At 50.9% G+C, this 70,896-nt stretch overlaps 1 protein-coding gene across 1 annotated transcript; it reads left to right on the top strand.

The window, feature by feature from the left end:
• The first annotated feature begins 48,717 nt into the window (after window positions 1-48,717).
• Window positions 48,718-51,144, top strand: ELFN2 (extracellular leucine rich repeat and fibronectin type III domain containing 2). The gene has a single exon (XM_050915375.1). It carries the CDS (start codon window positions 48,718-48,720, stop codon window positions 51,142-51,144), a length of 2,427 nt encoding a protein of 808 aa, XP_050771332.1.
• Window positions 51,145-70,896: the final 19,752 nt, after the last annotated feature.

Raw genomic sequence — 70,896 nt, 5'->3', positions numbered from 1 at the left:
AATGTAATATTCAAAGGAAGCTTCATTTGCATGGAGCATGCATTATTAATATATTTAAATACAGCCCCCTCTCGCCTCCCCCCTTTGTGCAGACCGTACCAGCAGCAGTGAGGAAGCTGCAGGGAGTGGAGGGGTGCCGATGCGGTGCCGGGGGTGAGAAACAGCCACTTTAATCCCACTGATTTCCCCAGCCTAGAAACCTTTCCCCACCCCAGCTCCTTCCCCACCTGCCACCCTTCTCACCCCATTATTTTCCTTTGGGAGGTGGTTGGCTTTCAGGGCATCCAACCCACAAGCATGCAGATTTGTCGGTATGAAGCAAGCTGTCTTCATTGCTCTTCCCCCGCCAAAAACTACGACACCAAGGGAAGAACCATGGATGTGTGGCCTTTCCCTCTCTTCACCCAGCTCCAGGCAAAGTGGATATTTGGGAATACGCTGTCTGATCCACTGCGCCGGTGCAAAGCTAAGCTGTGGAGCAGAAGCCGCTTGGAGGGTAGAGAGGGCGTTTGGGAAAGGGGGGCATACCGAGGTGTAGTTTTTTGCTGGGGGGCAGCTTGCAGTTAAAATCAGAAAGGTAAAAATCACAGGCAGAGGGGGATGGCAGGAGGGAGGGAAGCATAGCTGTGATGATATCCATGATGTTTGTTCCTACCTGGGTCATGTCAGAAGCCGATGCAGCTCCAGGCAGAGTGCAGCTGCCTCATCTGACCCTGTTGAAGAGTGGTGGAGAGCACTGCTCACCTGGGAAAAAAGCTAGTGGTCACATCAGGGCCTGTTGAAACCTCCCAGTGCTGTCAGCAGCTGTGTCAGAAAATATCAGCACATTTGCTGAGAGAGAGAGACCTGGCTGCTCTCTCTCTTATCCCAAATACTGTGTCTTTTCCCTCGGTCCCCTGTAAGCATGGGCCTGGGTCAAGTTGTTTCTTTTATTAGTGTGAGGGAGGGCAGAGGACATGCAGGGAACACCTCTGTCCTCACACTCCTGTGAGCTGACGAGAGGCGCCCTGCTCTGGGAAAGGGATGTAATGTCCCCCAAACGCACTTGCAGCCCTCATCCATGCCCAGGCACCGGAGTAGGACAGGAGCAGCTTAGGTGCAGAGCAAACGTGCTCCAGGAAAATATCGCCTTTTCTGGGAACAGAGGAGCTTTTGCTTTTCTCCTCCACGGAGGAGCAGAGCTGTCCTGAACAGTGAGGAATCCCAGACTGCCGGCAGGTATGGGGAAAGCTGGAGCTTCCTCAGTAGCACTGCAGGTTCTGCTGGTGGGGATTATCCAGGCTGGTCTCAATGCTGAGTTATAGCGGGTGCTTCAGCTCTCTTTGGGGTTCTGCAGGGGCAGAGCTCAGTGTCCTCCGATGCCTTTCCATGTGGGAAGAGGGGTGAAGGAGGGTGTGGAGTTGAGCCACTGAAGGGAGGCAGGCTGAATGCACGGGAGCCACCTTGCAAAGCTCAGGGAGCAGACCAAAGGGCTGTGACCCACCTCCAGCCCTTTCTCTCTGCTGGGTCAGGATGGGTTTCCTGCAGCTGTGAACCAGATGAAGGCTGTATTTAAAGCCTCAGATGAGTCAAGCTTGGCACTTTGGAGGTGACAGTGACTGTGGGACTGCTGTTGTGTATGGTTCAGGGGTGAGATGGTCTGGTAGCAGTTACAGCTTCACTTCAGCAGAGCTGCATTTGTGTCCTGGCTTTCCTGTGCTCCCCAGCTGGTGTTAGTTTTGTGGCTTGCTTTGCCGTTCCCTGACCTCCTCTTTAAGGGATTATAGCAGTTCTTTGGGTCTTCTGGGAGCTCAGGGGTACCTAGCCATTGCCTGAGATGAACCACTGTCCTCACGGACAGGACTGACCAAAGAATTTTCTGTCACTGAGGAGAAATGACCTCATTTGCTCAACACTCACAAGCCAAGAGGAAACCCGGTTCCAGCTGACCAGCTGAGGTACAGAAGGAGGGACGGGCAGTTGTCACTCTTTCCATGGCATTATAAGGGGTGGGAAACAAGCTATTAGGAGCCAGGTTGAGGTGAATGACTTGATGGGTTTGGTCCCTAGATGTTGCCTCTTGCAGGGAGTCTTTAAGGTTCCCAGACAGCCCTGGTTTGGGTAGACACAGTGGCTACATGGTGCCTTATAGCATAGCACTGGATGCCATGGAGATAGGCATGGGATCAAAACCCTGTAGGAGAATCTGTCCTGCTGTTGAAGGTGAGGCCCATCCATCCTCCTGTGCTGACCCAACTGATGTGCTGGGGCTGTTCCTTCCCATCTGCAGTCACCCCGGGAATTGCATCTCCAGCTTTTCAGCCCTTTGGCATAGAATTTTGTTCCAGGAGATGCTTTGGGGAGCTGATGGTGCAACATGAATTTCACAGAGGTGAAACGATGTGTCTGGGGGCCAAGAACCCATGTTCTTCCCTACGCAGAGACACTCACACAGAAGGTTAACACCCGTCTGGTTTTAGTAAGCTGTAGGGGAAGGACTGTTTGTAAGAAACCGTGGGTGCTTTTGACTCCTGTGGGTGTCAGTCTGATAGCAGAGAGATGGAGCAAATACTGTTGTCAGGAAGGATCATCAGTAACATGACTTGGGGAGGGGGTCGCAAAGTAGCAGAAGGGATCCCTAGCTCTGCCACAACTGGCTTGTGGGGAAGTCCCTTCCTTCCCCTCTATGCTCCTCAGCACTCTCCTCACTTCTGAATGGCTTGGGTGATAAGCTAATCACCATGGAAGGCGCTATAGATGTGCAGTCTGTGTCTCAGGATGGTGTACAGGCTACCAGTTGCCTTATGGCAAGGTGTCATATGTTTGTATTCATTCTTTCCATGGCTCATGTGCTCAATCTGTAGACCAGACAAGTCTGAGCTGCCTGTGTATTTTTAGGTTACTATGAGGACTACACGAGCTATCCTTCCTCTGGGAACATTGGTTTATGCATGAGAACATGTATGTTCATGAACAGGGAGAGAACCATTTTCTACTAGGCTTTGTCTGTCCTACCTCCTTGTATGCACAAGTTACATCTGTGCGTGCACAAAGTCCGTGTCTGTATGTCATTCCCCCCTCAGCTTCGTCTGTATTACCCATGTATATGTGTTCCTGTGTGCATTTGTGTATGTGCCTCTGTGTGATGCAGGTAATTGTACGTGGGTTTATTTGTGGAGTGAGCACATGTGTATGTGTGTGTATATGTACCTTTTCCATCTTTTGGACTTGATGTCTCTTCTCGAGGTGTTTAAGTATGTAAGCGTTTGTAGTTGTGTGCCATGTTCAGCTGGAGGACATCCATCCTACCTGTCCATGTATCTTCTTCTCCCCACCTCTCATGAATCTGCTTCTTCCTCTCCCTGGGGAGAGGTCCTGTGCTTTAAGAGATAGTCTTGAGTTGTATTACCTGGTGCCACATGTATGAAGTGAGTTAGCTTTCCTGACATCTGTGTACTCAAGTACATCCAGAAACATCAAGCCTTGAAGCACAAGGGAGGCCCAATTCATGTTACTTCCAAGGCTTTAGTGAGACCAGTTTGGAAAACCTGGCATTCAAACCCGGGTGCTGCGCTAGCTGAAGGAGGGTGATAAATTGGAGGGAATTCAGAGAAGAGCAACAAAAATGATGAAAGGGCTGGAGGGACTTATTTACGAGGAGAGATTAAAAGAACTAAATATGTAGAGCTTGGCTAAATGATGATGTGATAACAGTTACAAGTATTTGAGGACTGTAAACAGCAAGGAAAGGAAGAGATTATTTAAGGTGGCAAAAGGTGGGAAAATCAGAGGTATGGGATGAGGCTGAGCAAAGAGGAGAATATTTGGTTGGCTCTGAGGATACATGCAAGTTGCCTGGTGTGAGTGCTCAGACCAACTATGAAATAGTCTGGCAGGTTTATGGAGACACAACTGCTTGCAGCAAGGAAACATATGGTGGTGAAAAGGGGTGGAGGGAATAAGCTAGACTTGGCCAATGGTGGAGGTGGAGTGATCTGTAAAGCCTCTTCTTCATATGAAGCATTGCCAGGAAAGTTTTGAGAGATGTTTGATGACTGCCTTTCACCTTTTATTGATTCCTTGTCTCATGGCTGGGGAGAACCTGCAGACACTGTTGTTGAGGGAGCAGAGAGGTGGTACGAGAGGAATGAGTAAAGGGAGTCTGATGGAGGTGGAGGACATTATTCCCTCCATCTCTCCATCGTCTGTGGCTGGAGAGGTAGTCTAGGAAGCAATCCTGTAGGAAGTGCCTGTAGGTGAAAAGGGGCTTTGCCACAACAACTTTCTAGGAGGATACAGACTGAACCTGCCAAAGCGAGCGGTTCCCTCTTTCCAAAGATGGCATGGGGACAGTGGGGTCAGGAGGATCAGACTTCCCTCCTCTGAATTCCTAGTCACAGATGGTCCAGAATTGGGACAACAAGGTCAGAAGGATTAACACCCCTCCTTTTTTTCCCCATTGCAGTCACAGGCCAGGAAAATTGAGTCAGATCATAATAAAAGGATTAGTATGGAGAGGCTGCTGTGAATAGAAGGATAGACAGGTCAGGGAAATGGAAGGGAATTCGAGAGGGCTGGCCCTGTTACAGATGGTTTGCTGAAAGGGCTCTGTGTTTATCAACAGGGAAAGGGGATTTGGTATTAAAAAGTCTGGAACAAGGCATCGGGGGGGCTAGCACTCAAGAACAGATGTTATTCCAGCAAGGATCTGTACTGGGATGACTGGTTGAAATGACCTCAGACCTCCTTCCAGCTTTAGAAGAGAGGGAAAAAAAAGTCCTTCTTGGAATGGACTCTGTTGTTTGCTCCCTTGTCCATCCATCTCCAATGTGATCTAATGCACCAAAATGATACTGTTACTGATATCTACTATTTGCCTGTGACTTATGGGTCAGCCTGGCTATGGAAAGCCATAGGAATATAAGAAGGACCCTACTTAGCCAAGTCTGAGATCCTTCCAGTCCAGTATCTCCAACGGTGGCTGAAAGAGGGAAGAGCATAAAGACGGGACAACTGTGTAGGACCATGTCCTCTGAACACTCTTTTAGCCTCCAGTGATGTGTGGCTGAGGGACCTTGTGCTAGAAGATCTGTTGTACACTTCATAGGTCTCTATGGATTTGTTTCTTCCCTGAATTTGTCCAGCCAATTTTTGAAGTCAGGTAAAGTTTTAGCATCCACAAAATCTCACGGTAGGAAGTTCTGCAGCCTAAACATGCAGTGTGCAATGCAAGACTTCCTGTCGTTTGTCTTGAACCTGTTACTTTCTGGTTTAATTTCCTGACGTGGATTCTTGGGTGGGAAGAGACAGTTAACACCTGTCCCCTCTACCCTTCCTGTGTCAGCCGTGGTTTTATAAACCTGTCTCATTTTATGGTCTCTATTGTCTCTTTTCCAGTAGCCCTTCACCTTTCATCTTTCTGCATCAATCAGCTGCCTCTTTCTTGGCTACAGCAGTGCAGCTTTGTAGTGACAGAAGGACATGGCGCATTGCTAGGTGGGAAGTGACATTGCAGAGATGCACTGTGCCAGGTCCCACACAGGTGAAGACTTTTGTGTCAGCTGCAGTGGCATGGTGTAGGAGGAGGTGAAGAAGCTAGGCAGAAACTCTGAAACCAGTTGAGGGTGCCCTTGGCCATCAAGACAGGACTGGGCAGGATCCTAGGAGGCTTGAAAAATAGGAAGGGGAATTTTGAAGTGGACCTCGGGATGTGGGGATAGCTTTCTCTGAGCGTAGGCGATGGTGGTCAGCACAGGCAGGAGTTGGGACTGGTCAATACAGAGCAAGTGAGGGGATTGAAAGGCCAGAGATAATGGAGATCTGATTGGGGCTCTGACTGAAGGATGTTCAGATAAGCAGATTGATGGTGGGACAGTCTGTAGACACGAGGGTCTTGTGAAAATATGGCTTGGGTATTCTGCTGGTGTGATGGGCAGTGGAGGAGAGTGGGAGGAGAAGGTAAGAGGACTTGGACTGCCTATGAGGAGGCTCGCAGGCCTAAGCACAGCACAGGGACATCCTGACCCACTTGAAAGAGATACCCAAGAGTCAGGTCCTAGGTCAGGACTAGGCTCTTCTATGGCACATTGAGAGTTTTAGCGACAAAACCCTTGCTGAAATTAAGATTTTCTCGTATCTTCTGGCTAGCTGAGACCCTCAGCCAGGTGATGGAGAAAAGATGAATGCAAATGCAACATCAGCCATCTTGTGAGTGGTCTTCAAACAGAATAGGTTCAGAGGGAGGATACAGGCTCATGCCAGGAAGAAAAAGGCCCCGGTGGGGTGCAACAACCTTGCGGTATTGGAGGGTACGGGGAAAGAAGAAGGTGCCCTCAGTAGCCCTTATGACGTTTCCTACAGAGGAAAACTGTTCTGAATAACCTTTGAATTAAGGGCTGTAGGGGACTGTCGTGGTTTAACGTGAGGTGAGTGGTGGAAAGTCTGCTTAGATGCTGTCAAATGTGACCTGGGCCAGGACAGGCAGCAGGGAGAGTGAGGGACAGTACTGTCAGCAAGGGGAGGAGATGAGGGGAGAGGTTTGGTGTGAAGGAAGGGGCAAGGGGTGAAGGCAGAAAGGCCTGAACAGCATCAGAAGGAGAGACAGTGGTGGCGAGATCTCTGTAGCAGCCATTTATGCCTCGAGATTTCGGTCCCTGCTTCCCACTGGGTGCTTCTCACGGGGCAAGGAGCTCTTCTCCAGTCCCAGCAGCCTGTTCCCAGCCTGGTCACACCACAGGACAGTGCAGCTGCCTCGCTCTTCCTTACAGACCAAGGAAGGTGGTGGGACATGTTGTATCACACCATGTCTGTATAAAGCTTTTCTTCCAGTAGTCAAGTGTGGAGATGGTGAGGGAGAAGGTATTTTTTCTGCCTCCCCTCTCACTTTCTGTCCTTTCCTTTCTTCTGTCTCCTCCCCCATGCTGGTTGTAACCTTTCTTCCCTTCCCTGTTGGCTCACCTAACACGGGCTGCACCCTGTGTCTCTGTTTGTTTTCCTTTAATCCATGTGATGGATCAGTGACAACCCCCACCATAATTTTTTAAATCAAAGCCCTTTATCTTGAATTGACCAAGGTCAGGGGAAGCATCTTAACGCATCCGTTGTATTTTCTATCTCTGCCTCAGAGCAACTTAAAGGATGGCTCAACAGGATTAGTAGAAAGCGCAAGATTGGACAAATGGATTTGGCAGGGGCTGGCTGGTGGGCCTGGGGGAGTGGGAGCTTGCTGTTCTGGTAAGTGGGAGAGCTGGGCTCTGCTCAGGGCCTCCATTGTTGCCTGCTGCCCACTGTGCCTCTGGGAACGTGAAGGCAGCTGGGCTGATGCTGAGCACAGTCCTGAGACTGCTCTGGGAGAGAGCAGTCTCAGCCTGCAGCACCGCTCTTTGCTAAGCAAGGCTACTTAGCACCGGCCGGGTGCTTTAGGGCCAAGGCACAGGGGATATCGCTCTGTGCTTCAGGGATCATTGCCCACAGTGCAAGCCTCTCTGCAAAGCCTAGAGGGACACACTGATCACAATGGAGCTACGTGCAGCTGGAACAGGATGGGTCAGGCCTCAGGAACAAGCCAGGATGCCATTCCCTGCAGTTGCAGGTCCCGCAGCAAGGTTCCCACTCCCTCCCCAGCCTGCTGGGTGCTGCTGGACGTGTGAATTAGCAGTCCAGAGGCACTGTCATTAGACTCTGCTTCCTTGACTTGGCTTCTTCTGCTTCCCTCCTCCCCTGTTTTGTCTTATGCTTTTGCAAGTGCATGTTTTAGAAGAAAGTGTCAGGCTTGCGGGATGACAGAAGGGCAGCAGGCCATACACAAGCTCTCCTCGCACAGCCTGGCTGGCACACTGCGCGGCCCTGACCAGTTTGTGGCCTTTGCTCCCCCGGCGCCTTGCTGCTGCTGGCAGCACCAGTTCTCCCCTCCTCTCACCCGGGGTGTCTCCTCCCCGAGGACTGGTTGGCTCTGCCTGGGGTGGGAGAGGGTCTGCACCAGGCTGCCCCTTCACTTGTGATGACCAAGCTGATTTGACTGGCCACCTGTGCACCGAGTCACCAGCCTGTCCCAAGAAAGACCTGTCCCTTCCCCGCCGCACAGTGAATCTGCTGTGATTCACTCCAAGAAGGAGCCCCAGTCCATTTGTTCTCTGATCCTGCAGGTGACTGCTTCCCTCCTTCACCTGAACCCCCTCTGTCCTGTACTGTATTCTCAGTGTACTGGGGCTCAGTGGTCAGAAAGGAGGCTCATGAGGAGCATCTTCCCCAGCTACTACAGCCTGTTCCCCATCAGGCAGACACCCCCTCCTTGCAAGTGGTGTTCAAGGGCATACGCCCATTGTGTTATCCTATGTGCACACATATGGCAGCGTGAATCAAGCACTCAAGGGAATAGAGATTCACACAACCTTGGCCTTGCTTTCCCAAGCCTCCCAGAAAGACAGGATGGCTGGATTAGCCAGGGATATGACTGCTCCTCCCCAGTGCAAGGATTTCCCTCATAGAACTTGCCACATCCTCATCTTCTCATTAGCAACCCTTCTTCCGAGCAGATGAAGGGTCTCTCTGGGATCCTGTTTCCTCTCCACCATCCTCCTGCACCAGCCTGGCTGTATGTCCCAGGGCTCGTTTTTGGTCTGGGGCACCCCAGCCCCTCAGCGTGTGCTGCCCATGGGGGAAGGTCATGCCGTTTCCGCACAGAAGAGGATTTGCATGCATGGTGGGGTAGAGACAGCCTGGCCTGTTTATTCTTACTGCTCCGTATTATCTCCATTTATAATGCCACCTCTGCCTCACATGCTAATTAAGGCTCAAGATTGTTAATGTAATAGGGAATTTGGGCAGAGACCACACAAGACTGGCTGGATTAAGTTAACCTTATGGACTGTTAATGGATCTCCTGGAGGGGCATTTCTGCCTAATGAGAATCCAGCTTGAATGGTAATCAGGGGCTTGCTCTCCGCATGCCCAGTGGGGCCTGGAAAGCTGGCGAGGCTGCAGGGCAGGACGTGGGAAAGGCATCGGCAGGAGCTGCTCGTGAAGCCGAGGAGGGAAGAGAAGGGTGCGGGGCTGGAGGGAAAGACCTCAAGGTGAGGGAAGAATTGGGGCAAGTGGAGTAGTGATGCTGGTGGTGCTGCACAGGGGAAAGCCCAGAACAGGCGCTGAGGCTGGCCCCGGGCTTTTTGTGGTGGGCGTTTAAATATTAACACAGAGGGCTATTTTTCCTGGTTGTGATTGCCAGCAGCAAAAAGGTCACCCAAACTCTGTTAGTTGTGAGCAAGCCAGGGAAAAAAACCTGGGAAGATCCTGGCCTGGCTCCCGGAGACCTGCACCATGGGTCATGGCTGCTGCTACCTGGCAGGTCAGAGAGCCAGACTTTCCCAGCCTGTCGTCTTCGATGGCGTGGGGAAAACATCGGGGAAGGGATCTGGCACTGAGCACTCTTATGTGTAAAGAGTACACTGCCTTGCTGGTGAGCAACAAGGTGAAAGGCTGGGTCTCTGTTCAGAAGAAACCTGGGGTCACATTAAAGGGGAGAAAATTGAGCTTAGAGGCTAAGCTTTCAGTGTATAGGGTTGGGTGAAGTTTGGGGATATCACTGATTCAGGATTGCAGTTGAGGCAAAACAGATGAAGCTTTAAGTGTTAGGCTTCATTTTCAAGGCAAAACTGTATGATCCTGGGCCTGGATGAAACTGGGTCTTGCTGGGAGCCCGTGAAGCCTTCCAGGGAAGGTGTGCATATTTTCACATCTGGCTCCTGTGTGCTAGTTTTGTCCTCCAGAGGGAATAGGTGCAGAGTGAGATATAGGGCAAAAGCAAAGCCTGAAATGGAGGCCAGATGTTTGCATTTCAATTTGGGGAGTTGAGTAATTTAGATCAGCCCCAGAACAAACATGTAGAGCTCAGGGTAGGGTGTTTGGGAGGAAGGTAGTGATCTGCAGTATTGGTTAAAGGAATAAAGAGATGTCTGGGGTTTTCTTCTTGCTCAAGCCCCACTGCCCCAGGAGGTGCTCCAAGTGGGCAGGCTCCGTGCTTTGGTTTAGCCTGGAGGTTACTCAGTACATGTGGGATCTGGCCAAAGGTTTAGCCTTCTGATGTGGGAGCAATGACAGAGCAGCTAAGACATGTTGCTTTGGCTCCAGAGGCATGAGTTTGAGCTGTGCTGACTGCAATTTGTGCGAAAGTTTTCTTACACCAAACCCAGCTGTGGGTGATTCTGGCTGGGGAATTGAAAGTCGAACAGGTATCACCATAGCTGCAGGAGCCTCTCTGTATTCCCAGCTATAGGGACCGCTGTCTGTTAACTATTACCTTGAGCTGCCTTACCTGAGCTGTGTCAGCTTTAGACGGCCCATGGCTTGGATGTGAGCCATGAGTCTGGTTCGTGGTGCTCAGGGTTTGGGGGGTGGAAGTTTGTGGGTTTGGGTGAAAGTTTGTAGGTTTGGGTGAAAGTTTGTGGGTTTGTGATGCAGTTCCTGGGGCTTGGAAATGAGTGACAAGGACATGGAAAGGGAATAGGTCCAGTTCAGGTTGCCCAGCGAGGTTTTTCTTCACTTTCTGGCTCTTGGTATGGGAAGATACCAGGGAACTGCAAGGGAAGGAGTTCCCTTGCTGTGTGTTGGTGTGTGGGAGTTGGTTCCCAGGGCAGAGTACGCTGCTGCCAGTGAGCGAGGGGAACTGAGGGAAGGCGAGAAAGGAAGAGCAGAGACCAGGAGGAAGAGGCAGTGCAGGAGCCAGACAGACTGCTCCACCCAGAGAGGGATCCCATCCCTGCAAACCTGTATGCACCCAGGGGTGCATGCAGTACATGCACACTTACCATGGTTTTGTGCTGTACCCATGGCATTGCATTCACAAGGATGCTCACTCTGCAGGTGTGCAGTAACACACTGGAGTTGCACAGAGGTGTAAATGCTGCCACACACACACAAGACAACCCACAGAGGACACATCGCTCCCTATGACACCTCACAAATGCACTAATGCTTTCAGCAAAGAACAGATTCACACACGTACACACTGTTCACCCTATAGTACAGCACTTGGATGCACACACGTACAGATACATGTTCCATCCATCAATACCTGGAGTCCACTGCTGACAACAGGCACATGCACAACACCAACACACAGATGCTCACCAGAGGCCACACATTCCTGCACACCCATGTGCGCACATGACACCACGTTGTCCATGTTGCCCCCTTTCAGCATTATCCCACGCAGATGGACTCACTCATGGCAACACTGACAGACACACATGTTTTTGTGTCTTCCAGCTCTCCTTGCTTGCCAGCACAGAACTGGCATGTGAAGGTGAGGCAAAACACATCCCTTTGAGATGAACAAGATGAACAACACACCGACGTACACATGCAAACACACATGCACATCCCCCTTGGCTCCTGTTTGCCTTGCTTTCACTCTCCCTTTTCCGTTGTTTAGCCAGTCGTGGTGCTTCTTCCATGCCCCTGAAGCACAGGAGCAGATGGTTTGGAGGTCAGTTTAGGATGATGGTTCCCTTTTCCACTAGTGGCTCTCTTCAGCTGCTTAACTCAGTGCGAAGTATCTCAGAGATGAAGATTCTCCTTGCCCATCCACACACGACACCTCTGTGTTACCTCTCAGCACCTATTAGAAATCCTGAGTCCAAAAGTCTCTTCAAATTGCCCTCATGACCGTACTTTAACCCGAGTAGAACTTCAGGCCATGGTGGCTTTTCCAGGTTCAGCAGCATCTGTTAGCTTTGACCAAATGAGGCAACTCCATCTCCACTCCGCTCTGTACATGTGCCTTGCTGAGGCCCAAAAGACTCTTTCACTTGTCCCCTTTCAGCCTGCATTATTCATCTCCTGTAATGCACAATGGATGTTTGTGGGAAGAGGCGTGCAGGTACAACTGAGCATAGTGCTGAGGAACAGACGTTCCTAGCAAGCTGAAATTGCCTGGGTGCACAGGCCAAGTTTAGCTGAGAGAGAGGAAATTTTTACTCCTTCAGAGCACTTCTGAAAAGTGAGTGGTGGTGGCAGTAGTGGAGGTAGAGGGGAAGAGGGGGTGGTTTGGAGGGGCTGAGGTGGTGGTGGAGGCTTCCCCACATGTTTCTTCTGGCTCCTCTCATGCTGCTGCATGAACATGCGTGTGGTGCGTGCGTGGGAAGGTGGGAGCGCTCTGGGGGAAGGTGTGAAGTAGGTGGCTTTGGGGAGTGGAGAGTTTGCATGCCTGAGTAACGGTGGGGAAGGTGTACTTGCATGTGCTGGGAAGGCGGCTGGGGGGTGTTTGGTGAAGAGCTGTGGAAGCAGGGTGCTGGGGCACGCAATGTGTAGGAGGGCAGGGAGTTCCTGGAAGTGGCTATTGCAATGCATGTTTCACTGACTTACACTGAGGTGTGTCTGTACATGCTTGGAGCCCATGCCCATCCAATAGCACAGGACAAGAGCTTGCGGGACTCCCTCCATTTTCCCTCTGTGTGGCTAGGGCTAGACCCGACTGCAACCCCTGTGTTGCCTGTGTCCACGCCACCACTATGCCAGCCTCTTTGTGTCTGTGGGCTCTCCCTTTTGTACCTGTGCCAGTACCCACTGCTCCAGTGATCCCAGTACAGCCACGGACCCCTGCACCACATGCCTGCAGTTGCACCCACACGCAGCTGCTCTCCCCCCCTAGAAAACCCATGCTTTCCCATGCCTCTCCCATTTCCTGGGAGCACACAGGTACACTCGCTTGCCCTGATGCCGAACCCTGATTACTCTCTGTCATGGCTAGCAGTATCATGCTGTGACACTACCGAGCTTGTTAAACAAGCCTGGCAGAGTGCTCGCCTGTGCCGTCCTGGTGCCGGGCCGATCTCCCCTCCTTCCCTCACCCCTTCTTACCCACCTCACGCATCTCCTTGTCTCTCCTGGGGCCTGGGGGAAGCTGGTGCCTTCCTGGCCAAATCTCTGTTTCCCATAAGTGTTTATGTACTTCTTCACTACACTTAGGTTTTGCAGTCATGTCCCCTGATGCCACTATCAGCCAATTTCAGAGCACTTGGTGCTGGTGGGACCTTGCACTCCTCTTTGCATGCAAATTATGTACATCTAACACCAGAAGAAAGGAGGAAAGGAGAAGGGATGCTTTTACAGGCTTTCTGCTCCAGAGACTTTGCCCCCAGGAGCTGCAACACGTGTCAGCAGACAGATACATAGGCTTTGCTGTGAGATGGTAGAATGGGCAGAACTAGAGAAAGTGTAAAAAAAGGGAAGATCTCAGAGATGGAGGTAGTTTAAGCAGAGTTGGTGTGGCAGCGCTACGTGTGTGTGCACATGCACATGTGCAGGTGCACAGAATAATACAGCTGTCTCCCAAGTGAGTTCCAGCTTCATAACTTTCAAGGATGTCATTTTTTTGGGTGAGTGATGCTGGCTGTCTGCGTTTCATGTGTAGTTTGTGTTTGTCTGCCTGTGTTGGATGTTGATGAGTATTTGTGTTTTCCATGTGACAGAATATGGCTGGTGTTCAGTGATGCTGGGGCTAGCGTTTAGGATCCAGAAGGATGGTATGCCACTGTGTGGGCTGAGTTAGGTAGGTAACAGTATCTGATGTGATCAGTTTGTATGCTGCAGGCAATTTGTAAGCATACTATATTTGTGTGTGATATGCAGCCAGCGGTGCTTGCTTGACTTATGTTCCTAAGCGCGTGAGGGTGTTTTATGTGCTTTTGTTTTCTTGTAGATGTGTGCGTTGTGATATGCTCGTGTGCTGTTTGCACTGATATAGATGTTTGTGTGTGTGTGTGGACATGGCACTTTTTCTGGTCTTTGATATGGAGGTGGGCTTATTAAATGATGTGCATTTGTGCAGTGACAGTTAACGTGTAAGTGGTGAGGAGTTTGTGTGTGGTAGATATGTTCAGATATTCAGCATGCATTTGTGCAGTGGTCAGTATTCGCTGTGCTGTATATAAATGGTTTTGCTGTGTACTCATATGAGTGGTGGAACATGCTGGGTGGAGTCGATGTTGTTGTGTGATGGTTGTCTGAAATATCACGTATGCATGTTAATACAGCTGTGCAACTTTGTAGGTGCAGGTTGTATGTGAAGAAGAGAAGCACCTCACCCTTTGGAGAGACTGAATTTTTAGGGGATGTATGCAAGGTGGTGCGTGGGGATATGAAAAGGCTGTGTGTGTGTGTGTGTGTGTGTGTACAGCATGTGTGTAGCAGTCTGAGTGTGAACAGTGTGCTTGTGGGGGGACATGCCTGGGTGATGTGAGCAGGGCTGGGAGGCGGCATGTCAGCGTGCATGCGGCCATGTGTGTAGGCACACTTCACCTTCTCCTGGCGTGGCTCTGTCAGCACCTTGCCCTGCACTGGGCCAGGTGCTGTCTCCTCTTTGTGTGCAGTGGGACAGCTAGGCTCTTAGGATACAGGCCATCCTCTTTCCGTCCTTTAAATCGCTTTCTGTCCATCTGTCTGCTCTGCTGCCCGTGTCCAGTTGTCTGTTCCCATAATCACTGATATGCCCTGACTAGCTCACACCCCACACTGCCTGTGGACTCAGCAGCTGTGCATCTCTCCGTCCCTCCCACACACACACACATTCACACACACACACACACCCCCCACCCCCCCTGATCTTCATCTGTGGTATATTCAGTTGCCATTGGAAACCTAAGAAAGAAGTGAATCTACCCTCCAAGTCTTAAGCTGGTGGTTTTTTTCCCTTTTTTTTTTTTTCCCCTCCCCTTTCCTCCTCTCCTCACAGAAGACGAAGTCGTTCGCAATGAATCCATGGCAGCTTCGATCGAGCGGTGAGCTGGAGCACCTACTCACAGGCCACTCCTTGATGTGACTGAAGAGAGGCCTTACCCAGCACTCGCCGAGGAGAGCAGAGCCCTGGATTTACCTCCCACACACCCGGGCACCCCCAGCACAGGCACCGCGAGGTAAGCCAACCTCGGCACCTATGTCTGTGCGCCTCTCTCCATCCCTCCCTCCCTCTTGTTGCTTGTTCCCCAGAGGTGTGAGGGAAGGCAGGGGTTTTTGCTACGCTGTGAATAAAATCTAGGCTTTCATCAGGCCCCCTGCCCGTAATGGAGAGCTGCTCCCTCCCCTCCGACCCCCTTTCCTTGCAGCTCTGCATGCGTGTGCAGGGAGGGGTTGTTTGCAGAGCAGCAGGGGGAAGCACTGCGGGTCCCCTGCACGCAGTCCCGAGTGCGTTCCCCTCCTTTCCCATCCCTCCCTTGGCACACACCTGTCTGCTCTTCTCCCTACGGCATTTTCTTCCCCCTCCCCTGTTTCTCAGGAGAGGGGGCAGCCGGGCTGACGCTGCTGCAGCGGAGCAGCAGGCTGGTTTGCCCAGCAGCACGGCTGGGCTCCGCGGCCCTGGCCTGGGTCCCCTCGGGGACGCAGCTTGCAGCAGAGCAGGAGTGGGCATCATGCTACCAGGAGTGGGGCATGCCGGGGGGGAGTTCCCCCTCCCTCCTCATCTCACGGATATTTTGGGTATCCCGATTCCCCACGGAGGACGCTGGCCTCCATTTCCTAGCCAGGTACCTCCTCTGAATACCCAGGCCAGCCTGGCACAGCTTTTGGGGTGATGGGCATGCTCTTTGTCACTGCTTATCTGCTGTCCCCTGGTGCTCCTGCCTGGCTGGAAGGGATGTTTTCCTGCTGGAGACAGTGTGTTTCGTAAGCTGGGAACGCTGTGTGCCCTGCACAGGCAGTGAAGGGGCCCTGTGCCGAGCCTGACCCATTTTGGGGCTCAAAGCTCTTGGGAGCACCTGAAAGGGCCTTCCGTCGCCTGGGGCTGCCCTTGGTGCCCCTTTCCCCAGCTCCTCTGCAGGGAAGGCAGGAAGATGAGCCACACTATTTCCATGCCACGTCTCTGTGCTGCTGGAGCTGCTGTGGCACGGGGATGGGAGGGGAGTGGGGAGCAGCTGTTTCTCCCATTGCCTGGGCAGGCCCAGATGCGCTGCCGGCCCTCGAGGAGCACGGATGTGCCTGGAGGTGCCTTTCCCCAGAATAAGACCTGAAAGCAACAAGCTGCTGGCAAGGCAGAGGGCAGAGGGCGTCCTCAGAGGAGTGGGTTTTAGGAGGGAGGTTTGAGAGTTTGCACCTGCCGGGCTGTGGTTTCAGGCTCTGCACAGACTCTGGCAGATGCTGGGGCTTTCTAAGTCAGATTTTGGGGCTGCTGCGTTTCTCCGAGGGGAAGGGGCCAGCAGGGTCTCTGCTGCTGCACAGCCCTGGCAGTGGTGCTGGTGTGGTGTCCCCTGAAGGAGGTGATGGGTTGCTCCCCTCCTGCCCAAGTCTCACCTGGTGATGCCGGCAAGGAGGGTGCATCTTCCAGTGCGTCTCCCTGCTGCCACCATGGGACCCTGCCGTCAGCCCTCTCCGGCTGCAGTTCCTTGATGCCCTCTCTCTGACTACCCCGACATCTACCCTTCCACCCAAACTGCTGCCTTCAACTTCTGTCTGGTGGCGCCAGCTGTTTTTCTTCCTCTTTTGGGGTACCCCTGAGCCCTCTTTCAACAGCACCCCTTCCTCACTCCCTCTCCAGCACTCCCCATCCCTCGTGACCCCTCGGTGCATGCCGTGCTGGGCAGGAGCAGCTTTGGGCAGCCTCGGGAAGGGCTGATGTTCCCCAGCAGGATCGTTTCTGGATGCTGCTGCCAGCTGACAATACTGTGAAGTGATCTTTTCCCCTGTGGTTCACACCCTTCGCTGCGTGCGTGTGTGTGTGTGTATGTTGCGGGTGATGGAGTGACTGTAGCGTTGTTGATGTGTCACTCTTGGCTGGGGCTTGGCAGGGAGCGTGACCATGCAGTTGCACTCGGTTTCGTTATTGGGGAGTTTGCAGAAAGCAAGCTCTTCCCAGATAGAGCCTCCAAAGCCATTTGGCATTGGTTAAATTCCTCAGGCCTCTCAGGACATGGCTTTGGCACTGGCTCAGGGTGGACAAGACAATAAATCCAGCTCTAGGGAACTTGGTACTGGGTCAAAACTGCTGCGGCTACATGGTAGAAAATGCTGATCCAGTATGAACTCACTCTGCTGCTTCAGATTTGTTTAGAAAACAATGTTGGCTTAACTCTGTACTGGCAAGGTTTATGTTGCGTTGGGTATTATCTGTCTGCACAACTCTAGCTTGATGCTGGCTCAAGTGTTGTTTGTCCTTCCACATCTGGCACGCGCTCCGGATCGTGTGCGCTCTGGATAATTTGAAAGATGCAATTGCACACCGCAGCCAGCCTGGTTCAGTCCCTCCTGTTGGGCAAGCCGGTTCAAAAGAGGGTTGAATTACAGTTTTAGCAGGAAGCAAGCCATGTCCCACACCAGGCAGCTGCCCTCCCCTTTCAGGAGTTGCAGCAGCCCTGGTCTCTCAGGTGTCTTGAGAAGTGATGCACAGCGAGGCAGAAACCCAGCTCTCTGTAGCTCCATCTCTCCTAGCATCACCCCAGGTCCAGGGAGATCCTAGAGAGACAAGTATGTCCTCTGGCTGGTGGCCACATCTCTGCTTGGCTTTTGAGCGGTGTCTCGCCCGCTGCCTGCTGCCCTGGAGAGCGTGTGTGCGGGGACAGGAGGATGACACCAGCTGGGAGGAGGGCAGGCATCGCACCGAAGAGGAAGGGGAGGGAGTGTTGTCTCAGCAGGAGGATGTTGCTCTCCAGCCCTGACCACCCCACAGCCCCATGGTCAGTGCACAGGGCTCGGGAAAGGCGTTATCATTCCTCATAGGATCATGTGGGCAGAAAATGGGGTTGCACCATAGGCGGGAGCCGAGACAGCCCCATCGGAGGCAGGTGCTCACTTGGGACAGAGTATGAGCACAAACCCTTACTGTTACACTGCAGGGACTTTTTCCAGATCTGTCACTCAGGCACTTGTGTTGCTGAGGGAGGTAGTTTTGTTTGCGAGCAGGGGAAAAGGGCAGGAAGGTGGCAAGGGGTGGTTCACCTCATGCTTGTGTGTGGACCTGTGCAAGTCTCTGGTGATGAAGAGGAGCATTTGCTGACCAGGTTTTGCGGTCTGAAGCCAGCTTTACTTTAAAGCCCAGCAAGATGGGCTTTTGGGGCTTGAAGCCAAGAGATGACAGCGACTGCAAAACCTTGTTGCTAAGGGCTCCTGAATCCTAATCCCAGTGAGGTCTCTCACCGGTCACCATGCTGTGCCTCAGTTTCCCCTACCTCTATGTGGGGCAGGCTGTAGCCACAAACACTGGGGGAGGGGAGGTGGATGGGGAGGAGGGATATGAAGGCATGCTTACTGTTTGCATGGTGCTTCAGACTGCACAGAGGGATGCTGTGGGGAAAGGGAGGTGTGGCCTGCGGACTCTGCTGGCATGGCTGCGTGCTGACCTTCGCAGGGGGCTGGATGCTGGAGGAGAATCCGTAATGACCAGGGTGCTGCGTGCCAGGGCTGAGGCAGAGATTCACTCAAGCCTCTGTTTGTTTGGGAAGAGAAAGGGAGTTTGTGGCTTGTCACTTGGGAAACAGAGTGGGGATTCAGTGGCGGAGGGCAGGCTTCTTGGCTGCGCCTCACTGAGCAGCCACACCGCTTGTCTGTGTGTGTATATCAGGGGAGCAAAGGGGACCCTGGTACAGGCCATGACTGGTGGCCAGCCATCCCCGGCCCCATCACTTTCCCTCCCCCTTGCACCCTCTGCACAGCCACTGCTGAGCGGCCGAGGGCAGCCCCAAGATGCGCACGCATGACAAACCCATGCACATGAGGAGAAGGAGAGGAGTATAAGCCGTGCTAGAAGAGCAGCTGGATGGGATTCGTGCTACCTCCCTGCCCGGCTTAGCCCGCATGCGGTAGCACAGCATCTGTGCAGGTGTCCATGCTGCTTCATCCCAGCCCAAGCAGGCACCTTCAGCAGGGTTGTGCCTGGTGTGTGGGGCCAGGTCACAGGCTGGGGTGTCGTGTTGGGCTAACTCGGGGGATGAAGAAGACCTCTTCCTCCTCTGAGCTCCTCCCCTGTCTCATTCCTGCTGTGCTTCTTTAGGTGTGAGCCCTGCCTTGTTTCTTGGAGATGGAGACCTGCAGGCAGTGGAGGGAGGTGTCACGGAGGGAAAGGGGATTGCAAGGCCCGTAGGGGTATGGAGGGGATGGAGACACTAAGAAAGAGGGAAGACCTGAGAGAAAAAGGGCAGAAGCAGCAAAGGAAGAGAGGGGTGGAAAAGGAGGCAGGAAGAGAGCAGCATGTCCCTGCGGTGACAATATGTGGTATGTGTCTCTCATATAGGTATTACAGGCTAGAGTTCAACCTGACCATGTTTGTAGTGGGCACAGATGTGGTCTGAAAAGCTGTGGCAGGAGGACCAGGGGGACTGCTCATCTCCCGTCCACCTCCTTAACCCAGGGAATAACCAGCCTGAGATTCCCTTCTCCTGCTTGGAGCTGTCTTCTCCTGTGCCTGTTCCTGTGTCCCTGATATGGAGGGGGGAGCATGGCTGAGAAACCCCTCCCCATGTCCTCTGTCCTCCTGGCCCTCGCCCTGTGGAGCCACAGGAGGTGAGTGTGCTGCCCAGCACTGCTGGGAATTGCCTTGCTCCGTACTGGAGGGATGTTGGTGAGGTCTTAGAGGGAGCCACAGACTTGCCTTTAGACTGCTCCCCAGAAATACTTATGGCCACATTACCTCACATAGGCAATGTCTGCAGGGAATAAATTCAACATGCTACACGAGGCAGAATTTTCTCTACAATTGCCCCATCAACATGTCCTGTAAGAACTGAATAGCAGCAATTAGTTAAGAGGGATTTATTGAAGTTTCTCTTCCTCTTTTGTGAAATATACTTGTGTACATATCCGTCAGGTAAGGTAGGTATGCCAGGTCTGTCATAGGGTAGGTAGATTTCATGCAGATGTTCTGAGTGTCATTTTTGATGGGAGTGTGGCAGTTTCCAGAAGCTGGAACGGCAGTGTTGGCTTGCAGACAGGCTTGCAGGTGAACATGTACCCACAGCTGGTCATGTGTTCACCATGGTGTGTTCACTGTGACACAAACCTGTGGGTGCTTCTTGCCCATCTTGAGCTTCCTCTCTGTCCCCCTGTTGTAGGACCAATGGGCCATGTGGCTTGAAGGCAGTGGCATATCAAGGCCATCAGGCCGTGCCCTGATCTGAACTCCCATGCCTTTTAAAGCCAGCCAACATGGTGAGAGCTATCGAGAACCAGCCCGGCACAAGGAGAGAAACATTCATATAATGGGGCTACTTATTTGAGTTCCCCAGCATTTCCCATTGCATTTCATGTCTTGGGGCTGATTCAGTTGAAAGGCAATCAATGGAGCTAACAGCCCAGCATTGTTCTGCTCACCTTCTGATTTACTTCTTTTCATCCTCGCTGGGTTTCATCTCCCAGGTTCATGCATCCCCCAGCACTGAGGTCGCTTTCTTTTTATTGCACCTTAGGCTGTATATAATCAAGCTAGCTCCATTCCTGCCCTGAATGTTCTGGGGTCAAGATGGAAATCACTATTCAGCAAGAGACCCAAACAAATGAGCAAAACTAGCTTGGTCGGTCAGAACAGGGTGGAAGTTATCCAAGAAAACTCGCACTGATCAATTCCAGTCACCTCCTGTGTTTAAAGTGACTCAGTATCTCCATTTTTAGGATGTTGCTGGGGAGCTGAATTCTCTTATGATTTCTCTTATATCAGCCGTCCCTACCAACGGTGTTTGTGAGATTCTTTTCCCATATCTGCTTAGATGAGGAACTGTTAGAAACCATGCTGGTAGAATAATGGGTGCTGGGACAAAGCCAATCATAAAAAAACCCAAAACCCACTGAAAAAACCACAAAACCTCCCCCCCCTTTCCCTGAACAATAAGTTATCAAGTCCAGATGGTTAAATCCGAGAGTTTGGAAGGAGCTTAAGTGATTGAGCTGCTAACAAAAATATGCAATCTCTTGTGAAAAAAAAGCTACTGATTCAGGGAATTGGAGAAGACCAAATGTTGTACCTATATTTAAAAAAAGGCTCCAGTGATGATCCGGGGAATTAAAGATCAGTAAGCTTTGCATCTGTATCTGGTAAACTGGTGGGAATGATAATTAAAAAGCAATGCTTGAAGACATCTGGAAGATTGTGGTCTGATAGGGCCTAACCAGCATGGGTTCGGCAGAAGAAAACTGCATCTTGCTAATCTCCTACAACTTTTTGAATGTGTTAATAAAGCAGTGGATAAAGGAGAACCAACTGATATAATGTGTTTAGACTTCCAAAAGGCTTTTGAAAGATCCTGCACAAGAGCTACTAAAGAAGCTAAGTGGTCAGTGAGAGACAAAATATTGACATAGATCAAAAACCGAGTAGAGACTGAAAGAGTGAGGGGATTAAACAGTCAAGTTTCACCATGGCAAAAGGTTAACGTGGCCTCCAGGTTCTCTTCTAAATCCCATGTGATTTACTGTATTGTTTAATGACTTGGAATGGTGGGAGGAGAGATATGCTGTATGAAAATTTGCAGATGAGACAAAGTTATTAAGTTGGCTGTGGCCAGAAAGGGCTGTGAGAAATGCCGGCGAAAGAGAGCTAAGTTAAATGAACGCGCTGCGCTCTGGCGAACGAAACTCAGCGTTGATACGTTCAAAGTAACGTGTGTCGCAAGGCGGACTCGCAACTCTTTAGATACCCCCAAAGGTCCTGAATGAAGGGTATCAGCCAAATGAAAGTGTGGGCGGATGTCAGGGAGCTCTTTGCAGAGCTCTTCCCTGTGTTGTGCTGCCCTTGAGCAGGCAAAGTAACTGTTTGGCTGCGGAGGCAGTGGGTAGAGAGTACTCTGGAAGAGCTGCGAGGCTCTCAGTACACCTGTAGTGCTGCCTCATTTGGAATTGCACGCCGAACTGGGGTCAGCCTGTTTCCGAAGGGATGCTGGAGAATTGAAGGGGGTCTGAGGTGAGACAGAAAGCCTGTGAACACCCCCAAGTGAAGAGATGGAGGAGACAGTGGTTGCCGGTGTCAGGCAGCAGACTGGGAGCGGATCTTGGAAGGAAATAAAATTATGAGACTTATGAGTACATCTGTCCTTCATTTCCTCATCACACAGGAGCAAGGGAATGCACAGTGAAATTAAAATGCATGGGATTCAGGTTCACAAGGTTGGACTGTGGAGCTCTAAGTCATGAGATTTTGTCAGGACCAAGAATTTAGGAAGATTCATAGCAGGCTTGTGTATTTTTGTGGAGAGCAAGAATACACAAATGATCTTTAACTAAGGACGAGCTCAATTTTGGAGCCTTGTCCTGGTTTCGGCTGGGACAGAGTTAATTTTCTTCTTAGTAGCTGGTACAGTTTTTTTTTTTTCCCCCTCTTTCCTCCTCCTCACCCCACTGGGACGGGGAAGGGGGAAGCGGCTGCGTGGTGCTTAGTTGCTGGCTGGGGTTAAACCACGACAAGCCTGAACCTTCAGGTTCAGTCTTCAGAGTCTATACTAACCTGCAACTCATAGCAGCAAATAAGAAAATGGAGATAGGAGCATATTGTCCCTCATCTGTCTGCTTTGAGGTGTTTCCACCTCTTCCCCCAAAAAATCTGGTGATGTCTTTTATGAGAGTCAGTGTGGACATCTCTCTGATCTGGAATGGTTGTTCCCCAGCATGTGCCTTACCTTAATAACACCTGCTGGGACATAAGCAGTGAAATTCTGTTCATGTCCCAACTCTTCCTAGCATCACATGTTCAGGAGCACCCTCAAGCTCAGGGAAGAATGGGGTCAGATTCTCTCCTAACATAAACTGGCATAATCATGTCACTCTCTCTCTCTCTCTCTCTCTCTCTCTCTCTCTCTCTCTCTCTCTCCCCCCCCCCCCACCCCACCCCCCCCACCCCACCCCACCTAAACTCTTGAAATTGCCTGAGATCAGAAACCTAACCTGGAAAGTTCCCAGAAATTCCTGGGAGATTGCCCATGCTTCCACCTCCTGCTTGAGCTATGGATGCAGGAATCAGCACCAGGATAACAGGGTATTGCAGCCTTTCCATTTGCCAGGCCAAGCCGGAGCCCAGAATTAAAAATCTGCTGGGGCAGAAGGGAGAAGAGAAATCCCTGAGCCTACAGAAACTCTGAAACCTTACCTGATTATTTCCTCCTCTCTCCAGTGTAAGGAGCTGAGTCTATAAACACCTCCTCCCTGTCCTATAGCATTCCCTACCCAGGAGCATGGTCCCAGTTCTTGGGGGTTTTTTACTGAATACATGATATAGGGTGCTGAAGTCATTAACAGCTTGGCTAACTGAGCCTGTTCACAGAGTTTGATTTCTAGCTATTTGTGTGTAGCGCACACAAATCTCAGACTCCTCATAAATATGTCTCCTTCCTGGGCAGCCCACGAGGTGTGAGTGGAGTGACTCCTTGCGCAGGGAAATGTTTTTAAGCCAGGAAAACAAACATTGAGCATCATCTCCACTTGCCACTCTTTGCTGGATCTCTGAGCTCTCTTGTATTCTTAGAGCTGTAATTTGTTTTGGTGGGTATCTCGGAGCTACACCCACTGCAGCTGATGTGGATAGAGTGGGAGCAGCCGGGCTCGCGTCCCAGTGCCGAGAGACCTGGGGTCAGTATCACACCTTTCCATGGGGTTAAAAGCTCCTGTATGGCCAGAGGGAACTTTGGCAGTGTTTCAAAGCTGACATCATCACAGCCCCTGCGAACCTCTGGGGTGGAAGCGACATCTCCAGCATCTCCTCTGGAATCCAGGAGCTGGGGACTGCGGGGGCTGCGAGACGCTGACGTCACCCCTGCTGCATGCCAGCAACCCCAAGGCTTCGGAGACGGCTTGATCACCACTACTCTATTATAGCACCTAAAAAGACCTCTGGGATCGGAAAATGATTGCATCTCTCTGCTCTATTACAGCAACCAATGAACCTCTGGGACCAAAGGATAAATGCACCATCTCTGGACTATTATAGCATTTAGAAACCTCGCTCACTGACTCACAGCTGTCTTCCCCCCTCCACCACTACCACCTTCAACTTGTCTCGCCATCCAGCCACCTTCTCTCCTGAGGTGTAGCTGGATAATCGCTGTCCTTTTACATCATCTGACTGTGTGCAGCACTGAGATGAGACCACACTACCTTTTGACTTGTTATGGTACTGGGGAACATCGGTGTTGTGATGCATTTGCTAGCCCTTTGCTCTATGAGTGCAGCAAGGGACCACTGCAATAGACCATTTTCACTGTTAATACAGCATCTGTGAACCTCTGGTACTGCTCTGCTGTGGCAGATGATCTGCTCTTGTGGGGGGCTCTTCTCACACTGTTATGGATGTTTCAGAAGACAGCTCAGCAGCTGGGAATGGACGTATCGTATCAGCAGCTGGAGCTTACAGACAGGAAGGGGTATACTTTGAATGTCTGGTCAGTGATCCTGGCATTTAGAAAGCACAAATTAATTTCTCAGACACCCTAGAGAGGTGGAGTTCTGTCATGCTACGAACCTGACTTGTAGATTCTGGGGAAAATCCTAAAAGCTTTTGGTAATAGAGGTTTTAGTGAATTTAATGCCGATGGAATTAAAAGTCTCTAGGCACTCGTCATGAATGGATTTACATCAGGGAGATTAGAAAAGGGAAAACATTATTGGTGTCCAGGAAACTCAGGAGGGCAGCTGTCAGCTGCTTTAGATGGAAAGTTCCCCAGTGGGCAGGAGTCCTGACAGCCAGGCAGCACACACGTGCACACCCTGTGGGGTCGGCTCGCACGCTCACGGGCTGGGAACACGTCCCAGGGCCCACTGTGAGTCACATCACACGTGAACTCTCACAATGGGATGTTTGCACTAGTCAGTTTTACAGACACATTGAACGTGAGCGAACACAGTGATGGTCTCTCCGTTTCGGCTGGCATGCTCTTACTCAAAGGCCCATATGCCTCACCCAAGTGCTACTGGCCTTTCCCAGCATGTTCATTACCACTCACTCCTACAGAGGAGTGTGGAGGAGGAAGACCTGCCCTCCTCCCTGCCTACAGGGACACACCGCACTGGAAGGACTGCAAAACAGTCTCTTCCTTCATAGATGGGCCTTTTACTGTCCCCTTTCTTCCCACCAGAAATGCACCTGGCACGTAGCTATGAAGTGTAACTATAAAGTGCAGTTAAAGGGGAGACTGGGCAAGGTCCTTATGGAGGAATTTTGTGAGGTTTAGTAAATTCATAGGGACCACGTCCAACTCATGAAATCCACTGGCTTCAACTTGTCTGGGAGAGTAACTTGGGGAGTCATCACTGTATGTTGGCCAGGTTGTGCTCCTTTTTCCAAGGCCTCAATGCTTTTTACTGCTGGAGAAAGCATCCTGGGGCCAGATGGCCCTTGCCTGTGCTCTTAGATAAGAAAGGCATGATCCTGGAGGGTTTGGCCTTTCTTGAACTTTCCTGCTGGGGCTGTGTTGCTGAGGCTGTGATCTTTGCTGAGGGATCATAGAGGCAATAGAAGAAAAGACACCAAGAACCCTACAGGGAGAGTGAGAAGGGTTTTGGCCTTAAGTACATGAGCTGGTTATGCTCCTCTCAGGAAGGCTCTGAGAGCCGATTTGTCTGCTGTCCCTCTTATTATTTCTCTCCAAAGTCCTCATCACTTGTTGGTGCATCTTGTTGAGAGCAGAGATCAGGGTTAATTCACCCTGGCTTTCTTCTTAAGTGGGGCATCATCAAGCTGAGGACTCAATTCAAATCCTGCTTTAAAGATCTTTATCTCCTCTGCAGCCTAGGAGAGCTGGCTGGGAGATCAGGCTTTGCTAAAGCAGGGAGCTCCCTGCCCTAGGGAAGATGAGCAGGAGGGAGAGCAAGGTGCCTTGCCAGGGCAGGGAGGTAATAACCTGACTTTATCACCTAAGTGCTCACAAGCGCTACCTCTCCCAGCACACCAAGAGTTACCCTTGCTTTGTAGGGTGAAGATAATGCACTGTCCACAACATACAGCAGAGAGCTGGGATTCATGCTATCCCTTTTCTTCCTGTTGGCTCTGGGGGCTGGGTGGGAGGGGAAGGCTGCTGGAGTGGTTGACAGTGCCCTCAAAACAAGGTAACTGGTATTGAGTACCAGGAGCAGGGCAGGCACGATGTCTCTGATGTCCCTCCCAGTGAGTGGGTAGATGCCATGAGGGGGTCCACACAGGAGGAGGAGGAGATGGGAGAGAGGAAGGAGGATGAGCAGTCTCAGTGCCTCCCCAGGGGGGGCCCTCTTGTGCATGCAGGAGGTGGTGGGAGTGCGGGGAGTCAGGGAGGGACGGCGGGGACGGGGGGGATGCTCTGCTGGCAGGCTGGCACCCCGCGAAGCGGCAGGGAGCGAGTGGGCACTGTGGCAGACAACCCTTGTCCCTGGGCTCCCATTCATCAGCTGGGAGAAGCAGCTAGGATAGAAGAGGGTCTTTTTAAAGTAAAGCACAGGACTTAGAAGCACAAATATTAATATGGTCATTGGGGACATGGCACTGCGTAGTGAGCGATCAGCAGTGATGTCTGGGCAGGAACTGGAGCTACCCCTGGAGGTGCAGGCCTAATCTGTGGTGGGGAAGGGAGTAAATCTGTTGCTGTGACCGCTTATCCCAGGAAGGTGTCTGACCTGGCACTGCTGAGGATATACTTGTCCTGAAAATGTATTGCATTTGAGCTGCTGGGCATGCAGATGCCTGCCTTTGGATGGGTACACAGCGAGACTGGGGCACACTTCTGCGTCGGTTGCATCGGCACTGACAGAACCCGTGTATCTCAGCAAAGGGAGCCACTCCAGAAACAGCTTTGCAACTGGCACTGCAAAAACTTTTTTGTCCTTCCTGCATCCTGGGTGAAAGAGCTTCTATCCCACCATTGTCTTTCTTGAGGCACCTCTGATTCTGCTGGTCTATCCACAAGTGCAAAGAGAACATTGGTGCCGGTGCCCCCCCCGGCCAGACAGCCGTGCTGGCTGTTGTAATAAGCTCATTCAGACAGGATGTGTTCACCGCCTGTGAACAGTAGTCATTGTCTATTCCCAGGCAGAACCATGCTTCTGGAGGACATCTAGCACAACTAACTCATCATGACAACCAGCAGCAACTTCAGGCTGCTTTCACAGAGCTGTTTGTGGAATCACCTCAGCCCTTTAGCACAAGATGTACAGTTGCACGAACCCCTGCCGCTACAGAAGAGAGAGCCTTCTGCTTTCTGCAAGTGGTATGTCCCTGGCAAGTGCTGGTCCATGGCTAACATGTTCATTGCTGACAGGGCAGCTATCAGAGCTGTGGCAGTAGCAATGGGTAAGGCAGCTTGCGCTGCTGTGAGCTTTCTTAGCAGACGTGAGATGGGAGAAAGGAGTTCTGCAGCTCAGTGGGACTGCTAAGAGCACATGGGCTTTGCAGCTGTAAGGATGCTATGAAGTTGTCAGCTGCAAAAGACTGTGGTCTTCAGGCCTTGACTTAGATGAGGGCAGGTTCATGAACGCACGATGGGGCACACTCACCACTTTCCTGGAGATGGGAAAAGTTATTTGTGGGCAGCCTCTAGGATTTTCAGGACCTGTCAGTTGCTTTCTGGTGCTGAGGAAATCTGACATTTTCCTGTTGGGACTGACTAGCAGAGATTCAAAGCCCTCTCATTTGCATGGCTACCAGTGTTCATGCTCACTGTTTTTTCAGGGACTGCCCTGTGCGTGAAACTGTATCCTCACCACAGAGCACTGGGCTGAAGAGAGTATAGCGGAGGGTGGAGGCCAAGTGCACCTTTGATTTATTGGAAGATTACAACATTGCCTGCAAATTCACATGGATGTCAGCGTGGTTTATATTATCTGCACCATGGTGGCATGTTATATTCTCACAACATGCGGAAGGGTGAGAAGGGGCAGACTTTTCATGGAGAGCTGCCTCTGGGCATTGCTATTTTTTACTTCATCCTTGGAGTTGGTGAGCCTGGTAGTATTGCAGGGTGACCTGTATGAGGAAACCTGACACCATGCTGGAGGACCCATGAGACCGTATCTTGGTGTAGCCAACAAAGTGAGCTGCTTGCTGTTGCTTTGATGTGATCATATGACAGTTTGATACTTTATTCAAAGCACTGGTTACAACTTCCTTACTCTTCTTTCCCAAGCACTTCGAGGCCAACCAATGTATTAATAAATTAGAGAGATTAAAATAAACAGTGCTTTGAAAATCATTAGGCATCCCAAATGCCTGGAAACAAACAGCAGTTGAAGTAAAAATACAAAATGCAAATAGGCTAAGAACTGGGCCATAAAATGTTGTAGCCTGGCCCTGGGGCATCTCTGGAAAGAAAAAATGTGTTTATTCCCTTGTCTCCTTGGGTTGGGACAGATGAAGTTGTACTGGGGTACCATGAATGAGGAATGATCCCTGCCCCAGTTCCTGCAGTGGTACAGAGCCTGCCCCACCAGTGGCTTTACCGGCTGCAGAACAGGGATGTGGGGAGATGAGGCCACAAGCACCAGCCACAGGGCTGGGGCTAAGGCAAGATCTGAAGGCTGCAGACTAGAGACCATCTGGGTGAGCAGCTGTCCTAGGCAGCTCCTTCTGCTGCTCTTGGTCCTGACCCTCACCCTCCAGGCACTGCATACCCAATTCTCTCCTCATCTCAGCTCATTGCCTTTCTCACTCCAAGTCCATCTCCTCCTTCCTCTCTGAAGATCCAGGGACTGACACAGCCAATTCACACAGCATCCATTCCATTTTCCCTCAGTGGTGCCAAAGCTGGTCCCCCAGCATTGGTGACCACATCAGCAGAAATTCTGGCTGCTGCCAGGGCAATGAGAGACCATGTTACTCAATGACCTTTCCTCTTTCTGCATCCTGGCTGGGGTGATGCATTTGTTGTTGCGAACTGCCTTTTTTTGTCAATCTGTGCCAGCTCACAGACACACCGTAACAGCACTGTCCCAATGAGGAAACAAGTCCCCAGGGACATCATAAGGGGTACAAGCAGTGGATGAGAGTGTGGCTGATGATCTGATTGTTGTGATGTTTTGGGTTGTGTTTATAGGGGGATTACCTGAAACAGGAAATGTTTGAGAAATGCATCAGAGCAAAACACACATCTTTAATGTGTTCAAAAACCGGTGGGGTCCTGCTTAAGAAGTGAAAGTAATGAGGGCAATCAGTCTCAGTTCTGTGACTGTAGGATGATTTTAGGCCAGAGAAGCACTAAGGAATCACAACTGGCTGATGCTCCCAGCCCAGCAGGGAATGGGGAGATCCAGTTTTCCAGGCAGTTGTTGGAGGTCCTGTGCTGGTGAAGGAGATATCCACTGCCTGCAGACTGAGCAGCCTATCCGTACTTGGAGAAGACCATGTATCCATGAGGAGGAGGAGGGGTTCAGCTGTGAGAAGTCTGCCTGATTCAGGAATTGCCCAGACCATCTTGAGTTTCTCTTGCATGACAGACTTCTCAAGCATCACTGGCCAGGGAGAAAGCAGTCAGACAATAAGAGAAAGCTGGCCTAGGAAAAGGCAGAGCCTGTCTGATAATTGAATACTTCTCCCTGCCTGGCCGGCATGCTGCGAGTGGAAGGCATCGTGAGGCCAAGTGCCTGCCACTGCCAAGGGACTTTTCCCCTCCACACAGCCACTGGGATTTCTAATCCAGGCTGGGTAGGACAATGCTGTCATGTTAGTAATGGTATAACTCTCTTAGCAGTCTACCGGTGTGACAGAGTCACAAAGAGAACAGTGTAGGCTGACTACACACTCATGCTTGCTAAGCCTGTAATCCCAGCTTTGATTTTCTCTCCCTCTCTTTCGATTTTTTTTTTTAAATAATCAGTTCAAACTTAATAAGAGTGATTCACTAGTTGCCTGTTTATCTATCCTTGGCACGGCGTCCAATTTGGATCGCACAGGGCAGAAGGATGGGGGGGGAGAAAGAAGAACTGGGAGAGGAAAGGGGAGGCTGGGGAGTGTCTCTGTTTCCTCTCTCCATGGAAACTAAGGCTGGTATCTTTCTGTGAACCTGAAAGTCTGGGCTGTTATTTCCCCCATGGTCAGGAGAGGTTGGGGATCAGCTCTGTTCTCCCATTTGATTTAGATCTTTTGTGGCTTTCTTAGTAAAGGTTCAGCAGCTGTTAGCAGCTGATGGGAAGTGTTTGGTGGTCTGTGGGATGGAAGGAGGCAGGGAGCATGAGTGCCCTGGACTCGTCTGGACTGTGCCATGATTGTTATACTTGCATGAGACACGAGTCAGTGATGGAGCTAAGCCCTTCCAAGGCTGTGTCTTGCAATTGCATCTGAGACTCTGTCTGCACCTCCTTGAGGCTAATCTCTTTTCTCTGCAGATCCTAGCAGACCCCAGATGTTCCTCAGCCCAGGCAGCTGCAAGACCTGCTGTGGGGCCGATTCCAGCACCATAATATGTTTCTGCATCCAAACCTTTTTGACTCTGTCTGCCTAAGAATCTGACTACCTCTTCTCAGAAACCGCTTGGGCTGGGCAGTGAGATTCCTGATTGGGCAGCAGTAAGAAGGTAGACAGGGAATCGCTGGATATGCATGTGAAGACTTTTGCCCAAGAGCTGATGTTAAGAACTCCCTTGCACTGCTCTCCTTGCCCTGGAGGCCTGAGTCACACCTCAGCCAGTCTCACCCCAGGTGCTTCTTCCAGGGTGAGCCTCCTCCCTCTTTGTCTCCAGCGGTAGGGACAGCCCTGCTGAACTGCTCTGGGCTGCAGATGGCCATGCTTTTGGCTGGGTGACACTGAACACGGGAGACAAGGAGCAGGTCATCCGGAATAAGCAGTTAAGCGCGGGCTGGTGCATAGGAGGATAGTGAACAGGAGAGGGCAGAAAGGTCAGAAAAACTAAAGATGTGGACAATTGTAGAGGAGCATTAGGGACTACTGAAAGGTGAGTTCAGCTAGCCTTCTGCTTCACCTTGGTTAAATATTGTGTACCCATGGCTCACCGTGGCAGGACTGGTCCTGACTCCCAAACAGCTGTGGCCAGGTGACCCATGCATAGTGCTGAGACAGCCTGGCATAGAGAAGGCAGCTCCCTCTGAAGCTAAGGGGAGTTGTGGGGCACTGGCAGCTTGTGGGGTGGTGAGTGATGGCAGGGAGCATGCTGTCATGCAGGATCAGTGAAGCACTGCTTATCTCTCAAGCTGTCTGCTTCTCTTGCTCTTTGTGAGTCTTTTCTCACTTCTCCTTCTCATGTGCTTGTATCACCTCTCTTTTCTTTCCCTCACTTTCTCTCTGTGCTTGGTGCATGGCTCAGTGAATAGAATCTGTAGATATAACCCTCTATTCTCTCTTTTCTCTTCCTCACCATCTTTCTCACTCATCCTTTCTTCCTGTCTCTCACTAACGCTCTGTTGCTCTCTCTGACAATTTATTCTTCTCTTTCCTCCCACACTCTGTCCCTGTTTAATCAATCTCAGCACAGGCCTGTTTTCCACCAGAGCTGCTGTTTCATGCTTACTCCCATGGAGGGAGGGTGGGCAGGTGTGCAGTTAAGGTACCAGGTAGGAAGCAGGAGAGCTGAGCTGAGACTCTCTCTGGTGACCATGGCTGAGTCACGTCACCCATTCTGTGGCTTGGCTCCTTCCCTTCGACACGGGAATGCTACAGCTATGAGTGAATCTGCAATGCTTAGAGGTTGTAGGGCCAAGGTCTGTGAAGCTCCTGGAAGTGGGCTAGAGCTCTTTGGGTGCCCATGCAGTGCTTGTTTGGTGCCCAGCTAAGCCCAGAGCCTTGTGCCCAGGCTGACACACTGGAGGCACATTCTCAGTCCTGCCTATTGTCCTATTCACAAAGTTTGCCCCATCCAGTCTTTCATGAGAAATAACCCCATGGGGTGCAGCTGAGAAGACTCAGCCATGGAGTTTTGATCTGTGGTGATCCAGAGCTTTATTCCCTGCAAATCCCTGGAGACTAAGGGCAACTCCTGTTCCTATAGGTGCTACCTTTGCAAACCAATCACACTGAGTCCCCCCCCCTCCCCTTCCAGCTCTTTCTCTTTTCTCTCTTTCTGCCATGCTGCTTGTCCACCTTTGCTGCTTTTCAGCATAGGGTCCCTCCACTTCCACTGGGAGCTTTCCCCTCCCCATGGCAGCACATGCTCTGTACCGGAGCCTGCCTCGCCTGCTAGCTGTTGAGGGCTTGCCCGGAGCTGCCAGATGCTTGCACCTTCTTAGCTCTCATGGGTAGGAGTTGCTATGGGAGACAAGGAGAAAGAAAAAGTGCCTTCCCCAGCAGCACTAGGAGCCAGAAGTCTTCCATTGAGTGGAGAACACCCCCCTCTTGTGCTCCTTCCTCTCCTCAGCCCCCCTTCAGAGAGCACTCTGCAGAAAGCCGCCTTTGAAGCCCCTTAATTAGTGTCCCGCGTGTCCTGAACGGAGCCCTTCATTACCACCAGCAAGAGGCACAAACTAGCATGTGTTTCAGGTTTGGGCTCAGTGCCAGAATTTTGTTCCAGTCCCCTCCCTCCAAACCTCTCCATCTTCCCCCCTCCTCGGCACACATGCGTGCACACACACGTGCACATGCACACTCACTCCCTCTCACCGAAAAACACATACACACAAGGGATCCTGCCAAAAAAGAGACATCCCCTTTCCAGCATCCCAGATTTGAGGGGAAAAACCAAATGGCAAAGGTCGCTCTGCTCCCTGCCTCCCCCTGGCTTGCTCTTGGCTCTGCTGACCCTTCAGCATATGCAACTGCAGGTTGGGGGTCATTATCAGCCCCAGAGTATCTCTCACAGCCTGTGGATGTGCTCAGAGGGTGCTAATTAGTGAGAGAAGGGCTGATTAGGTTAGAAATTAAGTGCTTATTTTCTCTTCTTTTTTGTGTATGTGTGTAAAAATAGTGGAGCCAGATGGAGTCTCAGGAATGATGGGAGAAAAGGCAGCCAGGAGTCAAAGGAGGGCAATCTGTACCCCATGTCACCTCTCCTGCACACACAGGGCCCTGGGTGGCCAGGCACTCTGCAAACTCACAGCATTCCTGTAGCGCACATGCACCCACCACACATGCTCTGTGGCTGTCTTGTCCTCATTGGGATTGAGCTGGACTTCTCCCTGCACAATGTTCTGTAGAAGATTTTCATGCCTGCAGAGCCTCTCATCTCCATCACCTCATCTTTTCCAGCTCAACCTTAACCCCTTTGTTTCCCCCTCCTTTTTTTTACCTCAATGTCCTTCAAGTCACTACTAGCAGCAGCCAACAGATTATGGGCATCGCCACACTTTCAGTGCCACCCCTTGTCTTGGCGGTGTCTCAGACCCCATGTGCACTGTCCCCATAGAGACATCCCACCTCACAGGGCCTTGCCCTGCTAGGCTGAGGAAATTCAGTCTATCTCTGCCATGGATTTTGCCTCTCCATTGCGAAAGCTGCAAGACAGGACTCCCAAAGCTGATTAGGAGTCTGATTTCCAGGAACACCAAGGCCTCTATGCCTGAGCAAACCCTGTTCCTGCCCTGACATCAGGCCATTTCTCCCCTGCACCCTTGCTAGCCTCAGCTTGTTATGGGCTGTGGGGTAAGGAAGAACAGATCATGATGTGACTGAGCAGCAACTTTGCCTTGCTCTAAGGCTATTCTGTGCTTCCAGCTCTCCAGGGAGCAGCTTTGAGGCTGTGAGGGGCAGTTGAAAAATCATCTCCTTCCTTCCCCTAGACCCAAAGAAGATCTCTGGGGCCAGTACTTTGGATGCATTGGACATTGAGCCTTTCTCCAAAGGCCACAGTTTAGGTTGAGAATACTCAGGTCCCAGCAGGCTGGAGGAGAGGGAGGGAAAGAGGCTGTACTTAACTCTGCTCTACGGCTTGCTTTCTGGGGTGGGAATTGTGCTGGCAGACTCATAAGATGGTTGGAGATGATTGGCATCTGCAACAGGCCGACTTAAGTGACCTGAGGGCTCACTCTGATGTTGGGAACGGAGGCCACCTCTCCCAACTGGGGATATGACTGTTGAGCCAGGGCTGAGTTTGTTTTGTTGATCACCTCAGGGGGTAAGAACTAGTCACTATGATGTGCTGGAGGAGTATTTGCAGGGAGGAGTATTTGCTCAGCAGCCAATGGAGGGTTTGTGATCCCTTAGCATCATGGCTAACTGGGATGTGTGGACCCAATGGCAGAGGAAATTCTCTTGCTGACACAAGCTGGTGGGCCCCAGACTCTTAGTTGCGCTTCAGAGCCCTACTAGAAAGTGGCTGGTGCACAGGGTCTTTGTACCTATGAAACAAGTAGTCCGGCTTCTTGGGACAGTGGGAGAGTAGCTAGGGGACCCCCAGATCCAGAGGTGTATGTGTGGTGGTAAGAGAGAACACGCATATGTGCTGGTGTTCCTCAGGCTGTGTGCTGTGAATATGACTGCATGCATGACTGTTTTGCTGCTGCATGAGAGGAGGGCTTATTTGTCTGGGTACAATTTGGGCCCCATTCCCTTTTCATCACGACAGTGCTTTTTTACCATGTGGCTCCTGCAAACAGCCAAACAAACAAACAAACAAACACACATGGGAACCCAAACTCCCTATTACCACCACATTGCAGATGCAGCCTGGTTTGGCCTGTATTTCTCCCGTTACCACAGCAACGGTAAGCCAGGGAGTAAATCAGAATATCCTCTCTGGTGCTCAACACCCCCATATGGCAAAATAACAGTGACAGTGTGAAAAGCCTGGTCTCTCTCCCCTACCTCTCCTTCCCAACTCCAGTTCAGCAGAGACCCTCCAGAGACCTGTCATATGCCTGTCAGAGCCCCAAGGAGATCACAAGCCTCCTCCATACAGGACAAGGGAACACTATCTTTGCTGTGACCAGCAATCATCCTTATTCCCTGCTCCGGTTGCTGTGTCTCCCATGGCGGGTGTTTAGGTCTGAATCAGTGTTCAGTGTTCGTGGTCTCAGCTCAGCTGGCTTTTAACAAGATGAGTCCCGTCAGCTCCACTAGAGACCAAACAGCATCCAAACCAGGCTTAGCAACCTGCTTCTTGCTTCAGCAAACTCTGCTTACAGCTGGGAAATACAGAGCCTTTAGAGGAGCAAAGTAATCAAAGCACATTTAGGACCAAGACTCCTGTCCAGCTGAGCTCAGAAATATGCTCGCTGGGACAGCTGCCAAACGGGCTCCACCAGCTACGCTTTGTTGTTGGCCTTGGGCACTTCCAAAGTCAGCGATGTGCTTAGGAGAGAGATCTGTCTGCCCAGAAAGAAGAGTCCTTGGGAGGAGAGGAGGGATGGCTGTCCCTGGAACAGGTGTGGGGCAGTCCTGTGGAAGGAGGGGAGAAGCCAGACTTGCATTTTCTACAGCAGGTCTTTCTATGTACGTCCTAGTTTGGAGATTTCTAGGTGCTACTAAAACCCTGGAGGATGACCTGCATCCCCTTTTCTGCCAGCAGGTAATTATAGTGTATCCATAACTTGTGCTTCCCCCAGCTCTGGCTGCGAGTACCTTCATTAGGAATCTCACTGTGTTCTTTGGCTGGATTTCCCCTGAGAATCTGATTTTAAGGCTCCCCAGTGATTGCTAATGTGTAAATACAGTGTGCTTCAGCATGGCAATGTGATTGCCAGAGTGGATTGGAGCTGTTAACTCTTCAGCAGCCAAAGATGCTCCCCACGTCTCCCTGTTGTGAGAGCCGCCTTGTTTCACAGGAAGATGGTTGGTCGGTGGGAGCCCAGCCTGGCTCTAGGCGTGCTTACAGATCAGTGTGGATGGGTGGACCAACAGGCCTGCTCATGTTTCTGTGGAGGAGAGGGGAAGAGGCAGGAGCAGCCCAAAGAAAAGGCAAAAAGGGCCATTTGATGATTAAATGCTAGAGCACAGCGGCAGTGTAAAAATATACATATATCACAAGCCTTAATTAACACAAGCGAAGGGAAAAGGAGGAAAAAAAGGCACTTTTTAAAGGTTTCACAGAGGCTATAAACTGGCAGCAGAGAAAAAAAAATGTAATACATGCAAATTAATGGCATAAATTTAGGGTTACTTAACTTCACAAATGTTAACAAGCTCATTAGAAAAAAAAGTTATTCTTTCCCAGTTTCCTGTCGCTGTTTGTTTAATTCTCTCTCTCTCTCTTTTCCCCCCCTCCGTTGAGAAGATTATGTTTTCAGTATATTCCTCCTAAATTAATTCTGGCTCCGTCTCTCTTCCTTCTCCCTCCCTCCCTCCTTCGTCTCTGTCTCTTTCTCTTTGCCTGCCTCTGTCTGTTTGCCTTCCTTTCCTGTCTATCTATCATATTCTTAATGTCCCCATCATCATAGTATCTAGTCTTGGATACAATACCGTCTCATTTCTCTCCTTTTTTCCTTGCCTGGCTCTCCCCCACTCCCACCCCACCCTTCTTCTCCGCAGCTCTCAGCCCTCTCCCCTCTTTCTCCTGTTGTTTTTTATTTTTTCTGTAGCAGTCAGTATAACTCCAGCCTGGTAATGCTATACACAACACTGCCAATTTCCAAACATGCATTTTTCCCTGCCACCGGCAGACAAAGAAGGCAAGGAGCAAATTAAGTGGTCTCTGGCTGAACTGCTCGTTTATCAACCATTTGAATGGCTGTTTGTTGCTGCAGACTGTATAGCTGGAGGCAGAGGTAACAGTGTGTGGGCAGGCTGCGTTGGTACGCCACAGTCCCACTTTGAAACAGCTGTCACAGTTCCCCCTGCACCGTCCCCTTTATTCAAGACTCTGCCTCCGTACAATGGTAGATAATAAAGGGCATGGCAGCTCCTTGCTGAGCCCAGGAAGTCATGAGCCCTTGAGGTCACGGTGTCTCTGCTTCCCGCGTGTTTCTTGCTTTGCTTACAGATAAAACTAAGTTTAGAAAGCTCAGGCACTTGCCAGTTTAGCTCCGCCAAAACTCATTTCTCCGGAAAAAGGACATGTGCCTTTTGTTCTGCTTCTTTTAAAGCCACCAAGGACACCCCAAGTTGCATTACTTGTGACGTAACCCGTCCTGTCCGTGATGCTATGGCGTTCTGTTCTTAGGCTCTTATTCTCATTGCTTAAAGGGAGGATGGTTAAAAAAAAAAATCTTATTTTGACTTATGGACCAGACTGAGTCATAGGAAGACATCATTAAAAAAAAGGGGGTGGATATCATCATTTTTGGCCACAAGCCATCCCTGGAGCTTTCAAAGTAGCCTGTAAATATTACTGCCAGCTCTGTTTCAGTATCAGAGACAGCAGTCCTGGCCAATAGCTTTTCTCCTCAATGGCCCAATTCGGTATTTCAGAATACTGGAGAGCAGAGGGGGAAGTCAGTGTTTTATTCAACATAGCAATCTCAGGAAAAGGGAGGTGAAATGACAAGCTGGAGTCCCCGGGCAGCAGTGAAAATAAGAAAATCCAAACAAGCAAAGGGAAAAAAAGGAAAAGTCTAAATTTCTCAAAGCGACAGAAAGGATGTTGGTGGGTGGGTAACAAAGAGGCTAGGAAGAGGAAGCACAGAAGGAGAATCTGTTGTGTTTGGAAGATGTGGGAACCATCAACACAGATGTTGCAGAAGAAAGCAATTGAGAAGCTGAATGGGACTTGCATAGGTTTACAGTTGGGTGCATGCTTAAGTATGTTGCTAAATGGAGACCTGAATGAGTGAGAAGAGAACAAGAAATAATCATGCGGGAGTCCCCGTGCAGTATCAGTCTCTGTCCAGACTGACATCACAGGCTTTCCCACTGATTTAAATCTTTGCTTTTCCTGGGTAGGAAATGAGTCAGGGTGACTACAGAGCTTAGGGTTTGGCCTATGCAGATTAAGAGGAGTAGTAAGGAATAAATAAAATATGGCATATGCAAGGGTGACTAAGGACTAGAAGAGAAGCAAAGAACAGTGTGGGAGAAGGAATAAGGGCTACGGTGAGGAATGAGGAGGGACTGCCAGATGAATTACTGCTAGGGCTACCTGATGAAGCCTCTGGAGAGAGATTTAGGGAGATGTGGCATCAATCCCTGGTCAGGGAGTGTACATTACCTGAGTTAGTGGGTAAGACATTTACGTGCCCCTATTAGCTGAGTGATACTCTTTTTTTTCTGTCCTTTCAGCTTGGAAACAGTCTGGAGCAAAGTTTGTTTCTTACTGAGTATATTTACAGCACCTAGGAAACCAGAGGCCCAATATCAATTGCAGCCTCCATGTACTCTGCTACTAACAGTATCAAAAGAGGCAGAGCAGCAAATAGGTGGGAAAAAAAAGATTGAAATCTGGACTGAGCAAGAACAAAGGAAAGGGTGGGGTGTTTTTTAAATTGAGTTGTCCCCTATTTTTGAATTATCTTTGGCCTACATAATTAAAATTGAGGATGACAAGGTGCCAGCAGAGACAATTATTTTGTTGGGTTATTTGCATGGATCATCTGTTTGCTGCATGGCTGCTGTAGGAAATGCAACACCATGAGTAGACATATATAATTGCAGAGAGGGGGAATGAATAAACGTGTTTCAAAGAACAAGGAGAATTCTAAATGTCAGCAAAGGGGTATATGACTCACTCATTGGGAAAATACTATTATTGGATACGTAAGTAGGACTGTACAAAGCACTCAGAGGAGGGATGCTACTAGAAAAAAGGAGAATTAATAAGTGAAGGTACCATTTGGATAAGTGACAGTGAATGAATGAGGACATGTGCTGTAAGTGCCACAAGCCAACACAGGGCCTGGAGTGAAAGCAGAGGGAGAATGCAGGGTGAGGGTGGCAAGGATGAAAAGAGAGAGATCATGGACAACGAGGAGGAGCATTACTGGAGACTGCTGAAATACAATGGAACAGATGAGTGTTTGTTAAAAGACTCTACTGGCTTTTTGGCAGAATAATGGTGATAAAGTGTTTCTGTTCTACTGAGTCGGGATTAAGGAAATAAATGAGGTGGAACTCCGTGGCAGGAGAGGAAATGGCTGTGCTGAGGAGGCAGGAGGAGGCCCGGGACTCAGCTGGAGCTAGCCTCTTGCAGAGGTGGGTTAGGCTGCGATGGATGAGTGGTGTGGCGGAATACTGCCCTGTTTTTCAAGAGGAAAAAGCAGTGTTTAATTGTAACAGATGATGTTGTATAGATTACAGACATGGTTGAAATGAGCAGTGCAGGATCAAGGCATTTTGCATGAGTTCAAACCAGGCATCGAGAATAATTAACTAATGCTCCTGGTACAGTCCGCGACAAAGTTGCAGATTTTTTGAGTCCAGAACATGTTGAACTTGAAACCTTCTGGTTGCCAAACCCAGGGCACCATCCCAACAGACCCGTCACACTTGTGTGGCTGGTCATCCTCGCAGCCTGAAGCGCTGTGTGCTAGCGTGTCTGCCCAAGCAGAGGCCAAGGAGTCCAGCCGCTTCGGTGAATGGATCAGTCCAGTTTGCAGCAGGGGCCAGGGGATCTCCAGTCCTGGAGGAGGAGATTTCGAGAGCCTTTCGTTTGGATCCAGCTGGGAGCAGCACCAGTTCTTATTTTGGTTTTGAAACCCCGAATTTCCAGCAAGCTGCTTTTTTGGCTGGCTTGGGTTGATTGAGTCGGTAGAGAGACAGATGTAGGTGGATAATGGGGAGAGGGGGTGGTAAGTGGCAGAGCTATTGCCTTAGCGAGAGGGAAGGATGCCGTATAAGTACTGCCAGTCCCCATTCAGTGAGCAAGTGGTGAGTCAGGGGCAGATACTGAGTCAGCAAGAAGGCGGACGGGTAGGTGGGTGGGTAGAGCACCCTGGCTAGCTCAGTACAAACCACTCAGCCACACCGTTGCACTCAGCTCCCCGTGGGAAAGTTGCAGGCAGTGGTTCAGGCTACTGCATTCCGGTTTCTCCCCTTCCCATGCAATTCCCTGGGCTGCCTTTCTGAGCCAGCAGGGCTTCAGAGAGGGCCCATGACCATGGCCTCTGGTGGGCACATTTTCTCCTTACATGTTTGTGATCCTACTTGCAAACACTGCCTCTCTGTGAGGTGTGGTAGTAGAAGAAGAGGAACGAAAACAGCTGATGAAGGTAGAGAGAGCCCTTCAGCCTGTCTCACCCCAAAGATACCATTCACGCAGTCAGGGAGCTGGTGAAAGGTAGGAGGGGGGAGAGAGAAAAGAAAGAAAGAAAAAAAGAAATGAGGTAGAAACGACAGTGAGAGAGAGAAAATATTTGAGACATGAAACGAAATTACCATACGGCAGGATCCTGTTATTCAACCTAATTTTCAAAGGACTGCAGCTGTCGCACTGAGATAATCTGTTAATTATAACAGTCATTGTGTTTTGGCAATGGAAGAAAAAAACAGGCTCTAAACAAGGCAAGGTAGTGGGGAAAAGAGAGGGGAGGCACAGCTGTGTCAAAATGCATGTCAGATGTTAGCTTGAAGTATAGGTGGGCGAGCTGGCCAGGAGGAGGGTCCCTCCCCAGCGGGGCTGAGCTGTGCCATTGCCTGGCGGTGGAGGATGGAGGGAAGGTGGAAGCAGCCATGTGGAAACATAATGTCCTGTCCAGCGTGGGGCTACTCCTCTTGCTGAATCCAGGCACGCATTGACCAGAGGAAGAGCTTTGAGGGGCTGAAGTGTCCCCATTAGCCTGTGCTGCCACAGCATTTCACTCTTGGGTCACCTGAAACAGCCTCTCCATGTCCCCCCACACCTTTCCTCTGCTTCTGCCCCACACCAGATCAGGACTGCATCTGCCGTATTTGAACCACCGTCTGAGTGAGAGATGGTCTCACTGCCAGTGAGGGAATCTCTCTCAGATGGCCACCCAGGGGAAGGTTGGCTGGAAGGCGAGAGCACGTTGAAGGATGCTGGAATGCCAATGCTTGTGCCCTGCAGGAGTTTGCAGGCCTGGAGGTATCCCCCACAGGACGACTGGCTGCCAGTGCACCTTGTGAAGTGACTGCTACCCTCAGCCAGCCCAGGACCTATGTGATTCCTTAGGCTCTGAGTTCCTCCAGCAAGAGACCGTAGTGAGCTGTAATTCAAGGACTAACCCCCTCCATGTCCCATCCCTGCCCTACCTGCAGGGTAGCATGTTTGGGGGCAATCCAAACGGGCACTGCTGGGTTGCTGGGGATGTATTTAGCATCCAGAAATACTGAAGGTATTCTTGGTTGGAGTGAGGGCATCTCTCAAATAGCTTGTGGACCTGCTGTTCACAGCCAGCCCGGTGAAAGCCAGGAGCTGCTGTTGTAGGAAATAGGGCAGCAAGGCCAGCACAGGACAGCAGAGGCATCACGGTGACCCTGAAGGGATGGGGGTCTTCACACTGACATCACATACAGCCCAAGAATTTCTCCTGGCCTCATGCTGGACATGCTGCCCTCCCCTGCAGCAATGCCCTGCACACAAACAGAGCCAGTGCTCCCACCCTGCTCCCTACAGCAGCTCCCTCCCATGCACCCAGAGCCCCCACTCCTGGCCTGTTACCTGCAGCAGCTCACACGCACACTCATGCAGAGCTGCCACTCCTGTCCCTTTCCCCCGACAGCTCGCAGAGAGCAGAGGTCATTCCCTGTCCCCTACAGCAACTTCCTCCCACACATGCATGCACAGAGCCAGCCCTCCTACCCTGCTCCCTACAGTGATTCACGTCGGGGGACACATACAGAAGGAGTGCTCCCACCCGTTTCCCTACAGCCCTTCTCCTATGCATACACTTGCACAACCATGGTCGTCTCCCGTGATCCACGCACGCCCACGTGCAGCCCGTGCTCCCACCCCGTTCCCTGCAGCGCCTCACACACAGCCAACACTCCCACCCCTTTCTCCACAGTGACTGCTTCATGCAAACACACATGCACACACACATGCACTCACAACCAGCACTTTGCCTGGTTCCCCATGGCAATTCCTTGCCCCCCCAGGAGTCTGCGCTCATTCTCTGCTTCTCAGAGTGACTAACCCACATCATACACACCCGGCCCGCACATCCACCCCATCCCCTATAGCAACTCCTCCGCTTATACTCCCCCTCTGCCTCACACCCCCAGAGCTGACACTGCCACCCCTTTCTCTACAGTGACTCACACCCATGCACACCCATGCACGTGCACAGGCAGAGCCAGTCTTGCTGTTGCGCTCCCTATGGCAGGTCCCTACAGACACTCACACAGAGCCCACGCTCCCTCCCCATTGCCAACAGCAATTATTTCTAAGCCTTTCCGCTGCCTCATGTCTGGGCTTATGGGATGACACCAAGGGGAGTGATGTTTCCCAGGCCCCCCCCTTCCCCTGGAGGGAGAGCGATGAAGGCGGCATTATAGCTGCTAATATTTTTTATGGAACCTATAATCTCTTGACATCCTCTTCTACCTGGAGAAGGCTGTTCCCCAAGCCTACCCCCATGCACGCACTCCTGTGGGCTGCTGCCCCGGGCTGTCTGGGTGGAGCTGGCTTGATGCAAATCCCCCTTAATCTTCAATAATCATATTAATATAAAAGGTAACCATTTCACTTTGGAAAACAAAGGTGGGTCTCTGGCCTGCCAGGGAATCACTGGCATATGAAAGACCTTTCTGGCAGTATTTATCACTCTAAAATAAGATTTATGCTTCTAAAGCTCTCTCTTTTCTTTCATGCTTCTGAGCTGCTTCATTTTTCTCCCCTGAGCTTTCCCATTCTCTCTTTCTTGCTGCCTAACAAATTAGGCATCTAATCGCTGGTGGGGAGGCGCGATGGGAGACCAGGGGTTTTATATATAGCATCGTGTTGGTTTTTTTCATGGTTAGTCTTTAAGCTGTTTGGCCCAGCAAAAGTCTGGAGTCAATGGCTGTGCATTTGCTTGAGCCTGGGTGCATGTATATGGCAGACGGTAACTTCAGGTTAACACCTGAACTGTTCCTGTGCCCTGAACTGGCCAAAGGGTGGGACTGCAGAGCAGCACGTCCTTGGGGCAGTCCTACAGCCTGTATTTCAGCCGTCTGCCCTTCCTCTGTGCAGGGCCCCGTTGTTGTTGGCTAGAATTTAAGTGCTGCGAGCATCCTTGCAGCAGTGTCCTGTGAGAAGCAGCTGAGATCCTGTGTGGTTTTGTGGGCTTCCTCACTGCAGTGTCCTGCTGGGATCCTACTGCTTTGGGCTTCCTCATGTCAGGGACAGCTGGAGTTTGGGAGCTGCGAGCTTCCTCCCCACTCATGGCAAGGCCAGCCCAGCTTTCAGAGGGATGATTTTTCTCCCAGCAGGCGCTGTGGATTTGTATATGGTGAAATGAACCTGCCCAGAATTGAACCACGAGATTTCTCTTGCGGCAGCACTCTGCCAAAATTCACAGAGCCTCTAATGTTGAGTGGCTACTCTTCAGCAGGACCCATTGATAGCAGTTCAACCCCTGTAAGGGACGAAGGCTTTGTCTGGTTAGTGACATGAAAACACCTTTTGTTGCATGACTTTCTAGGGTGGCTCTACAGGGTTTTTTTTGTTTGTTTTTATGTTTCTGCCTAAGCCAGCTCCTGTGTCCTCTAGACTTTTGAAGCTACAGGGCCAATTTCAAATGAATGTAACATTGGGATGGATCTCAGAGATGCTGAGATCTTACATGTTTCCTGAAAACAGGGGGATAAATTAGAGAAGAGAGAAAGCGAGAGAGGAACCTTCACAGAGCCCCATTAAAGGAAAGAGTGCTGTGTGAGCTCAACCCTTGGTGGACATCAGAGAAGCTGCAGTAGAAGACATTCTCTCTCTCTCTCACACACACATGCACACAAATGTCTTCCATGTCACAAATCCACAGGTCATCAGGCTTCCCGCTCCCTCTTCTCTTGGTCCCAAACTTCTCAGGGCTTCTGGAGCACCTCGGGGCACAGCCACAGGTTCTTTGCTGCATGACTTGATGGTAACCCTTACAATAAATGGGAGCATCCCTGGAAGCAGGAGGGCTGAGAGGGATGGGGCTGCTGTTGTGCAAGTGCCACACCCATGCTGCGAGCTTCTCCCACGGCACTGTCCTTTCACTATAGCCAGGGGCAAAAGCAAGGACCACCTCTGGGTGGTGATTTGAAGCAGCTGCAGTGATGCTCAGACCACTGTGTATTACAGAAACTATCCAGCAGGTGTGGAGAGTCCCTTCAAGTAAGGCACCAACTCCCAGTACCAAGTGCCCCTGGGAAAGGCCCCTTTTTCGGAAAGTGGTTAGAGAAAACCTGGAAGGACCTTGAAGCCAAGAGGGGTGAGGCAGAACCCCTTGGAGGTGGTGTTTGTGCCCTGAGGCCCACCAGGAGCAGGCAGCGCACTGAGCTGGGAAGAGGGCTGATGCCCAGCTGCAGCACAAAGCGTAAGAAAGCAGCAGGAGCTTTGGCCTGGTTTCGGGGTGTCCCCAGAGGAGCCTAGAGTGTTTGGCAGGTTTTTAATGCATGCATTTCTAATGGGAGGCTCTTAGCACCATTTAAGCAAGAGCAGAATTAAGTGCTGGCTTTTCCAGTGCACTGGGCCCCAGGAGGACAAGGTTGACAAGGTCAGAATTTCAGGCCCAAATTGCTGCTGTATGTGGCTTTTCTGGTTGCCTTTTTACACCATGGCCCCTAGACCTTGTATCAGTTGTGGTCCTTCCACCCCCTCAGCCCCCAGCTTGTCTCTGTCCCTCATATCATGCCTGTCCACACTTTCAGTGGTTATATTTTAACCTGCCCTCATACCTGGCCATCTAGTGACGGTACTCCTGTGTCACCCCCTGTGCCATCTTGATCCCCGAGCCAAAGGGTTGTCTGTGGCTATCAGGACATCCAGCTCCTGAATCAGATTTGGGGCTCTCCTCCCTCCATTTTGCCCTCCCTGCTCTCTCCTCTGAACAGGGGAACCATCCCTGTGGCCTTCTGCTCTTCTCTAAACACTCTGGTGCAAAGAAATGCCAATAACATTGTGGTATCCATTAGTAGGGAATAAACCAGAGGGAAATCATTGGGAACTCGGATCTGATGGCTTGACTTTGTGCCAGCCAAGGAGGGTACAGCCATTCATGGGCACAATGCCACTACTGTTCTTTGATGCTCTCGCATACATGAGGATGGCCAGGAGCCAAGGGCACGTTGTAAGAGCCATCTTGGGTTACACTGAAGAGTGTTGGAGCCCTACAGCCGGGTAGGCCCAGCACATGGGGGTGGTGACCTTGCACCTGCCCTATAAAACAGATCCCGTGTCCCAACTTTTCCTCTTGCCTGTAACCACAGCCTCCCTCCAAACCAGGCTCTCCACAACTTGTGCATCCCCCTTCCTCGGCTCTCCTCTGGGCTGGAGCTGATCGCCCTTGCTCTCCCTGCCCACCCTCCATCCCTGCGTCTTCTTTCTCTGTTGCCTGAGAAGCAAGGGAGGGAAACAGCCAACTCCATTGTCAGCACCTTTCAGGCCAGCAGAAAGGACAGTGTTGTTTCCTTGTGTTGTTGGACTCCAACACTGTCTGATTTATGTTCATTTGGCTCTAGACAGTTGAGGGAGGGCATGGTGCTGACCCCCATCCCTGGCCTCCCCTTGCCTGTGAATTGCCAGTGTCAGGGAGCAGCTGCTCCCTAAAGGGAAGGGCATGGCTGTGGTGGAGCTGGAGACTAGCACTCCTATGGCATTGCTGCAGCAGGGACTGACGGCACTGAGTCAGTCAGTCTGAGCTGAATGGGTCCTGTGCCATGGGCAGGGGTGGAGGAGGCCATAGATTGGGCTGGCCTCGGGGCCCTTAAAACCGGTGCGATAGCAGAGAGACAGGAGCTGTTGGGGGAAGAATGGCAGGGTCTGCGTATTTCTTGTACATAGCCACCTTGAGGACCCAAGGGGACCAATGAGTTTGGCTTGAGGAATGGCTTGGCCCTTCCTTTGGCCTGTGGCTGAAGCAAGGTTGCACAGCCAAGGTGGGAAGTAGACAGGAATCAGGTCTTCTGTGCATGGTCCCCTTGTTTTTGACACATAGCAGGGATAAACACCACCTTCATTTCCATTCACCCCCTAACCCAGCCACCTTTTTCCTTTCCAGGCTGCTAGGACATCTCCCTTTCCAAGCCCTCTCTGTGCTGCCTGAGTGCAGCTCCCTGAGTGGGATGGGGTGGCTCTCAGCAATTGCTGGGGCTGCTGCAGAGGAACGTGGTCCTGGCCTCAGAGTTTCTCCCTGTGCACCATGAACAAGCTACAGTAGGCAATGATGACTGCAGCACAGCATTTGGAGCAGCCTGCCCTACCAGAAGAGGTCGAAGCAAGGGGGCTGGGATGTTCCTGTATGGAGTTGGATATTGTGCAGGGTATTTGGTGAGGTGAGACAGACAGGCCAAAGCGTAATGCTCAGAGAAGGATGCTGGCTAAAATTCGGGCTAAGCTTTTCACTGCTTGCTCAGGGGCTGCCCCTGACCTCTCCTGGGGTGGACATACTTTGGGCACCAATGTGCAAAAAGCATGATAGTATCTGCCACTCTTTTGTTCAGTGGAAGAGACTGGGCAAAGTGAAGGAGCATTAGAGAGGAAGGTAAAGGGACAGAGATGGTATGGGGGATTGGCTGTATCTCTGCATGGAGTCACCTCTGGAAAAGGTGAGCAAGGCAGGGGACTGGCGCTGAGGAATATTAGAGGTCTGTGGGTCTCAACCTGTGGAGAGCCAGATGTGCCTCCTGTCTGATGCATCTGGGAAGACAGTGTCAGGAAATTATTTCTCATTGGATTATAAGGCTGAGAAACAAAGCAACAGACTGTAAAAACCTCTGCCTTCTGCTTCAGTGCTGGCTGATGCAAAGCTGAAGCAGCAGCTGGAGGCCATCATATGACAACGATAAATGATATGAGTTTGGCGGCCTCAGATGATGAGCTGTGGGGAACAGAGGCTTTCTCTCTGTCTTTTCCATTGGTCTAGCTCTTCTCCCCCTCCCCTTCTCCATCTTGGCTTTACTTTTTGGATTATTGAATATTTAAGTGTTTCTCTGTGACACTATCTCTGATCCTTTAATCCAGCTGGCCTGGTAATTCCACAGACCCAAATCAGCTCAGATTTCTCCACAGACGTAAGCCTTGTTCCTGAAGGGTTCACTCCTCCTCCATTTATCTTCCTTCATTTTATTTCTGCCCTTTGTGTCTCTGTGCTAGAAATTGGTTCAGCTTTTGCAGCAAAAGCTTCGGTGATATCTTTAGTGAGCAGCCTCCCCCCAAAATAAAAGGGGCAAGAGGGGATCTTTATTTTTCATTAACCAAGAATCCTTTTCTCTGTTTTTTATTGTTTTCCTTCTCCTCAAAATTAAAAAAAAAAAAAAAGAGAGCGCGGTGCCTACACGTTTTATCTGCTGTATGAAATTATTTCCTCTGCACTGCCTGAGGACACCCCTGCCAGGCTCCTGTCTCAGCACTGTGGGAGAAGGGCTGAAGCTGTAGCCAGAGGGAAGGGTGCTCCAGGCTGCCCTTCCCACTCAGAACCAGGAGCTTGCCCAGAGCCCAGAAATACGTTGAAGCAAATGTCACTTTGCCGCTGATTCCTGCAAGGTGTCCTTTTCCACAAATGGGCAGTGTTCATAGCCCCCAAGGAGAGGTGGCAATTAGGAAGGTGGCGGCTGTACACTTCTTTTTGCTGGGGGGCAGGTGGGTGATGCGCTCCAGCTCAGGGCTGCTGGCATTGCTGGGTGAGAGACTGGAGGCTGGTATTTGAAACGCTGCCTACACCCTGCCCACCCTCCAGTATGCTCAAGCCAGGCTAGCTCACCTCAACAGCTTCGTCCCTTCACCAAGAGGCAGGAACAATTTTTAGAGCACAAGTGGTTACAAGTGGCTTGAATTATTTATCCCTCTTGCATCAAGGAAGGAAGGAAACAAACAAAAAAGTGGGGTTTTTTTTCGAGGGGTGGAGGCTTGTCTGCATTTTCCCTGCTTCATGCATTCTGTGTACATCATTTTCAGGCAGCTGAAAATCTGTGGCTTTGGCTGTGCTTGGGGCTTGCCTTTGTTTACACTAGGAGTTTTGAGCCGCCCGCAATAACAGCCTTATGTTTCTCACCCTCCCTCCCCTTCCCCTTCTACCCCCACACCACTGCCTTCCCCCAGGTCCCTGGCTGTGATCACGTTACTTAAGGGAGCCCGGGTACCCTTCTGCATACCACTGATAAGAGATTATGCATCGTAAGGGTTCCCTTCTCAAAGGCTTATCAGTGTGGCAGGCAGTACCACTCCTCTCTTGCTTGCACCCCCCATAATGTCTCTTCCCCATCTCCCTCTTCTCATGAAACCTTGCTGTCTATACTCTTACTCAAAGACCCCTCCAACTGATGCTTCTTCTTGTCTCCTGTGTGCTTTCTTTTCCAGATTCCAGTGACAGATGGATCTCTCTTGTGCGCACTTGCTCTTTCCCTCTCTGTATTTTTGTTTTCGACATGTTTGATCTGAAGCTCTGAAGCTTCTCAGAGGGAACCCAGGAGAGAAGGAAGAGAAGGAGGAGGAACCGAGGGAGCGTGAGCGACAGAGGAGGCAGCCCTGCCTTGTTCTTCCAAATCACACCGTGGAGGGGCGGGGAAAGACTAGAGGGGGGGAGGACTTGGGTTTGTTTTGGGGTGGGTTCAGTGTGGGTGGGGGGTGGGCGGGAGGGAGAAAAGTGGAAAAGGTGGGCGAGTTGCTCATGGGCATCAAAGTAGATTCATTATCCTCGGTCTGAATTTTTGTTTAGAAGAGAAGCACAAAGTAGTTCCAGACCAATCATCCATGGTCATAGCTTTTGGGTGTGCTGGAAGCAGACTGCATGTGTTCCCCCTGCTCCATGCTCCTGGCTTGACCCAGAGGGCAAGAAGAAATAATGGTGACGACACCCAATAGGACTGGGGTGCTCATGCCTTTCCATTGCTAAACCCCAGTTACTGACCCTTTCTCCTCCCTCTGCCCCTTAGATTGCTTTTGCTGTGGTCCTGAGATTTGGGGTTGTTTTTTGTTGGGTTTTTTTTCTGTTCTGATGAGGGCACCACTGCAGACCATGATGTGCCTGGGGTTGTGGGCAGCTGCCCTGCTCTGCTTGCTTTCCCCTGGCACCGTGCGAGGTGACTGCTGGCTGATTGAGGGGGACAAAGGTTATGTGTGGCTGGCCATCTGCAGCCAGAACCAGCCCCCATACGAGACCATCCCCCAGCACATCAACAGCACGGTGCACGACTTGCGTCTGAATGAGAATAAGCTCAAAGTGGTGCTGTACTCCTCCCTCAACCGCTTCGGCAACCTGACTGATTTGAACCTGACCAAGAATGAGATCTCCTATATCGAGGATGGGGCTTTCATGGGCCAGTCAAACCTCCAGGTCTTACAGCTGGGCTACAACAAACTCACCAACCTGACAGAGGGCATGTTGCGGGGCATGGCCCGTCTCCAGTTCCTCTTTGTGCAGCACAACCTAATTGAGCTCGTCACCCCTACTGCCTTCTCTGAGTGTCCCAGCTTGATTAGCATTGACCTGTCATCTAACCGTCTCAGCCGCCTGGAGGGGAACACTTTCACCAGCTTGAGCAATCTGATGGTGTGCGAGCTGGCTGGCAACCCCTTCAACTGCGACTGTAGCCTCTACAGCTTTCTTAACTGGCTGGCACTCTTCAACAATGTCACCAAGAACTATGACCGGCTCCAGTGTGAGACTCCACGGGAGTTCGCTGGGTACCCGCTCCTGGTACCTCGGCCTCACCATAACCGCAATGCCATCACCATCTTTCAGTCCATGTGCAGAGGTGGCACCATCCCTTCCCTCTCCAGGGTCAATCCCACCCCTTATACCCCTGACTCCCAGCGAGACCTGGATGAGGGCTCAGCCATCAGCCCTGGGGACTTCCTCTCAGTCAAGCCTCCAGCCTCCTCCACCACTGACTCCTCCTTCAGTCCCAGCATCAAGCTCCATGATGTCACCATCACCTCAGCCATCCTGATGGTAACCATCCCCATGCCCTACAGCAAGATGTATGTGCTGGTCCAATACAACAACAGCTACGTTTCTGACATAGCAACACTGAAGAGCAAGAAGGAATATGTCACTGTCAACAAGTTGAAGGCCCACACTGATTATACTTTCTGTGTGGCCTCCATCCGCAACAACAGGCGCTACAACCACACTTGCCTGACCTTTGCAACCCGGAGCAAAGGCAGGGAGGACCCTATTTCCAGTACTTCCACCACCACACACTATATCATGACCACCCTGGGTTGCCTCTTTGGGATGGTCATTGTCCTGGGGGTGGTGTACTACTGCCTACGGAAGCGGAGGATGCAGGAGGAGAAACAGAAGTCCCTCAATGTCAAAAAGACCATTCTGGAAATGCGTTATGGATCAGATATTGATACCAGTACCATGGTCCATCCTTCCCAGAAGCTGGGTGAGCCACCAGTCATCCCTGTCTCACGGATGTCCTCCATCCCTTCCATGATTGGGGAGAAGTTGCCCCCATCAAAGTCGATGGAGGCTGGGATGGAGACTCCTAAAGTCACCACTAAAGGTAACTACATAGAGGTGCGGACTGGTGGTGGGGATGGGCTGGAGCGAACCCAGCGGGATGAGGACCTGAGGGAGCTTGACAATGGGCAAGGCTCAGCTGCTGAGATCTCTACTATAGCCAAGGAGGTAGACAAGGTCAACCAGATCATCAACAACTGCATTGATGCCCTCAAGTTGGACACAGCCTCCTTCCTGGGTGGTGGGACTGGTGTTGACTCAGACATGGCCTTTGAGTGCCAGTCCATCCCAGCCAGTTCCTCAGGTGGGCTAGAGCGGCCCAGCTTTCTTTCCCCACCCTACAAGGAAAGCTCCCACCACCCTTTGCAGCGCCAGCTCAGTGCTGATGCTGCCGTGGCCAGAAAGACCTGCAGTGTCTCCTCTAGTGGCTCCATCAAGAGCGCCAAGGTCTTCAGCTTGGATGTGCCTGACCACCCACCACTCAGCAAGTCTGACTCCAAATACATTGAGAAGGGCAGCCCGCTCAACAGCCCTTTGGATCGTCTTCCCTTGGTGTCCCCGGGCGCCATCCACCACTTGGAGGTCAAGCCTTCCTACCATTGCAGTGAGCACCGTCACTCCTTCCCGGCCCTGTACTATGAGGAAAGTGCTGACACCTTGAGCCAGCGGGTGTCATTCCTCAAGCCACTCTCCCGGTCCAAGCGAGACTCCACGTACTCCCAGCTCTCCCCCAGACACTACTTCTCAGGCTACTCCTCCAGCCCTGAGTACTCATCAGAGAGCACCCACAAGATCTGGGAGCGATTCCGGCCTTACAAGAAGCACCACAGGGAGGAGGTTTACATGGCGGCTGGGCATGCCCTGCGGAAGAAAGTTCAGTTTGCCAAGGATGAGGATCTGCATGACATCTTGGATTACTGGAAAGGAGTCTCTGCTCAGCAGAAGCTGTGACTCTCCCTCACTCTTTCCAAGGAAACAATACAAAACAAGACCTCCCCCAACAACCAGAAAAAAAAAAAAATGCCACTTGACTGTGAAGAATAAACCAACAACAAAATACTCCCGACAAATACAAAACTGACAAAATCGTTTCTTAAAGTTTACAACAACAACAGAAAACTCACACACACAGACACATAGACACACACAGACACACACACATGCCGAATTGTCTCTACTGTGTTACGGGGACCATTGTTCTGCCTGCAGATGGTTGGGAGGAGCGTCCTGCTCTGACACTGTGGTAACAACACTGGAGTGTGGGTGGGTGGGAATGGCCCGGGAGGGGGTGGCAGCGGTGGCAGGGGAAGGGCAGGGATGGACACTCACTGGGCATGAAACTCAGCTGTGAACTGAGTTCATGTGAACTCTTTCTGTTCCTGTTGAGGGCTGATTTTTCTTTTGGGTGGGAGGGGAGGACTTTGGTTTAGAAAGCTTCTCTGCCCACCTAATACACCTGCTTTTCCAAATCTTCCATCACTAATTTTTCCCTCATTTCCTTTGGCAGTGGAGGTTTTTCTCTCTCCCCCGTCCCCTTCCAAGATAGGTGGGATTTGTTGAAAGAAGTTCTCTCGCTTCTTTTCCTTTGCCCTTCCCTACCTCATCTCTGTTAAAGCTCCCTAGGCTTGCACTTTCTGTCTAGATGCTTCACGAACCTCCATCCTCCTCAGAGGAAGGAGAGGAGGTGTGAAGGATCAAGGGAGGTAGGACCTGCCGTACAACAGGCTCTGTGCCCTTGCCGCTCTTTCTCCTTCCCTTCTCCCGCCATGTTGTTGCTGATGAACACCAGCAATTCTGGAGTGACGGGCATTGTCCAGGCCTGCTCAGAGCCAGTTTTCTGCCAGTTGTATGCATGTGCTCTTTGGCATGGTAAGCCGGGTCCTCAAGGAGTGGTGGAGGAAAAGGCAGGAAGGTCTGGTCTCTCAGAGGTGTAAAAGGTTCCCATCTCTCCACGAGTGTCACAGATCTGAGGTCCTCCCCACCATACACATCTATGCTCAGGCTGCTCTTGTGCAGTAGATTCGATACTCTCTGTTCATGTCTCCTTTACTATGAGGAAGGGACCTGGAGAGGAACTCAGCAGAACAGGTTCTACGCAAAGCTTCTGCAGTTGCAGGTGGAGGTGAAGAACAGGATCTCAGTTGCTCACCTCACTGGGTTGACAGAAAAGCTACAAAGTGGCTTCCTTTTGAGTAGGCCATAGACATTCTGGCATGGATAGGAGACAGCCTAGGGTGAAAGCAGGAGCACAGGAAACAAAAGGGATGTGAGAATGGGGTCTGGGAGTAGCCCAAGAGGGATGGCTCCAGAAGAAGCTCCCTTGGTGTGTGCAGCCACACTGTGTCTGCTGGGATAGAAGAGGATACCAGCTTCTGGATAGCAGTGTTCCTTTGAATACTTAGAGGCCCTCATGAGAGTCAGAGCAACATATCACCTCCTAAATCCTCCACCTCCTCACAGTTAGCTGTGACAAACTTTTCTTAGCGATCCTTTAATGTCTTGGCAAAAACCCGGTTTCACTTGCTAGGTCCCAACCTCTGTCCCTTGGATAGAAGATCTGCCAGAGCTGGGAATGAGCCTACTGCCCTCTCCACTTTGTCCCATTTCTGAGCAGCCCAACAAAGCACAATCTTGGCACCATCTCCCCCAAAGTTTTCTTGTCAGGCAAGGGTGCTGCCTGCTGAATGTGTCTTTATGCAGCACAGTGGGCCTACTCTCCATGAGCTGCACACCCCAACTCTTGACAATCGTTCACCTCTATCAGGATGAGGGTGAGGGCCTGTGTTGTGTTGGCCTTTCCTAAGTGGCTATTTCCTTTTTGAGGTGCTCCTCAGAAGTCCCAGTGTTTTTGGGGGCCCTGGGAGAAGGATGAGGGTGTAGGAGCTTCTCTGGGAGGGATTTACATGCTGCCTGCAGAGAACCTGCCCATTATCTATCGGGTAGCAGCACTGCCAGCTGTGAGAGCTGGTTTGTGTGCCACAGGTGACATGACTTCATCTTCTGTAAGTGAGGAGCAGCAGTAGGCAGAGCCTGGTGTGCGAAAACCAGAGGGGGGATCCCCAAGGTGTAAACCTGTGAAGATCCATGGGGTTCCTTCCTTGTAGGGATGCTGATGGTAACAATGCTAAGCCAGGTCCTGATGCCATTGCCTCAGCCTCCTTCACTGTCTGCCCTCTTCCCCACGGTCAAAGCATCATTTTGCCTTGAGTCCAGAGGTATTCATGGGACTGACTCCACACTGTAAGAGCCAGTCAAACCCAGAGGAAGGGGGTGGGTATGCACACATGTGTGTGTGTGCGTGTGTGTATGTGCAGGAGGATGAAAGGAAGTCACATCGCTGGTGCCAGGCATCCCTCCATGTTGGGACAATGCAGCAAATCAAGACAGGTAAATGCTGTCAGAGATGCTTAGGCACAGCAGAGACCTCTCCAGCTACCACAGGGAGCAGGCCCAGCGGTCTTCCAGCGTGGCAACCATCCAAGCAGGAAAGACTAATGGCTGGGGCACAGAACTGGACAGGAAAAGGGGGATGACAGGCACGGGGGGATGGAGTCCTGTTCCTCTCCCCACCTCTTCCCTCCCTGTGCTTCTCTGCTGTATGGTCTTGTAATCAGTTCTGCTCAGTCTATACTTTTGGGGGAGCATTAACCTGTAATGGTTTCTGCTCCCTCCCCCCATCACCCCAATGACGCAAAAAAGAAAGGTCAGGGATACAGGTATCATCGGGCCCTTCTTTTGCCTGTGGTGGGGGTAAGGCTGGGTAGGAGGGACAAGCCATTTCTCTCCCAACTGTAGCCCCCCACTCCAAACCAGTGGGTGAAGTTTGCACAAGATGGACTGTTCTACGGGAGGAAGAGGGCAAGGAAGGAGAACAAAGCGTCTCACCTTCCTTCCTCCTCCCTTCTTCCTTGTCCTGCTCCCTCCCCAGGGACGAGGGCTCGCAAAGTGACGCCAGCCCTGTCGGAGGAAAGCAGATTTAACGTTCTATTTGCATGATGATTTTACTGTATTTTTCTGAGCAAACACCTGTTGTGTATGTGCCAGTTTGTTGGAATTTAACCTCCTCCCCCAAAGTCTCTCCCGTCCTTGTCCCTGTTTTCCCTGCTCCTTTCATTCATCCCTGATGTGATTTTAGGAGAGACTCCTACCAGTTTGGGAGGGAACACACCCCAAAGAGAACCCAATCCAATCAGCCCCATAAAAAACATGCCGCCTTCTTTCCAGTGTCCCCCTCCCCTTGCCCAAAATGTGGTCTCTCAGCTGCTTTTCAGGGTCGTGTGTGTGAAGAAGGATGTGTTATATACCAAAGGCCTGCTCTTTCTACTGGTCATAATTTCTCCTAATTATTTAGAAAGAGGAGTGAGGCCCATCAAGATAGATCTCATAAGAGAAATGGTCACTACCGTCCCCATGCCCTGGTTGCTGTTTCCCCACATCTACAAGCAAGGCTATTCTTGGGGGAACAAGGAGTTCTTCAGCTGCAGGGAAACCTCTGATAGAGTGAAACCTTGATGTGGAGCTGGTTGCAATCACTTAGAAAGACCTCCCACCACCTTCCTCGCACTGATTGCAGGGAGCTCTGGATTAGGTCTGTCCTACCCCTCCTCTCCTGTGGGTGGCCCTGGCAGAGGGCAGGGCATGATGAAACCTTTAAGACCTCTGTGGTGGGAAAAAGCATGGAGAGACTGCCTGAAGTTTCTAAGCCCTCTATGGCTTGGCTTTGGCAAGAGTCCCTCACCCCTGCCTTCTCCCAGGGCAAAGGGGATCCATGGGGCAGAACCAGGACCAGCCCCTTTCACAATTTATTTCTGGGTTGGTGACTCTTGGCAGGGAAAACAGGGGTTTAGTTCACCTTGCTGGAAAGCATGGAGGGTGAGGAATGAGGTTGGGTGCTGACCTGCCCTCTTCCCCCAGGAACGGGCTCGGGGCGGGGGGGGAGCCTGGGCTGGGTTCCTGCACGCAGAAGAGTGAAGGTGAGACCCTAGGCGTGCTGTTCTGGTGGGGCAGAGCTCTTCCCCATCCCTGCCGGTGCTGCCCCAGCTTATGCTGCGGTGCCACGTTCCCCGCTCCCCCTCCCCACTCTTCCATGCTGAATAAATCCCTCCCGAGGCAGGTGTGAAATATTCATGACTGACAAATGAAGATTTATGTCGGGCTGAGGAGGCCTCTGTGTGTTTGCAATGCTAATCAGCCTGCCTTCCCGGAGGAGGCTTTGCCAGGCAGGCTTGGGGAAAGGAGGGGGAGATGCAGGAGGGAAGGGGGAAAAGGAGCTGAGAAAGAGAGAGGAGGGGCAGACACAGCAGGGGTGAGGAAGGTGTGGCGGGACCAAGGAATGGAGAGGCAAGGAGGGGACAGGTAGAGGGAGATGGAGAGGGTGGAGAAGAGGGACAGGCTGGAAAGACCAGGGGAAGAGATGGCTGCACTGGAAAGAATGGGATGGTAAAGGGAGAAAGGGAGCAGTGAGAGAAAGGGTTGAGTGCAGGGGTGGAGGCTTTCTGAGAGCGGGTGGGGAGTAAGTCAGCAGTGCCTGAAGAAAAAAGCTGGGCAGACTTCATGATGAGCTGTGGCCCCTCTCTGTAGGGCAGAGCTCAGCGCTACAGGGCAGGCAGCTGCCACACAGGCAGGAGCTGGACCCAGGGCCCCGAAAGCACATTTGCCATGCTTGTTGCTGACTGGAAAGCTCAGCTGCATCTGGAAGGACACATGGCCTCTGGGAGCCTGGAGAGCGCCCCTTCCACCACCACCACCTCCTTCAGCACAAGCCGCACGCAAGAAGAGCCTCACGGAGCCGTGTCCTCTTGCTGGAGCCAGCCTGCTGCTGTCCCACCACCTGAGCAGGAGGGAACATCTTCAAGGTGGCTTGGTGTGGGACGGACACTGAGTGCCACCCTCCACTGGGCTACGGGGGTCTCTTGTAGGGCTGGCGGAGCCTGCCCCCACCTCAGCTGCCCCCTGTCCACCCTGGCTGAGGCAGGTGTTTTGGGGTCTTTCCCTGAAGAAGGGGCAGAGGGGAGCGTCTGTTGCCTCCCCCCTACACGCGCACGCACTCCCGCACCCTGTCCCTCCAGCCGCTTTGGCCTTGTACTGTGAGGGGCGTTCTCGGCCTGCCTCCCCTCGACTTCCCCTGCCGCGCGCCTTGGGGAGACGTCTCTGTACCTCTCCGCGCGCAGTCCCACCAGGGCAGCTCTCCGTAGGGCCACCACAACCCACCCCCCCTGTCCCCGGGTGGAGAGAGGGCAATCTCTGCCCGGCTTCTCCTTCTCCCACTGGGTGGGCACCTCCTCTCCTCCTTGCCCCACCGGGAGGTAAATCACCCCTTCTCCTCCTTACGGTCCCCGCTCCGTCTGCCCCATCCTCGCGCGTTTGGCTTGGCCTTTGCCTCCCCCATAACTACCACCGCCACTGTGAGGCCTTGCTCTTGGGTGGCCTGCCCCCACCGCCTGCTCTCCACCTTCCCCGGGGGGAAGAGGAAGAGGCCGGCTGGGTCAGGCCAGACCCTCCAGGGCTGGTACGGCTGGTCCATCCACAAGCACAGCACCTGGGGTGAGGGGGTGGGAAGGGGCGGGCAGCTGCCGGGCACAGAGCCGGGGGTGTATCAGCCTTTGAATGTAAGGAAGGGCCTGGGAGGCAGCTGCTGGGACTGGCTCCTTATGGCCTCTTTGGTGTTCCTCCTTCCATAACAACCCTGTGACCCCCCCTGGTTGTGTATGGACAAATTTGAGTTGGAGTTATGCTCTTTTCTTTTCTTCTTTTTTTTTCTTTTCCTTTCTTTTCTTCTTCTTGATTTTTATTTCTTTCTCTTTCTTTTCTTTCTTTTTTTTTTTTTCTTTTCTTTTCTTTTCTTTTCCTGTTTTAAAACTGAATGGCACGAAATCGTTTTTCCTCAACTTGGAGATTCCTGTATGGAGAAAATCAATTTCTATATTTGCAATAAATTTCTTATTTAAAAAAAAAACAACAAAAAAACCCAAAAAACAACAAACAAAAAATATGAAAAGCTGCTTCTGAGTCCATTTGTCCCAGCCTTGTCTTGTAGAGGAGGTGGGATGGGATGGGAGGGAACAGGGTACGGGAGAAACTGAGAAATCTGGGACAGGGCATGGGAGAAGGATTGTGGATTCTCCCAGGCACCCAGTGATCATCTACTCCCCCCAAACACACTGTTTTGGATATCACCTTGTTTGGACATATCCTCCTTTTTACTGAGACCTCAATTCTGCCATGATACGAGTCCCCTCCTGCACCGATCAGCACCCAGTTCATGCCCCATTCTGGGCATACATACAGCACTGCCTGGGTGTAGGGCAGTGCTTCCTCGCCCATCACCTACACAACAAATCCTCAGCTGGCGGTGAGAGGCATCCTCTGCCCAAGCTCCAGAGCTCTCTGGAGGAAGGCAGTCCAAGCCAGGTGATTCGGACATGGGTAATGACTGAGCAATCTGTGGCCTAATCCACCAGCAGATATCCTGATCTCAGCTCTTCCTAAGCATCAATATTTAAAGTCAAGAATACAGCCAGCAAATCTGTGGCTATTGGTGCATTTACACACATAATTAGGCCAATTTGTGTATGGTGACATAGCAGCCATTCCCTTGCATGTCTTGTCTCTTCTCCACCTCCTGTTTTTTCTCATTTCTAGTTTCTCCCAAGAGTGGTACTGCTGCTTGGCTTAGAGGGTTTCTTCTTTTGCCCTATGCACATCCGGCTTTGATCAGATGGGTCTAACCGTGGCTTCTGAGCTTCCTTCTTGGGTGTGCTGAGCTCACAGCCTCTGCTCCTAGTGTAGGGAGGGCCAGGAATAAATGGTCCTAGGGGGCTGTGAATATGGACACAACAGTGACTTTCAGCTCCTGGATATATACGCTGCAGTAGCTGATGACTCCTATTAATGCTTGAATTGATTTTAGAGCAGCCTTGGGGGCAGATGCTAGTATGGGCAGATGCTACTACAGACAGATGCTTCACAGTCTGACGCTTTCTTCATTGGACTTGGGAAGAATGACTGAGTGTAGGAAGGAATGGTGCTGGGCTGTGCATCTCTGGGGGATGGAGGAGCTCTGCTGGGGTTAATCAGAGCTTCATGTCCTTGGTGGAAAGCTGGATCTTTGGGTCAAGGTGGTGTTCCTGGCATCTGCATCTCTGCAGTGCAGGGATATGGGCCTTCTGAGACAGGGAATCTCAAACCTTGGGAGGAATTAATGCATAAATTATAAAGAGGCATAATCTAATCAGTAGAGTGCCCCCATGCTGTTTATTTTGTTGCTAAATTTGATTTTGTCTCCACAGTCCCTGCATTTCATCTGGTTGCTCTGCCACAGGGATGAGAAAGGACAAGATGTATTTGCAAATGCTGTCTAGGGGGAGCGGGAAGCTTTGGGAAGGGAAGACTGTCAGGGCTGAAGTAATCACAAATGTCCTGAAGCCAGGTGGGGACTGTTGGGCTGGGGGGACATGGAGGCACTGTAGTCAGCCCTCTGGGCCAAAATGATCTGTGATGGAAGAGTTAAGCAGTGCTTGTATTTAAGCAGCCTTTGGCTGATTCCAGTCAGAGACCTTGGGAGTCCTCTGCTCTGCACAGGGTTGTGTGAGCTGGAGTGTGTCTGGAGAAGTGATGAGGTGTGAGCTGCATCTGGGAGTCTGTGTTGTTCTCTCAGGTGCCTCTGAATATAACTGTGTCCAACTGATGCAGTCCCTGCAGCAAACCACACTGACCTCTGCCTCCAGAAACTGCTGGTGGACCATGATGGCTGTGTCATGGAGTGGGAGAAAGGCCCAGCGCTATGCTGTGAACAGTGACATGTCTGCAGTGGACTGTGTGAGGGAGGGAGTCACCCAGGTGGCCGGTGTGAGCTGGCCTGCTAAGCAAACCCATCATGAGGAAGAACAGTGTAGCTTTGCATAGCCTCATGTTTTAGGCTGACTGCAGACTCAGGAATACCATTTTGTGTTGTCTTGTGGTTGGTTCATGCTGACGTGGTTCTTTTTCACCCCCATGAAGTTCAGTAACTTATCCAAGCCGTCATTTGCCACAGCACAGGAAGAACTGACTTAGCCACAGAGCCTTTTGCTGGAAATACACAGGACGGTTGAGATCTCTTTGCGTATGTGTGCATGTGCATGTGCATATGTGTTGTGAAACGGCCAGGCAGGTGGGCGACATTGCCCTCTTCTGGACTGACTGTCTGAACTGGAAGAACGTCTCTGGTGGAATTACAGCCTGGCAGATGAATCCTGTTTCCACTGCAAAGGTAACATCCTTTCTGAGCCTTGATTTCCTATCCAAATCCTGGTGGCTTTTACAATAGCCAGGTCAGATTAGGGGATATCACTGCTCTCTGCAGCTCCAGTGCCTGGCGACCCAGAGCAATCGTGACTCCTCAGGGTCAGGCCAAGCCTAAGAGAGCAAAGTGAGGAATCTCTCCCCTCCAGATAGTGTTGGCTCCAATGGAATCAGTAACCAACAGCTATGAAGGGCAGTGAGCAAATGGATGAGGGTGTGAGGGTCACACTGCTGACATTTGTCCCAAGGGCTGTCCCTCAAGAGGAGGAGAGCAGTGCAGGCTAGGGAATGGTCAGGCTAACAAACATCTTTTCCCAGGTCTTGGATGCACTCTCAATTAAGACACAGAGATGTGTGTCATGCAGAGCTGGAGGACAGACTGAGATCTATGCAGAGCCCAGGGGGATTTGGGAGCATAAGTGCACAAGTGATGCCCATCCTTAGCAGGGGAGCAGAGGGTGTCACTGAACCTGTACATCTCCCTTCTCATCCTTGGAGGAAACACAAAGTGAGAGAAGGCAAACCTGAACAACCTGAGAGTGAAAGATTTAGGAGTGAAAGGATAAGAGAGATGGAAGGAGGACTTGAATACACAAGGAACAGGTTCACATACATAGTTAAGATGATGGATGGATTAGTATCACTGATGCTGCTCTATATGACCAAACTCAAGGTTCTGCCACAGGCTTGGTGGGACTATGGCAGGGTGCAGAACTGCTCCATTCCTTAGCTTCCCAAGTATCCAACAGGGATCTGTGTCTTCCCTTCCCTCGTCAGGCTCCCTGGGACAGGGTCTGCCTCTCACAACATGGTTATATGATACCTCTTGCAGTGGGATTGCTGGGATGGCCAGACTACTCAGGGACTGATAGTTAACACGCATCCTCAAAGGAGGAGGGAACGGCATTGAAAGTGCATCCGAGGAGCTCTATTGGTGACTCCTGCTAAGCAAGGCAGAATTAAGCAGGGGCCCAGCCAATGCTACTGTGGAAAATAGATCAAAAGCCTCATCACTTTTTAAATAAGAAACATTTTAAAAAAGAAAAGCATTCAGCTCCATCTCTCTGTATATGTCGCCAGAAAGGGCATCATTAAGAATTCATTGCAACTTCTGCACCCAATTTTCCGGCCCAGTGCCTTGTCCCGCTTGTCTTGCTCCAGCTCCAAAGACAGTGGAGGCTCTGCCGTGAGTATCGAGGGACAAACAGGACCTGAATAACAAGATGGAGCTTGAAGAAAGGGCAGAGGGAGCTGAGGACCTCTGGCATGAAGTGCCTGAAGGAGGGAGAAGCACAGCCAGGCAGGGAGCATGAGGAAGAGCCAGACTTGCCTGCAGACCTGTGAGCAAATAGGCACAAGCCTGCCCCAGCTGCCTGCTGTTACCTGCTCACACAGGCCTGGGGATTTTCTTCTACTCTGTTCTTTCCCTTCTTAAACATCTGGAGTTTATCCAGGGGTGAGTTTAAGGGTGGGGATGACTGGGGATTCCTAATAACCGAAAATGGCCTGTGCGCTGTTGGACCAAGGTCCTGAGCTGCAGGACAGTGATGCAGCTGACAAAAATGGCCAAGCCAAGCAAAACTGTGTCATGGGGCGGATTCATCAGGGCAAGGAGGTGCTAGGCCTAGCAGGTTAAATCTGTAAAGGCTGAAGTGGCTGTACCTGTTGTGTATGAGTGTCTTCAGTCGAAGCAAAGTGGCTGCTTAGTGTCATGATATCTGCTCGTCTGGAGGAAAAGGGGTTTCATTCTGGGCTTTGCTCAGATTGGGTGTTGAGCCAGAAGACACATAAGATCCCAGCTTCTCATCCCTTCCTGATAAGGTGGAGAGAGAGCTATTGCCTCTGTTTCTCTGCTACACATTTTTTGTCTGTCATGTCGTCATCATCTACCAGGCTTCCTGCCCGTGACACCCATTTCTCTTTCTCTCTGCTTCTCAAGTGGCAGCCAGGGAGATAATTGGTATTTTTGACACTGTCTGTTGAGCACTTTGTGGCAGGAGCTGCCAGGATGAAGCCATGAATTAGATAATTAGGGTTAATTAGAGGCTTTCCAGGGCTATGTTACCATGCTCCATGAGGATGGTGCCCTCCTTTCAGGGCCATTGTAGGGAATGGTACCTTTGGGGGAGAGGAGAGGAGTAAGGAGGTGTCAATGACATTGACGGTGGTTGTGGTGGCCAAGAACAGGGTGTTCCAGTTCCTTAGTGGCGTTGGAGGTGCTGGGGTGGAGCAAACAGCTCAGAAGAGTGAGAAGCAAGGTTGGACTGCAGTGGGGCAGTGGGGGGACATGATGGTGGAGAAAATGCAACTGAGGGGAGAGAGCCAGTTCTCAGCACCAGCTGATGGGAGTTCAGCTTTTGCTGCAGCAAAAGCAGAGGCTCTCTAAAACCCAGCAGGTAAAAAGAGGCCCTGAGGAGGCAGACCAGCCTGAGCTGGTCCTGAGGTTTAATGACTGGTGGAGGTGGAGATGGAGGGTTTTTAAACTCCTATGGAGCTGTGGTCTGATGTTGGAGGGGTAGCAGGGTGGCAGGTCCCTCACTGGTCCTCATTCCTCCCTCCACTGCTGGAGGGAGCTGAGCTGGAAGGTAGAACTTGCCAGAGCAACATCCATAGAAACTGAGGCTTGAGTGACCTCTGAAAGGCACTTGGCCACCCACAGCTGCCAGATGACAACTCTGCTCTGGTATGCATAGCCTGGTTCTGTAAGAAGGCATCATGGGCCCTTCCTGCTTCTCTGAGAAGGTCAGTCTGCCTGTGACTGAGTGTGCAGTGGAAGAGAGCACCAATCCAGTGGTGGAGTGTGAGAGGGGGAGAGATGATTCTCCAGGTTTTGCTGTCCCCATTGTCCCAGAGCTGCTCTGTCTGCACCTGTCTCCACTCTGCCAATGCTGGGTTGTTTGACTCTGGGGATGATGAGGAGACACTATTCCCTCACCGCCACCCAGATCCTTAGCAGAGAAGGGGGCACTAATTTCTCCAGCCCTGTTGTGCAGTCAGCGTGCCTGAAGGTGAAACTGCCTGAGGCAGGTTAGCCAGCCTGTGAGGGAGGTTTAGATGACAGCTCTCCTTCCTACTTGCCATTGTTGCTATGTAGGGATGCTCTGAAGAGGTCACCTTTGCCAGCACACCCTCTCTACACCCCCGTACTCTCTCAGAGGAATAAGAAACTTGTCTTGTTGCTAGAAGGCCTTGGAGTGATCACTCCGGCATATTATGAAGTCTTTCCACAGAAGAGTATGAACTTCAAGGTCACTACATCTGTGAATTTACACTGTTATAGACTTCCTGGGTCTGAAGAAACTGAAGAACTCCCTTCTGGCTCTGGGGGAGGAATGGGCTTCTCTGGGTCTCTTGGAAAGTCACATCCCTTATCCCCCACATAGACTTCATGAAGTGTCTTTGGGAAATGGAAGAGATTTGCCTCCCTCACTTTTTCTCCACATCACTAAGTCCCAAGTCTGATCGATGTGGCAGATGGAGGGAGGCAACACGTGATGTCAACCAGACCTCTGGGCCTCTTCTGCCTGGCTGCTTACCTGTGAGAAGCAGCCAGTCATCCAAAGCACTGTCAGAACAGGACACGGGTTCTCCTCTCTCCTCTGCTTTATCTTCTAGGCCTTTACCTCTCTCCTCCTTTCCTGCATACTCTGTTTTCCTCACAATTCCCACCCACCACTCCCTTCACACTTCCTTTTTTTCCTGTATTCTCCATTCTCCACCTTCCTTCATTGTTCCTCACCTCTCTGTTCCTTATGGAATCATGACTTCCTCCATCTCTCCTCTCCTTCATGTTCCTGATGCTTTCACTCACCACCTTCCATCTGTTGCCCTTTTTCCATTTGTCCATTTCTTTCCCTCCATTCAAACCCCTTCTGTCTCCTCCCATGTCCACATATTTTCCTCTCTCATATAATATCTAATATAATTCCTCACATCTTGAGTCATCCAAACCTGGAAGGAAGTGATTTCCCGCAGGGAAACAGAATGTGAAAACTATCTTTGTTCACTAAAAATTAAATATTGACCATATGGGGTGGAAAAAACCCAACAAACTAGGCAAAAAAATGCCAGCTCATTGCTCAGAAAGGGATGAAGAAAGGCAACACTTGTCTGAGCAATTATTCACCACTGGGTTTTGAGCATTTCTGCATCAGTGTGTCACTGAAAGTCCTGCTAAGATTCTCAGCCAGACATGCACTGCAGTAGGGCCACCCTAGACTGCACTGGGGTTCACAGGAGGTGGAATCTGGGATGCAGCTGAGATACAGTCAGTGTGTGAAACAAACTTAGGATGTCTCTTTCACACACACACACACACACACACACACACACACACACACACACAGAGCTCCTCCCCAGTCCTACAGCTTTGTCCTTCTAGGCTGAGTCAGGAAAGCAATTTAATTTTAGGGAAAAAATACAGAGCCTACTGAACACTGAATCTTGCTTTCATATTAAACAGGGGCTGGAATAAAGTGAGGGTACAGCCCTTCAAAATGAGGAAAGGAAAAGGGAAATGCAGCCCACCAAGCAGTTGGATATTCTCTGCTTCAGTCATTTCTGAGGTGATGTCTCTGCCCAAATTACCCGAGTTGTGACTCTTCCAGAAATGGCCTTGTTGTGGGGTGGGAGGGGCAGGGGTAGGCCCATTCTAACATGGTGCCATACCATCAGAAATAGGAACCTGGTGAACACTCAAAGCATCCCTGGAAAGTACTTCCATGAGGGATCAGGCACCTTCCCCTACAGATGGTCCTGCCAGATCCCCAGGTCTCTCCTGGTTCCTTATTGAACGCAATCAACTGTAACCAACTCCTCCCGCACCTTGATCCCAGAGATGACCTACTGCAGTGTCTGGGCATCACCCACAGGCTGGAATTTCTTAACAAAGACCATACTACAGAGAAAGTCCAATAGATTTGGGCAGGGGCATCACCTCAGAAATGACTGAAGCAGAGAAAGTAATATATTGTTCTTACAAGCAGGGGACAGACCCAGCACCACTATAGGTTCTAAGCAGGGCAAAGAAGAATTTGACTCAACACATAATAGCTCAGCAAAGAAGAATTTGATTCAACACATAGTAGCTCAGTCAGAGAGCAGCTTTGGTGGGCAGAGAAAGAAAATCTCAATGAATCCCTCAGACCTTTGTGTTGCAGTGATCTATTAAAAACCCCATATTTCTGTGTACAGCAAGCACAGGCTTAATCCCACGTGATTCTGGTATTTTTAGCAGCTTGTTCATGAATAGGGTAACTGGGACTTTTTCTTGCTTCACTTGCAGGAGCCCTGAAGCCAGACTCCAAAGATTCCTAGTAAATAGGAAGATCTCAGGTGAAAATCAAGGTCTCAGAGTGCCACAGTGAGAGACACAAGATGTCCAATTAAAAGAAAAATGTCTTGGGATCTAGCTGAACCAGCTATTCTACAGCTGGGTCTTAGGCTAATTCACTGTGTGTCTCTGTTGGGATCCATCAAACTGAACAGAGGGTGGAAAGGCAGGCATCTGCTTTGTCAGTGCTTGAGACAGCACTTCATGTAATGGTGGTGGGGCAGTGTTGGGCCTTGATGCAGAGTGAGGCTGCATACAGACGGGAGATCGGGGAAGGGACAACGGCAGAGTGGCAGCAATGGAGGGTGTCTTCTAGCAGAGACCTTGTGAGCGTGTGGCCTGGCTCTGCAGGGCACCAGATCTCTCTCCTTTACCAGGGTATCACAGCCCAAGCTGAGTGGTATGGTCTGGGACATAGAGTCTCCAAGCAGCGTAGAGGCTATGGCTGTGCTGCCAACTTGTGATGTTCTGGAGTCAGATCCTCCCATGATCAGGCTCTGTAGCTGCAGCAGGGTTCCTCTGGTGTGTGATGGGGAGCATGTGCTCCCCACCTGCTGTTATAAATGAAAGGGGTTGGTGGGTGGGAAACGATTCCCCTTATGGGTCAGCTCCTTCTCCCAGCTTCGGCTGACACCACCTGGAACAATCTGGACAGAAGAGATTCCTTGGATCTGCACCAAAGTTCCTTGGACAGTGCACATCCAGGAGGCTCTTGCCAGAAACATTCCCTGCAGAAAGCCATGATGTCAGGGTTTCTCATCCTCCAGATGGGGCAGCCCTCATAGCTACTCCTCCATTGCTAGCGTCTCAGGCAAGAAAAAGGCCCAGTGGAAGGCAGCACTTGTTTTCTGGTCTCTGTATGATCATCACCAGGTGACCACCAGGCAGATGGGGCAAATTAATCTGCTCAGGGAACATGACCTTTCTTCTAAATTAAGGAAATATTTTGTGGAACAGCAGCAGAAAAATTGCCATATCAGCATGAATCAAAGCTGTCTGCATCTTCTCCTCCACTGAGGATCCTAAAATCACAAATGGTCTGAAGGTGGCAAGCAGGGCAAAAATATTGACTATTCCTTGCAATGTGAGAACATCAAGTATCCTTGAAATGATCAGACATCATCAGGTTTAAGAGAAAATCCAAGGAGACATCATATCATAATACAGAAATAACTTGTGAAACTCCTTGCCAAATTGTTTAAACCAAACCTCTGGAAGTCTTTAAACTGCTGATGGCCAGTATCAGGGAAAACAAAACAGGGAAGGCTCATGCCCTGTTCTTGCCCAGCCAGCCAGCCCTGGACATCGTCAGAGACAGAATACTGGGACAGATGGACCTTCATGCTGATCCAGTACATCCACTCTTCTGCAGTTTTGCACATCTTATTCAACCGCTGTCAGACTTGCGCCAAAGTCTACCCAGCAAGGCTGCTGCAGTGGTCTGAAATGCCAGATAACTCTTAGCCTGATGCTGAGATCATCTGACAGACCTGACGGGAAAACAGCTGCATCTGAAGCTTCCCAGCATTGCAGCAGTGAGACTCACGGTTCTCCCAGCATACAGCAAGAGCTTGCATAAAATTCGGGCCTTGTAACTATTATTTGGCATGGACTGAAAGGGCAAGTGGGATGCTTAGGTAGAAAAAAGCTTAAATGTACACAGCAGCAATCAGACAAATGAACAGGAGAAAGAACTACATTTAGCTTGGGCTTCTCATCAAATAAAATCATGTAAGCCAGGACAGCCCTGGAGACACGCTTGCCTTGGGCACCAGAGTCTTCACAATTACCCTAGTCAGCACCTTGGCAGATGTTGTGACCAAGGCCAGGCACATCAGATGACGTGAGAGAGGGAGAGCCATGGTACCAGGGCAGTGGAATCCTCCTAGCAGCAAAATTTGCCTCATGACGAGAATGCTGATGTCAGTGATTGCTGACACAGGAGTGTGTGTGGCGTGGTAGGATAGAAGAAATCAGGATTTTATTGGTGAAAATAGACAAGGAAGAAGCTGAAACATATAGCTTCATGACTTAAAGCCCCTTCTGAACCAAGATAGGTCTTGAGACAGGAAAGTCCCTGTGGGATTGATCCTGGGAGATGTAGGTCTATGCTAGACGTGCTAATGACCTTGTTTGCAGTCAGCTTCACATCCTCTCTTAAGCAGATGGTAGGTACGCTCTGCACCACTTGCCTGTGGGACACAGTGCTGAGTGTCTCTGAGTAAGCCTCAAGGTAAATTCCCCATGACTGTCCAGAACCTTAAAACTGACAAAAATACGAAAGTATATAAGTGGCAAAAGGAAGACTTGGGAAAATGTGGGCCCACAGCTAAATGGGGCAGGTACCCTGGTAGAGACAGGACATGGAAAAGACTGAGGTATTGAATGCCTTCTTCAGTTCAGTCTTGACTAGCAAGACTGGCCTTTGGAAATGCCAGGCCGCAGAGACAAGGGGAAAATGTGGAGCAGCTTAACCTTGGTGGAAGGGGATCAGAGAATACTTAAGCAAACTGGACACGTGTAAGTCCATGGGCCCTGATGGGATGCACTCAGCAGTGCTAAGGAAGCTGGTCGATGTCATTTCAAGGTCACTCTAAATAATCTTTGGACACTCATGGTGACTGGGAGAAGTGCCTGAGGACTGGAGGAATGTAAATGTCACTGTGGAAGGTCTAAGTCTATATGAAGTCATGGGAAGGTTCATGTCAACTGAGAAGGATGGAACTGAAATTCCCCTGTCTTCTTAGAGACATGCACCTCTAAAAGGGGTGATGCTGCTGTGAGGAATCCATGCATTTCTGATTCCTGCCAAGTTGGAACAATGTTGGAGAGGCAAGGTTTATAGAGGGAGATAAATGTCTTATTTTGGACAAGCCAAATTAAATGTAAAATGGACAAGCCCTTCTTTGGGCCTGCTGCATTTATCTCCTCCAGACCTCCTTGTATGCCTGACACCCTGTCCATTTCTTTCTGCTTGTATCATAGCTGATCCTTCTCTACAAACCTTGCCACTCTTACAGTCTTCAGAAATCACACTTAGAACAGCACTGCTGTTAAAATATAAATTCTTATTTTCACAAAGGCCCAGCTGTAAAAACAACGTGCCCCACACTGATTGGTGAGCTGGGAAGAAAAGGAAGCAGAAGATTAAGGAATTGTTTGATGATCCATTTGCATATGGATACCCACTGTGATAATCCACACTTGCAATAAGGAAGAAGAGGATCAGCTGTTCTTCCAGGTAGTTGAACTGCAGTTCAACAGTTAGTCTTTCAGAGCTGATCTTTGTTACTGTATATCTTGTTTTCACATTAAGCTCGCCTGGTGTTCAGGTTGACCCATGAACCTGCCACATGCTGGAAGCATCACTTTCTGACGGGTAATACAGCCAAACAGAGCAGGGTCTAAAGCAAAACCCTCATGGACCTGCCAATGAAGACATGTCTGGTGAATCCTAGGAAGTGGGACATATTTCTTGCTAAGCCATAAGGGTTTGAGCTCCTCCTTGAGGGGGAGGGAACTGAGCCCTGAGCAAAGACAATAGTAGTAATATAGCAAAACAAATGGTACAGACTAGCAGGGAGCAAGATACTGTGAACAGAGTGAATAAGACAGAGCCTTGTTCCATAAAACTCCTACCAATGCCAAAAAGAGAAAGACAGAAGAAAAAGAGGTGTACGCAAGCACGAGTGTGAGGGAGAGAGACAGTGTGTGTGAAATAGGCACTGTGTGAGCGAGAGGGATCCTATACAATGCGTGAGACATGTATCCTATAGCCTTTGTGTTTGTGTTAGAGCTTGTATGTGTGAGAGACAGACTGTGTGAGAGAGCCCGAGACAGCTACAGCGTGCATGCGAGCGGGAGCATGAGAGCCAGGCAGAAGGAGAGGGGTGAGCTGAAGCGGAGCCTATCCAGCCTCCTCTCTACCACTTTGGGGGCTTGGAGTTGCGGTGGGTTGGCACATTTCGGGTGGGGATGGGGAGTCCTAAGAGCCATGCGCTGACCCTTCTGGCTTGAGTCAATAATGCCAGGGGGAGCTGGGGAGTCGCAACAACCTCCTGTCTGTACACATGCCTTCCCTGTTGTGGTGCTTGTCCTCCATCCCCACCAAGCCTGAAATACCACCTGGCTGGTCTGCAGCGGTGAGGATGGAAGCAAGGGAGACGGGTTGAATAAACCTTTTCCCTTCCATGTACACTGGGAAGCCAAAGAGGACTAGTCCCAAGGCTCTGACAGACTGCAGCTGCTGTCCTGCTCACACAGCCTGTCCTGCTGCCTCTGTGTTCGTGCTGTTTGTAACTGGAGCAGGAGGCAGATGGCCTTCCTCTTGCTTGCAGGAGGCTCCTCTGCAGGGCCAAATGGCCAGCACAGCATAGCCAGGTCCTGCAGCTGGCCAGACCCAGCCCTATCTCACCACAGACTCCCAGTCTTGGGGAGATGGGAACATCGTGTCCCTTCCCAGCACCTGCTTGGTCTGAACACATCAGCTATCCTGCTCCTGCTGCCTCTGCAGAGGGGATCGCCTGCCAACCGGCACTCAGAGACCCCTTAGTTTTGGTCAGGGCTCAGTGATGGATCCTTTCCAAGCCCTGCAAGGGTGAAGGAAACATAAGTGTGGTGGTAAAACAAGGGTTTCTGTAGTGCTCACGCACTATGAAATGCAGCTCAGCTCTCTGCCAGCTGGAGGGACAGCAGTGTCAGCCAGGTGCTGGGAACAGCCCTCTACATTTGAGTGGCTGTCCTCAGAAGAGAGGAAAAGCTGGAAGAAAGGCATCCCAGCAAGGCTCTGGAGATGGGGGTGGCACCATTGCTGCAGGCCCTCGGGGATCTAAAGGGTGAGATTCTGGTTTCCAGAGCCATTGGTGCCTGGGCCAAAACATTTGCTCAGTGCTGGCAAATACCACACAGGACCTGTGGGAGGTATTCTGGAGTAAAGCTGAAGAGAGGTGGGTGACCTTGCGCTGAACACCAGTGTTTGGGCCTCTGACTCACTCCTTGACTGACATAATTTGTGCTAACCCTTAAAACCAGGGACAGCATCAGCACTGCAGATTTTCAGAGGTACCATGTGACATCATCCAGCAGAGCTCTTCAAAGCCTGGATGATGTCATCACTGCAAAGTCCTGGTGCAGGGCTGATGAGGCTGTTCTTTCCTGGGGAGAGAGCAGGTCTTTCCAACACCTTTTAGCTGGTTGCAAATTCACACATACCTTAGCACTGCACAGCAATAACACAAAGTGAGAACATCATGTGGCTTTCAGTGCTGGTTGGGAATATGGTTTGTGAGCTGTATCTTTGATTTGAGATTGTGATGACATATGCAGAGATCCTGGCCTGTGCCAGGGGCATCTCTTGTGTTGCTCAGGTGCAGGTCTTTTGAGCATGCCAAGTGTCTGTGATATGTCCCAGGCCCATGAGCTCTTGCAGGCTATATTCAGCCCATGGGCTTTAGGTCTCCCACCCTTGCTTTAGACAAAACAATGAGGTCATGTGTGGCAGCCCTAAGGATGACCACGAAGACAGACCGTCAGCATGAGCTTTCTAAGGAAATGAAAACATCATGCTTTCATTCTACATCGAGAGACTGTGAGTAGCAACTTTTAACAAAAGGCAATGATATCACCCATGTGAGCCTCTAGAGACACTGAATGATGTCACCAACTTGTGTAGCAGTCAATTGCAAGGTCAGGTCTAGAGGCTAAAGACTGGTGAACCACTTGAGCACAGTGTAATGCCCAGCTGACCACTCCTAATAAGTAAGATGTCCCTGCAGGCACTAATGAACACTTGTTGTGATTACTGAATCAGAGCTGGCTGGGGAATTTGAGTACATGCCTTCTCATTGTACTGCAGGGCAAGTGTCTGAATGCACTTACCAGCAGGAATGCCTCAGGAGAGAGTTACAGTGCTAGATAAATACCTGATTTTTAGCCTTCCAGAAATCATTGGTCTATGTTAGAGCCATGTGGCTGTAGCTCAGACCCAGAGAGCCATATGTCCCTGGGGTTATATATCTTCCATCCAAAAGTGCATGTTGCTGTTGTCTGTGGAGTGAAGGAGTCTTTCCTCATCACTGCTCCCATGAGAG

This window comes from Gymnogyps californianus, chromosome 1 (assembly GCF_018139145.2).
Source record: "Gymnogyps californianus isolate 813 chromosome 1, ASM1813914v2, whole genome shotgun sequence".
Classification (NCBI taxonomy): Eukaryota; Metazoa; Chordata; class Aves; order Accipitriformes; family Cathartidae; genus Gymnogyps; species Gymnogyps californianus.
This window is presented reverse-complemented; position numbering and strand designations above follow the sequence as displayed.

Excerpts from the sequence above, each read along its gene's own strand:
- ELFN2 (XM_050915375.1), top strand. The coding sequence starts at position 48,718 with ATGAGGGCACCACTGCAGACCATGATGTGCCTGGGGTTGTGGGCAGCT.